Raw genomic sequence first — 72,089 nt, 5'->3', positions numbered from 1 at the left:
ATAATCACTATAGTATTGCTAGAAATTGTTTGATTGCTTGAAAAAATGTTGTCATGCTCAATTTTAAATTTGTGCTCTATTTTAGTACTACGTACTCTGTTTTTTACGAACATAGTATCATGCAGCTAGGCGAACCTTAGATACTATAGAACCTTAATTCATGATAATTCTACACAATGTAGCATGGCTAGACAACGAGGCTCGGGTTCACGGTCCCGAAACACTAGACGGGAGCATGAGCCCGTAGAGGACGACGCCACACCGTTCACTTCACTTGGTTGGCTTCCGGAGTGGGACGAGCGGACTCTGTTCTTCGCCCCTGTCCACCACATTTCCGAGAGGGTGAGATAGGGTACCGAGCTCGGGAGGACACGGCATCACGGCTCTGGTTGTGACGGTTTAGGCGATTTGTACAGGATGCACATCGCCAGGGATCTTGAGACGAGGCTCCTATGGGAGTCTTGCGGGCTAGCTACTCTGTTTGAGACCTCCGAGGCTATGGTTGCCTCCAGCGGGGGTCATCACGTAGTGCGCGCGTTGGTGGAGTTCTTCTAGGACACCACCAACACCTTTCATTTCCCTTGGGGCGAGATGATGGTCACCCCTACGGACTTCAGTCTCATCACAGGACTGGAGTTCACTTTTGTGCCACTGCCGTTTGACGGTGGGATCAACATCTTCTCTTCAGAGGTCGAGGAGTTGTTGGGGTCGATCGCTATTCGGGCCCGAGCTGAGGTCGAGGCGACTCAGTTTAGTGCTAGGGGAATTCGCCGCTCGACGCTGGCAGCGGCTCTTGACGACGATGCGACCACCCGAGAGCAGCGGGTGCGCATCTTTGTGTTGATATTGTTGTCAAGGACATTCTCTCCTAACAAGGGTAGAATGGCATTGCTTTACTACCTTCCCGCTGTCCGTGATCTCTAGCGGATCGGGACTTATGACTGGGCCAGCTTGGCCTATGCTGACTTCGTTCTTGCGCTGAGGGACTCGTGTCGTCACCGGTCCTTTAGGACTAACGTTGCTTTGTCTGCTTTTTGGAAGGTCGTAGAGGTAAACATTATTCCCTATAAAGTTTAGCCCTACATATTAGTTAGCATTTACTCACACTTTCAACTCCTTGTAGATCTGGTTCTACGAGTACTTTCCTTCCGTTGCGCCGGCGAGACCATTGCCGAGGGGATTTCCAGTGAGCGCCTCTTAGGGCGACCACCACGTGGACATGTCTACTGCACGTGTCCGGAACTGGATCATCTCGGTACGACTTTTATCATTTATCTTGCTTTTCCGCGGTGTTTTAGATATATTCTTGCCTGATTGATTCTTTTTATAGGGACCTGAGGTGGTATATCGACCGTGGGGTGGTTGGACAGTCCCTAGATTAGCCGCACAGTACTCTACTGAGCGTCGCTATTTTCTGGGGACCTATGGAGCGGTCGCGTACTTAGGAGAGAGGGTCGCTAGACAGCACTCTTCTGATGTCTTCGTCGTTCCTGCCGCTCCACCACGTCATATGTTCGACGAGGCGCGGTTGTCGAGCATGTCTGAGGGAGCTGGTACCCCTTGGCGGTCCCATGTGATCCTCGGGCGGTGTTATGCTGAGGAGCTACTACCTTTGTTAGCTCCAGCCCCTGTACCGGCTGAAGATGTGAGGGTAAGATTCTTAGCTTTTTATTTTTCTCTAAGTAGCCCCCAAGTAATACTTTACTGATTTTTCTGTTTTTATCAAGATGGTGCTGCTGAGTTCGTGCCGCCCCGTATGTCTACTCAAGATTTCCCGAGAATCAAGCGACAGCGACCACTGAACAGTCAGGTACATAAAGAATCTCCTTGAAGTAGTCAGGGGATGTACGGGCCGATCGAGGAGATGATTTCTCCGGCTCCCGAGGGCGAGCGCTTCGTAGAGTGGTCAATTCCTCGCCACCAGACTAGAGTATTCCTAGTTTTAATTCAGAATTTTTGTGTTCATGTATATCATGTATATTTACTGACTTATTTTTCTGACAGTTTTCACACGAGGTGGTTTCGGCTATGGCACGATGCATAGATGCCTTCTGGAGCCAGCTCGCCCGGATGAGGAATGCAGCCACTTGCCGTCGGGATGACGTCGTCCGAGAGGTAGCCTTTCTCATTATTCTTTTGCATTGTTGCTTCAGTTTTACCTTGTTTCTGATTTAACTCTATTTGCAGGGCCAGCCTATCGCTTCTCACACCCGCACGAGACCTGAGGGGCGGAGGGATCCAGCGAGGTCTAGCTCGAGACGTCGTCGCACTTCGTCAGGGGGTAGAGGTGGTCGCTCTGAGGCTACTCGAGCCGACGTTGCAGAGGGCTCGGGATCTTCTTCTGAGGGTGGTCACACTGCACCGGTAGGAGAGGCTACCTCGGCTTTTAGAGGTGGTGGGATGTACGAGGTTGACTCGTCATCGCAGCAGCCTCCGCGGCCTCAGCCCTAGGTTGATCCTGGCTGGAGTGGTCCTATCTTGAGTCTTCCTCCTCCTACGGAGACTGGAACTGGTGCTGGAGCTGGAGCTGGAGCCGGTGGAGAGGTGACTCCTCGTACGGCGCAATTTTATAACATGATGGGCCTACGTCCTCCGGCGCCGTTGTTTGTTCCTGTATATATTTTATTTTGACTTTTTTTATATAACTTTGCCTTAGACTCATTATTTAGACACATTTTGTATTATTATGACTTTATTTATGTTGTGTGTACGTTTGTGTGTGCAAGAAAAATGTGACAACAATTTTGCGCAAAAATTCCGTCATTTTTATTATTAATGGAGGGTATCCGACTCTCTCCCCCAAAAAGAAAAAATAAAAAAGGAAAAATAGAATGTCGGGTGTTTGGAATTTAAAATAAAGTAAAAAAAGAATAATATAAACTAAAAAAATAATAGCTATATTTAATTAATTAAGAAAAGGATAAAAATAAAATTAAAAAAAAGGATGTTTAGGAGAATTAAACGGAGCCATAAATTCATTAACCGACTCGAGATTAATATTAAAAACGCAAGCTAAGCACGCGCGACTGTCTTGGTGACTTGGCGCCAGCTGGCGCCACATTATTGCGCGTGGCGCCAGGCGCTGCACTTAGCGTGTGGCGCCAAGCTCTGGCGGTTGGCGCCAATCACGGGTGTTTGACGCCAATTGACGCTGACTCCGTGTTTCATTCTGATTAAAATTCTTCGCAATTTGTGTATAAATGGCCCCCTGCCCAGCAGATTCTTCTCATAATTCCAGCTAATAAAATTATTCTCTTCTTTAGAAAAAATAGTAATCATGTCTTTAGCCACTAAAACCTTCACCCAATACACTCATGAATGGTGTCGATCTCTTAATGCTAAAGACAGAAAAGAATTAGATTTATTTCACTTTGGGAGAATTTATGGCATCAAAGGGGTAGATCTAGACCTAGACTTCATACATACTGCTCTAGAATTTCGGAATGTTGATACTCATTGTTTCAGAATAGGGTATGATGAGATTAGCCCTTTGCTAGAGGAATTTGGTGCTATTTTAGGCATCCCTGCAATAGATCTCGTAGTAATCCCTATAGTAGATGCATACTATTATAAGGATTTTGAGCGCTTCTTTAATTTAAAGGAAAGGGATTTATCAAAAATTGTGAATGGCAACGTAGTTAATTTGAAAGAATTCCCACGCCATTATTTTGATAAACCTCTTTCTGAATCTTTTCATATATATACAGAAGAAGGGCGTTCTTATTTTTGCATGCTTAATCAATTTTTTCTTAGTAGTGGTAAAAATAATGAGGGTCAATCAATTATAACCACTGTTTTAGAACAAATTGAATCAGGGAGAAACCCAATGCCATTAATAGTTGGAGAGACTATGATTAGTCTAGATGAATTGAAAAGGGACCCAAAAGCGCCTCTTCGCGGTTCTCCAATTTTGTTACAGGTAGAAAAATAATATTTTTAATTACAGAAATCAAAAAATATATTTTTGTATTGTAATAATAATTTATTTACATTGCAAATTTTTTTTTAGATGTGGCTAATGGAGAGGCTAGGATTAATTAGCCCTCCGGACGACATTGAAAAATATACTCCCAATTGCTTCGTGAGAAGGAAGAAGCGCATCCCCAAAATTGGGCGCCATGGGTGGAGAAAAGTCTTTGAATCACGTGATTTTGCTATCAAGAGGATCGTCCCATGGTGGAAAATAGAAACGATGGTTGGTGTTAACAAGCAACCTTTCTGCCATCTTCCAAGCTTGTCTCGTGTTACTTATTATTATCCCTGCAGGGTAAAAAGACAATACGGCTTGCTTCAGAATATTCCTTCCGGGGATCTTCGTCCTCCCTATGAGTACTCTGTATCTCAAGAAGTAGATAGATCGATGCTTAGTGGAGCGCTAGACCTTTATGGGAAGTGATTAACCAAAAGGTTCCTCCTTCTTTGCCTAATGATGTAATGAAATGGTTGCTGAAGAAATCTTCGATTGATCAGGGTAGATCCGATGTGAAGAATCGCCTAGGTGACAGGGTGACTCCTGCCAAAGAACGCTTAGGTGCAAGAATTGAATTCAAAACACCTACAATGCCTAGGAAGAAAAATACTACCAAAGACAAAGGAAAAAGGAAAGCTAACACCACAGACAAAAAAGTATGGGTGGAAAAGAAGCATGGAGTGCTAGCTGAAGGGGAGACCATCTACTCCAAGATTGAATGTAGGTCCTCTAAAGGATGCCTACTAGCTAAAGTAATGGATGAAGAGGAGGAAGCAGAAAAGAATTAGAAAAAAGCTAGAAAGGAAAAGAAAGATTAAAAGCATTGCTTAGCTTTAGATTTATTAGACTTAGATTGTTATTTTTATTTAAAGTTAATTTATTTCAGCATTATTTAAATTCCATCAACAATGTAATTTTATTAATGAAATTTTATCTTTCAATTAAATTGTTTACTTTAAATTTATTTTATGAAAGCAATGAAAATCGAAAAAAATTAATTTTCCAGAAATTCTTCGAGTACGGAAGTCGAAAATTTTCCGAAAAACACCGAAATTCACCCAGATTTTATTTCCAGATTGGCGCCACTTACTGGCATTTGGCGCCTGCCATTGAATTCTGGCGCCAGGCGCCAATTTCATCGGCTGGCGCTGATGACTTCTGGCTGGCGCCAGGCTCTGTTTTGCGACGCCAATAATTTGCCGATTTTCTGTTGACTTTTTAATTAATTTTGGAATGCGGAGATGTCGAAAAATAAAGTGGCCGCACCCGTAAAGGGTTGCCTACGTATCCTTTCTTAAGGAATCAGGCCGAACGTAGCTCTCTTGAGTATCCTACTCAAGTAATTATGGGTAGTATTTTTTAAGTTGGTCAAGATTAGTCATGTTTGAGAATTCATTGCCATCCATATCAGTTAGTTTTGCTGCACCTCCTGACAGGATTGTTTTGACAATGTAGGGGCCAGACTAGTTAGGTCTAAATTTTCCCCTTGGGTCTAAAACATTTTTCCTTAGTGCTTTTAATACCAAATCTCCTACTTTGATATTTCTTGTCTTGACCTTCTTATTAAAATGCCTAGCCATACGAGTTTGGTAACACTGAGTGTGATGTAGAGCTTCTAGTCGTTTTTCGTCGAGTAGAATCAATTCTTCATATCTTTCCCTAGTCCATTCAACTTCATCGAGTTTACTCTCTAACGCAATGCGTAGAGATGGTATTTCTAGTTCGACGGGTTGTACGGCATCCATTCCATATACTAAGGAAAATGGCGTATTTCCTGTTGATGTACAGATTGACGTGCGATAACCCCACAATGCGAAGTGAAGCTTGTCAGGCCAATCCTTATAATTTTCTGTCATTTTTTCGATGATAGTCTTTAGATTTTTATTAGCTGCCTCGACTGCTCTGTTTGCTTGAGGTCTATAAGGGGAAGAATGATGATGTTGAATGCCATATTTTTCTAGCAATTCTTCACATTCGGCTTGAAAATGAATTCCATTGTCACTTATCATTTCATGTGGGACTCCATATCGACAAATAATATTTCTCTCGATAAAGAGTGCTACATGTTTTGCAGTGAGTTTAGCGTATGATTGCGCTTCGACCCACTTCGTAAAGTAATTGATTGCTACTAGAATAAATTCGTGGCCTCCTGTTCCTGGGGGAGTGATTTTGCCAATTATGTTAATTCCCCATGTAGAGAATGGCCATGGCGATGTGTAGGTGTAGAGCAAAGATGGAGGGACATGTTGTAAATTGGCATAAATTTGGCACTTAGGGCATCTTTTTACGTATTGATGGCAATCCCTATTCATTGTAGTCCAATAATATCCTTCTCGCATTATTTTCTGGACTAACATTTTGCCATTTACATGAGTGCCACATACTCCTTCGTGAACTATTCTCATTACTCTTTGTGCATCCACTTTTCCTACACATAGGAGAGCTCGACCTTTAGGTACCCTTTTATGTAGCTCGTTGTCTATGAGTACATATTGAGAAGCCAAAAGTCTTAATGCTCGCTTTTCTCTTTTATCAGCATGAGGAGGGTATTCTCCATTGGTGACATAGTTGATTATGTCTGTGTACCACGGTTCTTCTTCTTCTTTTTCTTCGCCTTGGACTAAGCGTCGTCTTCTATAGCCTGGATATATGCTGGTTTGTGCCTTTTTTCGATGGTTAGAGGCATTTGCTCGATTTCCGTGGGAATCCTAACCATTGATGCTAATCTTGCCAAGGCATCAGCAAATTGTTTTTCTTCTCTAGGTAGATATGTGTATTCTACCTTCTCTAACTGATCGGTAAGAGTTTCCAGATAGGTTTGGTAAGGGGCTAGGCTTTCGCTCCTTACTTTCCACCTTTTAGATATCTTATTGATGATCAAAGAAGAGTCTCCGAATATCCTTAACTTCTTTACTCCCAATGCCAAAGTTGTTTCAAGGCCTACCACGCATGCTTCATATTCAGCAGCGTTGTTGGTAACGTCGAAATCAAGCTTTATTGAGATTGGAACGTGCTCTTCTTTAGGTGATACTAGTAGCACTCCGACGCCACATCCCTTTTGGTTTGAGGATCCGTCGAAATACAAGGTCCAAGTATCATCTTTAGTGACCATTAAGTCTTCATCTGGAAATTCATTGTCCTGTATTGGTGTCAAGTCTTCTATTGGAAAGTCTGCTAGAAAAATCTGACACCACGGATCCTTTGATAGCTTTTTGTGGCATAAACCGTACATCGAACTGGGCTAGATTGACTATCCATCTTGATATGCGTCCATTGAGCGTAGATTTCTCGAACAGATACTTGAGTGGATCTAATCGGGAGACTACGAAAACGGTATGCACCAACATGTAATGTCTTAGCCTAGTTGTGGCCCACACCAAGGCGGGGTACAATTTCTCGAGCGGTGTATAGCGTGTTTCGTATTCGAGCATCTTTTTACTTAGGTAATAGATTGCATTCTCTTTTGCCTTCTATTTCTTGTGCTAGCATGGCTCCCATTGTCTCTTTGGTAAAAGTCAAATATAACCAAAGAGGTATTCCGGGAAGTGCTGGCGCTAATACGGGAGGATTTGCGAGATAGGCTTTGATCTTTTCAAAGGCTTTTTGACACTCGTCATCCCATATTACTGGTACATTCTTCTTGAGCTTCTTAAAGATTGGTTCACATATCGTCGTCAGTTTTGATATGAACCTACTTATGCATTGCAACCAGCCAATAAATCCTCGAATTTGTTTCTCGGTCTTGGGCGATGGCATTGACATGATTGCTTTAATCTTGGTTGGATCTACTTCTATTCCTCTAGAGCTTATGACGTATCCCAAGAGCTTTCCTGAGGTGACTCCAAAAGCACATTTTGATGGATTCAACCTCATGTTATATTTTCTTAGCCTTTCGAAGAATTTCCTTAAGGCTACTTGATGGCCAGGACGGTCTTTTGATTTTACAATCATGTCGTCGACATATACCTCGACTTCTTTGTGCATCATGTCATGGAGTAAGGCAGTTGCTGCACGTTGGTAAGTAGCACCCGCGTTTTTCAACCCGAATGGCATTACCGTGTAGCAGTAAGTTCCCCATGGTGTTATAAAGGTTGTTTTCTCCATGTCTTCTTCTGCCATGAGAATCTGATTGTACCCTGCGTATCCATCCATGAATGAGAGAAGCGCATGATTTGCCGTGTTGTCTACCAGAATATCGATGTGTGGCAAAGGGAAGTCGTCCTTTGGACTTGCCTTATTTAGATCTCGGTAGTCTACACACATCCTTACCCTTTCGTCTTTCTTTGAAACTGGGACGACGTTGGCGACCCATTCGGGGTATTTGGATACCTTGATGAAACCTGCAGTTATTTGTTTTTGAACTTCTTCTTTTATTTTAAGTGCTACGTCGGGTTTCATTCGACGCAACTTTTGTTTTACAGGTTTCATTCCTAGAATTAGTGGTATAGTGTGTTGAGCTATTTCTCTATTAATGAATGGCATATCTTCATATGACCAAGCAAATACATCGATAAATTCTTTAAGCAAGTTAATTAAATCGGTTCTTTCTTGTTTATTCAATGTTAGTCCGATTTTAAATTCTCTTTTATGAGTTGAATCATTCGAGATGTCAACTGTTTCAGTTTCTTCAATTACCGGTGTTTTCTTTTCGAGTGTTTCCATTGCTTTAATAATTTCTTTGTTTTTTTCATCGTTAGCTAATCAATGCTCGTCATCTTGGGTTAGAGAAGAACACAAGAAGTAAGGAGAATGAGAGATATTATTGTACTCTGAGATCATTACATCAAAGAGTGATATGTCCTCAGGGACTGGATCACTAACTATCCTAGAAGAAGAAATAGGAGGGGGAGGTGTTACTACTAAAGACTTAGAAGACTTTAAAGGGGAAGACTCTGACTCAGACTCTGACTCAGACGACCCTTCGAATATTGGTCCTTGCCCCGTCGCGATTGATATCTTCCTTCCACTTGGAGTAGTCACTTTGATAGTCTTGCGCCACCCTTGTAGTGATCCTTCGGCTGGAGTAATTAGCTTCTAGGGGTCAAAGCTTTCACTTTGTAGGACCGTTTGAATGAGCGAGGAGTTATCTTCTTCGTAAGTTAGCTCATTCTTTTCTCGTCCAAACAGTAATCCCATGACGTTAAAGTCAAAGCATGGGGGTGCTTTCTCCTTGTGGACGGGTGTTGGGATTTCATCAGTGAAGTAGCAATCCAAGAAAATCTCGAATCCTGGTTGTCTTATGTCGTTTACAACAAATGGCTCGGGAAATTCGTGGCATGGATAGTCCTCTCCTTCCTTTATGAATTGACCATTGAGCGTAAGAGGGTACTGATCCATTGAAATTGCTTTCTTTTGAATGCGAGCGTCCCTACGTGCTTTCAACTTGTCCTGGGCTCGCTTGAGATCTTTCCAAGTCGGTTCGAAACCAAGTCCGAAAGTATCTAGATTAGGGAGGCCAGGTGACTCCAGCGATTTTGCTATCCCTTTCTTCTTTCCTAGGGTCATCCTAGGGAAGTGTCCTTGTTTCTTCAGCATGGTGTTGACAATCATGTTGGAATGGGGGTCATGTAAAAGAGATTTCCTTTCATCCTCCTGGATTAAGGAGACTTCTTTGTTAAAGACCCATAGGTCTTCATCATCTTCGTCATGCTCCACATTAATGATTAGATTTTCTATGGATTTTATTCTCTTTGGCGAAGCATCGATAGTGATTGGAATTCCTCCAACTATGGATTTTACCTGTTAATGGAGAGATGAAGGGACGGCCTTTAGATCATGAAGCCAAGGGCGTCCCAACAACAAGTTGAATGAGGCTTTTATGTCTACTACTTGAAAATTAGTGGCATGTTCTATTGCTCCTGCCGTTACATTTAGGGTTATTTTGCCAAGAGCTTGACGACGAGTATTATCGTAGGCTCTTATTCCTTGTGTGGACGGAGTTAGGTCTTCATCCCTTATGTCGAGCATCCTCGCGGTTCTAAGTGGACAGACATTGATAGCCGATCCATTGTCTACAAGGGTCATAGGAACATTCATCCTTTTGCAGACTACCGTGAGGTTTGATGCCTTGTAATGTTTGTCACCTTTTGGGGGTAAATCTTTGTCAAAAAAGGTGATCAAATTAATCAGAGTAGGAAGCTCACTTGTGAGGAAGTTGGCTAGTCCCTCAGGAGTAGTGTTAGAATCTATCCCGATTTTATCCAAGGCATTCATTACAGCCAACCTATGTTTTCGAGATGTTGCTAGAATTTTCCACACATCCATCTCAACTTTTGTCTTCTTAAACTGTTTAACAATGTCGTTGTCTTTGATGATAGGTATGGGAACTTGTTATACGGTGGGCATAGGTTGCGTTGAAACGGAGGGTTGCATTCTCCCAGATCTTGTGAGGACATCTATTGATGAATCTTCTTCAGCCCAAGTGTCATCTGTGGTGTATGATACAGAGGGTGAAGGTCCTACTATGTCCTTTAGGTAGACATCTTCTTCATCACTGTCCCAAACTCCATTGATGGTTATATCCTCTTCTTGTTGGATTTGGACCAGTTTCTTTTCATCAATCATTTTCTGTACCAAATCTTTGAATTTGAAACAGCTTTCTATAGTGTGCTCCCCTGATTGATGATATTGGCAGTATATCTATCTGTCCTTTTTAATGACTCGAATGGTCTCGGTTCGAGAGGTTTGACCTCGCCACTCTCGGAGAGCATTTCGAACATTTGCGCATATGGGATCCCAATTGGAGTGTAGATTCTATTGCTCTTCTTGGGTTTTTCAGTGACTTGTAAGGGAAAATACTTTACCTCATAAGTCGTTCTCACTAGTGTGAATTCTCTTTTAGGTTCTTCTTTTGGAAGTGGAAGCTCATCATATTTCTTATGGAGTTCGTTCATAACTTTGAGAGCTTCACGTAGTAGTTGCGATGCCTCCTTCATAGACAGTGTGAGCAATTGTATATCTTCCTTACTCGCCGGTTCTGGAAGGCTATCTTTGACATCAAAGAAGGTCTCCTCTTCTTTTTCTATGGCATTGATTTCTTCAACAGGTTTAATGAGAGATGAGGGGTCAATCTCGTTTTCCTCGTCGGAGATAGCCAGAGTATGAGCTAGAGGTGCATTGTCGATGCTTGGCTTCTTACTGGCAGGGGGCAACGGCAGTTTGTCATTGTCAATTAGGTCTTGGATGGCTTCTTTAAGCTTCCAACAGCTTTTAGTAGAATGGCCCCTACCTTGGTGATACTTGCAGTGTGCGTTGGGGTTCCAGTTAACCGAACTTTTCTCGACTGGTGGGTCCCCAAATGGTCCAATGGGAGTTATAAGAACTTTTGCATTTAATCGATTAAATGCGGTGTCATAACTCATGCCAATAAGAGTGAAGTTCCTCCTAAATGGTTTCTTCTGTCCTTGGTTGTTCATGGCAAGAACTTCTCCTAGATTAAAGGTGCTAACATTATTTGAGTGGGCGGTTTTGGAAGAAGAAGGATTGTCGTTCTTCTTTCCTTTCCACCCACTGTTGGAGTTATTGTTGGCGACTTTTGACTTAGCCAAGTCATCTTCAATATTGATCCCAATGTCATAAACGGCCTTAAAGGTATGTAGATTATTTTGATATTTAAGATGCTTGGAATATTTTTCTTAGAGATTCTTGATAAACAGTCTTACAGACTCTTTTTCACTTGGCACCTCAATCATTTTAGCTGAGGTTTCTCTCCACTTGTTAAAGTAGGAGGTGAAGTCTTCATTCTCTTTCTGTTTGAGGATTTCAAGTTCTCTATGATCAGTCTCGACTTAAATGTTGCACTTGTACCTATCAACGAAAGCATTTGCTATAGACTCCCAGGTGGAGGTCTTTTCTTTCTCGAGAGAAAAGAACCGTTGTTGGAAAACGGTCTCGAGAGATAGTGAGAAAAGAGAAGGGAATACCATCTTATCAATACCCTTGATACTCATTATTGTTTCAAATGTTCTTAAATGGAAGTAAGGGTTGTCAATTGCTCTGAATTTTGGGATGTCGTTGGCGTTGAACTTCTGCAGAAGAAGACCTTTGTCCACCGAGACCCCTTGTGATGTAAGCTCTTGAAACTTGTAGTCACTAGACAACTTGCTTAAACTCTCTTGCATGAGGTCCATTTGTTGTTGCTTCATGGGATCGTCGATCCTAAGTGCGAGAAGCTTAAGTGTCTCAGTCACAGTAGCCAGTTGGTTCTTAAGATCATTGACTTCTTCTTGAGTTGCCATTATGATTCTTTCTTTCCTCTTGCGAGCTATAGGTTTGTCGAAAGTTGGACTTGTACGAAGAGGTTATCTTTGATTAATCATCCTTCTTTTCTTGACCACGCGCTGTAAATTAAACCATTTTGCGTTTTAATTACTTGACTCGAATTAACTTGACTTTATGGTTTATTTTAAGGGAAAAAGAGAAAAAAGAAAAAAGGTGCTTATTTTTGGCAAAAATAATGTATATATTTTTATGTTGGAGGATTAATATCCGACTTACTCCCCTAAAAAAATGACGAAAAAACGCGCACACAAGACTCTCTTAATCATGGTCAAGGTATGTGTATTGGTGTGTTCGTTGAGTGTAAGTGACGTGCTTGGACTCTTGTGTAAGACCATGGGACTTAGTGCCTAAACTCAATCATTGATTCAATTAAACATTATTGACAACAAAATTAACCGAATTAAACAGAAAACTGATTAATTAGACCTTAGGTGATGACTCGACAAATAATCCGAACTATCGGCCAAGCGACAGGACTGGCGTCACACCGTGGAGCTTGGCGCCAGACAACACAGCTGTCGTCAGGCGCTACACTCCATAGTGTGGCGCTACAGCTCAGACCTTGGCGCCAATAGTGGAGCTTCGGTCTGGGACTGTTTTTGGTGTTATTAGTCAACTGGGGTATGCCTAAAGTCGTACTAGGTCAATTCCGATTAAAAAAAAATCAGACTTTATTGACTCAAATTAAATAATTAATTAATTAATTAGGCAAAGTTCTTTAAGTCATTAACTTATTTAATCTCAACACAAGACAACAAACGGTTAAGAGAAACATAGAATATATATGCACAACAAATAATGCACAATTAGTCAAGTAGGCACAATATGATGCAATGCGTTCGCAACCTAACCATGGCTCTAGTTCTCTAAAGTTCGGGATATGGTCTAGTCAAAGAGGGTCCATGGTTAATTGTCCGGATGCACCGCGCGGAAGCCTAACTGTGAAGGGTTGGCGCGAGTGGATGGGACACCGCGAGTTTTAGAAAAAACTCGCTTCCATGGTTTGGTGAATTCAACATCTCGGATGTATCCTTTGTTGCACAGAGCGTTCAATCGGGGAGATGGAGCATGAATTCCCAGAGGGTTATGTCCATATGTAGAACACATATGGGTTTCAGAAAAGTGAGAAAAAATTCAATCAAGAAGTAGGATCGAGCAAACAATACGAAAAACTGGTCGAAATTAGAACGCATATTTCTGGCTCGGTATTGGGGGAAATTAGCGCCAGCAATCAGAGACTGGCTCGAGCTTTTAACTATAGCGTCTGGCGCTATGGCTAAAAGTCTGGCGCCAAGCTCTGGCCCCTAACGCTACTTCCCACATGCCTCAGCAGCTTTCTGTGCTCGATAAAATTTTTCAGTTTCGCGCGGTGTTATTTCAGTCCTAGTTGTGAAAGACGTTTCTCAAATTTCCTACGTGTAAAATCCTATGTTTTTAACTCATTACGGACGGTCTTTCCAATGAGATCTTTTTTATGCATATGACAATAATGTTAATCAAAATTACGCACATGAAATACTTAGAACTTTTTGAGTTTCATCCACTCATTCTAAATCATTGCCGAAACAAATTCAGGAATTAAAATAGAAATCCTCCCTAGTGGAGTCGCCAAAAACTGTAGGGAATAATTTCAAGATTTTAAATCCCACTAGCTTAAACCCCACTGTGATCATACACTAAAGTACGGTGGCGTCCAAAAGGGAAGAAGATAGAGCAAAAGAGTCGCCAACAAGTTTTTTAGGAACTTGTAAACCGTTCACGAGGTGAAGGTTACACCCCTTAACGATCCAAGAGATCGTCAACTCCATAAGGTCTAGAACCAAATAAGGGTTCGGGGATGATGGTACAAATCTAACCTCAAAGAGATTGAACCTGCCCTAATAATAGGCCTCTACTTTATTCTGATCGTATTCATGTGCGCTTTCTAATTAACATGCAATCAATAGGATTAACCCTAAACATGTTTAATCTATGTTGGTTGAGTATTAATGCACAAATAAACTATTATTGGCGATCACTTGAAATTATAATCATATTAACCCTAACAAGATTATTAATTATCTTATTAAGCGTGATTACAAGTACCAATTCCCTTTAAACATGCAATAAAATGTGATCAAGCAATAACAATAAATATCATCAAGCAACATAATAATAATCAATAATCATGAATAATAATTATAATAATCATAATCATCATAAATAAAATAATCATCATCAAAATAATAATAAATTATAACAATTATAATCATAATCATGTTCATGTTCATGTTAATATTAAAGCATAATAAAAATAGCAAGATCTTAGGCATGATACTAACAAGATTAATAACAAACCCTAGCATGTCACTAAGCAATAAAAATCAAATCTTTAGCCCTAACATGATACTAACAATCATAAATATTAGGAAGAACATAGGAAGCATCACAACAATCATGTTTAATATTAAAATTAACCTAGACATGATACTAGGAATTTATAATAACAATATAAACATGATTTCTACATCATAATATCAATTAATCAATTAAAGTACTTACTTTGATGCCTCGTACCTCTTTCTAATAAAAAAATACACACGTTAGTAACTTCAAGGAAAATAATAATCAAAACAATTAAATTAAATAATTGAAAGAGAGATTTGGGACCAAACCCTCAGAAATTAAAACCTTTCACGTCTAGGGCGAAGGCAACTTCGAATATGGCTAGGTGTTTCTAGATCTAATGAATGCGGAATTTTGTATGAAAACTATGTTTAGGAGAGAGATGAATGAATCAAGAAAACTTGATGAGAGTTGGTGAATGAAAACGGAGTTTTTAATACGATATTTATAGAGAAAATCAGCCAAAAAAAGATAAATTAATAAAACAGAGTCTGACGCTCAGGAAACAGAGTTGGCGCCAACCCTGGCTAGCTGGCGCCAGGCCTGGTTCCAGGCGCCAAGTCCTGGGGTTGGACGCCAAGCTTGATTTTAACGCGTTTTCGAAAATCTTATAAGTTTACCGTACAGGAGGATAAAATAATATAATTTCTTCGAAAATGCTATTTGATTTTAAATAAAACTCTGAAAAGTTAACAAAGTCAATTTATCAATGCTAATTGAATCATGAATGAAAAGAACCTTCTAGAAGAATCTATAAGACTTAAACCATTCCTAATTGCATTAGGAATGACAAATCATATTAGGCCCTCCTCTAGATCATTGGGCCGCATATAAAGCTCAAACCGGGCCCAGTTTGGTAAATTGGCCATAACTTCCTCAATATTCATCGGAATTGGGCTTATAATATATCGTTGGAAAGGTCTTTGCAAGCCCCATCCAACTAAACTACTATTGGACCCATATTATGGACCAACCAAACTGGATTGGCTGTTTTCTTAAAATAAAGTTTTCAAAAACAGAGAGATGAGAAAGAAATTAAAACTTTTCGCAACACTAGACCTTTCCACACTTTCGTTTCATTCGATTATGATTCGAGGCGAAAGGTACTCATCACCGGGTTTGGTTTTGGGGAGACACAAATGGGTGTCTACAGCTGCACATCTCCGAAACATTCCATCAGCACACTTACGATACAAATGAGGGTCATCCCAAAAGTACCGCTTGGCATCATGGTAGAACTTCTTGCGTTGTTGGTAAGTCAAATCCGGAGGATGTGAACCACCTACACAAAAATTAGCATAGTTAGCATGCCATGGAGATACAGAAGAAACAGAGAATAAATGATCATCAGGAGGCTGTATGATTGGAGCAGTTATCAATGCCTCCTTAATCCTGTTGAAAGACTCCATACAAGCATTAGTAAACTCAAATGTGGCATCCTTAAGCAACAATTGAGTGAGGGGTTTTCGCTATTTTCGAAACATCTTTTATAAATCGGCGATAAAACCCTACATGACCAAGAAGACTTCTCACTCCGCTCCCTTGACATTCACGAGAAAAGGAAGTTTCTCAATCACCTCAATTTTTACTTTGTCAACTTGGATGCCACGATCAGAAATAAGATGATCAATTACCACTCCTTCATTGACCATGAAGTGGCACTCTTCCCAATTCAAGACCAAATTAACGTCAGTACAACGTTTAAGCACCTTAGAAAGATTATTCAAGCATATATCAAAGTCAGAACCATAAACACTGAAATCATCCATAAATACCTCCATGATGTTCAAATCAGATAAAATGGCCATTATACACCTTTGAAATGTCGTAGGGGCGTTACAAAACCTAAATGGAATTCTGCGTTAAGCAAATGTATCATAGGGACATGTGAACGTTGTCTTCTCTTGATCTTCCGGATGAATGGGAATCTGAAAGAAACCTAAATATCCATCCAAATAACAGAAAAAACTATGTTTTGCTAATCTTACAAGCATTTAATCTATAAAAGGTAAGGGGAAGTGATCTTTCAAGTTAGCGGTATTCAACCTACGATAATCGATACACATACGCCAGCCTGTGACAACACGAGTAGGAATTAGTTCATTCTTATCATTTTTAACAACAGTTGTCCCCCCTTCTTAGGAACAACTTGTACCGGGCTCACCCACTTAGAATATAAGATGGGGTAGATGATGCCCGTGTCAAGAAGTTTCATTACCTCTTTCTTCACCACCTCTTGCATATTAGGATTTAATCGACGTTGTGGTTGGATGCAGAGGCGATAATTCTCTTTCAAATTGATTCTATGCATACAAAAATTAGGACTTATCCCTGTAAGATCATCAATGCTATACCCAATTGCCTTTTTATGCATGCGAAGCATAATCAAAAGCTTAGAAAGCTGGATATCATCGAGTTTATCACTAACAATTACAGGGCATTCCTCGTTATCATCAAGAAATGCATATTTAAGATGGAAAAGCAAAGGTTTTAACTCTACCTTTTTTACCTGTAACTCAGAAGTAGAACAAACAATTTCTATTACCTCAGACCCCTTAGTGCTAGCGACATCCAAGTCACGAATCAAGGAGTCAATCTCTGTATCTTCTTCTCCTTCAGAAACCTCCAAGGTGAGAACAACTTCTAATGGATCATTAGCTAACTCATGAGGCGTATCATCTCTCACAATCTCATCAAGCACATCAATCCTGCAACAAGTATTTTCAAGCATAGGCGACTTCATCGCATTGGTTAGATTAAAAGTCACTGTATCATCACCAACAGACAAAGTAAGAGACCCAGACTTGACATCAATAACAGCACCTGCAGTACACAAGAAAGGTCTACCTAAAATGATCGGGATATTACTATCCTCCTCCATATCTAGAACTACAAAGTCAACAGGAATGAAAAATTTCCCAACCCGAATGGGGACGTCCTCTAGAACACCTAAAAGGTATTTTATAGAACGATCTTCCATTTGCAAGATGATTTATGTGCATTTTAAAGCTCCCATATTCAACCTATTACAAACTGAAAGAGGCATAGCAGACACACTAGCACCTAAATCACATAAAGCTTCATCAATGAATAATGCACCTACATGACATGGGATGGAAAAACTACCAGGGTCCTTAAGCTTAGGTGGGGATTTATTTTGCAATACAAAACTACACTATGCAGTTAAAGCAACTGATTCTACACCACCAAAGTCTTTATTCTTAGTAATTAATTCCTTTAAAAACTTTTCATACATCGAAACTTGAGATACTAAATCAATAAAAGGAGCAGTTACCTCAAGGTTCTTGACCAAATTCAAGAAATTACCAAATTGTTGATCTATCTTGGTCTTTTTGCATCCGATGTGGGAATGGCAGCTTTGGCTCGATGGATGGAGGCTCGGAACCTTTCTTTTTCTCTTTCTCAGCATCACTTGTTTTAGCCTTCCCATCCTTCGAGTGGGAACATCATCCAAGGCCTTCTCTACAACCTCATTATTCTCCTTCTCAAGATTTGCATCATCAATAGGCATTTGGGGCCCTTCATAGCTAACACCACTACGAGTAGTGATAGCATTGGCGGTCTCCATAGGGACAGGTTGTCTTGGTAAGTGGCCAGGTTGCCTTTGGATATTGGTACCTGCGACTTATGCGAGTTGGTTCTCTAAATGCTTTGTCGTATTTTTCAACTCCTTGATGCTATTTTCAGTGTTTTGCTTCATGGATGTCATCATTCTCATAAGGTCAGACATAGTCGGATCTTGAGTGCTAGCATTTCCATGAGTAGGTTGTTGAGGTCGTGGTCTATTGAAACCCGGAGGAGCATGATAAGAGGCTCCTTGTTGATTGAGTGGAGGCCTTGGGACATATTTGCTGAGGTTGAGGGTTTTGAGGTTGTGACCACTGTTGCTGAAGTTGAGTATTTTGAACATTATTGCTTTTATATGAAAAGTAGGGATGATTCCTCCAACCTGGATTGAATGTGTTAAAATTTGGGTCATTTGGTTGCCTTTGTTGAAAGGCATTCACCGCTCCATCTGATTGGTATCTTAAGAATTCTGAGCACATTGATATCCAAAGTGACCCTGTATACCACACAATTCACAAAAAAATTAGTTTGTAGAGGTTGAGAAGACATAGCATTAACATATACAAGGGAGGAGTCCTGAGTGGCCTGTAATGCATCAATCTTTGCAGTTAATTGAGCCATCTGAGAAGTCAAGATTGAATAGGCTTCAACTTCCATCTTCCCTTTCTTTGCTTGCGTTCTTGGAGAAGAGAAATGATTGGCTGCAAGATTTGCAAGAAAATTATACCCTTCCTCGATCGTCTTGTCAAGGAACACACCACATGCGGTAGAGTCAACAATACATTTAGTCTCGGGTTCTAGTCCGTTATAGAAAATACGAACAAGATTCCACTTCTCAAAATTGTGATGCGGGCTTGATCGTTGAAGATCTAAGAATCTATCCCATGCTTCCTTAAGAGATTCCCCTGACTCTTGAGAAAATGTTAATATTTGATGTCGAATCTTTTCATTTTTTTCAGGAGGGAAATACTCTTTGAGGAATGCTTGAGAAATTTTGCTCCACTCCGTCTCCTTTATGGTATTCAACCATTTTTGAGCTCTATCGCGAAGGGAAAATCCGAACAACATCACTCTCAATTGATCTTGAGTGACTCCTTTGTGATGAACAGTAGAGCACAATTGTTGAAATCGCTGCAAGTGATTAATTGGCTCGTCAGTAGGATGGTCGCTAAACTGATTTTGTTGGACCATACTAAGCAATGCGGGTTTAATTTCAAAGTTCTCTACAGTGATTGCTGGCATTTTAAGACTTGTTGGAATGCCATCTTGGGATGGTACCTCGTAAGAATTAAGAGACCTATTATCAGTCATCTCATTGCGTGTGTCAGACTATGTTGTAGAGCTCTTTTGTGAGTGGGTCTTTTTCTGCTTCCTTTTCCCTTGTTTTTTTATTTTCCTAAGGGTCTTGTCAGAGTTTGGATCCGTAGGGATCAAATCACCTATTCGTGTTAACCTGGGCATAAAAAAAAAAGCAATGAGAATGTCCCAATTGAAACTAGAAGTTCCAATGGGACAATGGAAACAGTTCAAACAATCAAACTAAAACTAATCTAGCCGTCTCCCCGGCAACGGCGCCAAAATTTGATAGGTTGTCGTAAAATAAATTCCTAACAAAACCAACTAACAATGTAGTAGGGTAATTAGGGTCGAATCCACAGAGAGATGGCTATTAAATATAGCTTTTATGGAGAAACTAAATTATGTCACGAGATTGGGATTAAAATGTAGTCTAAATTAAAATAGGAATAAACAATTAATAAAAACACCTAGGTGTAGACACCCAAATGTGTCTCCCAAAAATCAAACCCGGTGATGAGTACCTTTCATGTCATTTGATTATCTAACAAAGCAAAAGTGTGAAAATTCTAGTGATGAGGATGTTTTTATTAAAATATCTCTTCAACCTGTTTTTGAAAATATTTCTTTTCTTACCTTATTTTTGAAAAATTTGCATTCCAGTTTAGTTTGGTCCATGATAAGGGTCCAATAATGGTTTAATTGGATGGGTTTTGAAAAGACCTTTCCAACGATATATTATAAGCCCAATTCCGATGAATAATGAGGAAGTTATGGCCAAAATACTAAACTGGGCCCAAACCGGATTTTACCTACGACCCAATGATCATGTGGAGGGTCCAAAGGTTTAATCCTATTCCTAAACTAATTAGGATTAATTAGAAGCTTCTATAAGTTTCTAAAAGAACTTAATTATCCTTTTTGAAAAGATAAGATTAAAGAATTTGAGTTAAATAAAAACTTTAATTTTTTAAAAACTTTCCTTTTCTTAAATCCTAATTCTATTCGAATTTAAAGATATTCAAAGATAGTCAAATATTATTTTCTTGCCACATAATATTTATCCAAATTTTATATGGTTGGATAGATCTTGAAATTATATTTCCAATGATATATTATAATATTAATTCCGAGCTATAACAAAAATGATATGAATGAGATACAAAACTCTATCCAAAACTGACACTGTCCTACTATTTCGGCTATATCTTTTTATCTACAAAATATTTTAATCTTATTATAATTGGGTTGAAAATTATACTTCAAGAGCTTTCCAACTACATATTATATGACTTATTTGGACTTCTAAATCAAAAGATATGATAAAAACAAAATCCGCAAAAATTGCAGTCCATCGAGTTTTATTTCGATTCGAATTCGGATTCTTTTCTTATTCTTCGACTCTCTTTTTTCTCTATAAATAGAGGTCATATCTCCCCTTTTTCAATCATCAACTCTCATAAGGAATTTCTTGATTCTCTCTCCCTCTTTTCTAACAAACCCTTTTACAAACACAACTCCTCATACATTAGCACTAGACACATCTAGCCAAATTTCGAAGTTGCCTTCGCCCTAGATGTGAAAGGTTTTAATTTCAGAGGGTTTAGTCCCAAATCTCTATTTCAATTGTTTAATTTAATTTTTGATTATTATTATCCTTGAAGTTACTAACGCGTGTATTTTGTTATTAGAAAGAGGTACGAGGCATCCAAGTAAGTACTTTAATTGTTTAATTTTTATTATGATATAGAAATCATGTCTATGTTGCTATTATGATTCCTAGTGTCATGTTAGGGCGTCTTGATTTTCCTAGTATCATGTTTAGGATAACAACTATAATTTCTAATATCAAATACGACAATTGTGACTCCTACAATGCTTCCTATTTTCTTCCTAATATTCATGTTAGTATCATGTTAGGGCTATATATTTGATCTTTATTGTTTAGTGACATGCTAGGGTTTGTTATTAATCTTGTTAGTATCATGCCTAGTATATTGCTATTATTATGCTTTAACATAATTATTATTTTTATAATTTATGATTATTATTATGTTTCTTGATTATATTTATTGTTATTGCTTGATCACGCCTTTTATGCATGTTTAAAAGGATTGGTACTTGTAATCACGCTTAATAAGATAATTAATAATCTTGTTTAGGGTTAATTTGATTATAATTCAAGTGATCGCCAATAATAGATTTATTTGTGCATTAATATTCAACCAACATAGATAAACAGGTTTAGGGTTAATCCTATTGATTGCATGTTAATCAGAAAGCGCACATTAATACGATCAGAATAAAGTAGAGGCCTATTATTAGGGCAGATTTAATCTCTTTTAGGTTGGATTTGTACCTTCATCCCCGAACTACCAGTCACGGTTCCAGACCTATTGGAGTTGACGATCTCCTAGATCGTTAAGGGATGTAACCTTCACCTCGTGAACGATTTACAAGTTCCTAAAACTTGTTGGCGACTCTTTTGCTCTATCATTTTTTCCCTTTGGACGCCACCATGCTTAAGTGTATGATCACAGTGGGGTTCAAGCTAGGGATAATGCTTGAAATATTACCTACACTAGGGTTATGGTTCACCATGTTTATAGTTCTTAATCTATCAAATATCGATAACAATTCAATCAATTATCTAGAGCAATTGCTAAGCCTACGATCGGGTCTTAACGCTCTCAATTCAACATATGCAGTAAGTCGCTAACATAATCACAATTGCTAATTGTAGGTAAGCCTCTAAAAGTAAGATCTTTCAATTCAAACTCTTATTAACAATAATTAATCAAACAATTGATCAGGTTGCAAGATTAACAATCAAACACTATCAATTAGAGAAATGAGTAATCAAAATATTAAAAATACCAATCAAGATTAATCATATAACCATGGATTCCCAAACCCTAGAAATAAACTACTCAAACATGGAAGAAATAATTAAAACTAGATCTAAGGAATAAAACATAATTAAAAACAAGAAATAGAAATAAAATACCTCAATGAATTAAAATAGTAAACCCAAGAATCATCCACAGAAGAATTCTTGGAGATGCCATGAGAAACTAGGGTTCAAGAGAAAACTCAAAAGAACGTAAAATAATCAAAAGAATAAAAAGGCGTAGGGAAAAAGTATAATCCCTTGAAGTATTTATATTATCCTAAAACTAATCTAAAGATAAATAAAGAAAAGAAATAAGAAAATAATAAATACATAAGTTGCAATAATATTGGACGATGACGTGGCACAAAGATGACGATGCAATCGAGGGAAGAGTGAAGATGTGCAGCAACGAAGCCTCGTGGGCTGCCTTGGCTACCCGTCAGAACCTGCGGGCGCAGGCTGGTGGCCGCGGCTTGGCAGTGGCATTTGAAGGCTCGCGTGGGCGCGGGCTTTGGTCGCAGGGTACATAACTCGGATTAAAATGGCCATAACTTTTGTTCAAGAAATATTTTCGGAGCGTGTGACCTATTATTGGAAAGATATTCAAGTCTAGTTTTTAATGCAACTTGAATCGCTTCAATCCGATCTGTAAAACTTAAGATATGATCAAAATAGTAAGCAAAGGTCATTTTTGATATTTTGCAAACTTTCGTTTTTCTTCGTTTTTAACTCAAATTCATTTTGTAAAGTGCATAACGCCCTTGTTGATACTATATTCATTCCTCATGCATATAAATCTCAAAATCAACATCCACGAACGTGGGATCTTTGATTTATAAATTCAATTTTTCTACTTCCATCCAAATATCATCCAAATCAACTCCAAACACTACGAAAGCGTCCAAATGTCTATCAAATCACTTGAAACATTTAGAAAAACACAAACGGAGCGTAATAGAGTACAAAACAAACAACTTATGTATTTACGACCTAAAAAGCGACAAAAAATACCTAAAAAGCAACTATTAACTTAGCATAAACGTGCCTACAAATCCTATATAAATGTGATTTATCACAAACTATTAGCCTAGAGTTTGTTATTACAATTGTTATAAATATTTTAATTAGATGAGGTAATGATATATAACAATCACAATATTCTTCTTTCTTAAACATCAATACAATGTTCTCCCTCCTTCTCACGCTAGTTCTTTAATTTTCTCTTTCTGCTCACTCTAGTTCTTGAAATTTTCTAATAAATAAGAGATGTTGTTGGATTGGTATGAGTAATTAGTTGTTTAATTTATTATATAGAGTGAATAACAATAACCGTAAAATACTTAAAACAATACATCAGTGAGTTAAATTTAACCAGACAATATATTTTGATCGAAGCAATAAATTATAAAATTCGTATGAAGATACGTTTGCTGGAATTTTGCCATTAAATTAGAACAACGTATGGTGCGGTTAAAGTGCAGAGATGTAACCTTATTACAAATTTATTAATATAGTTTGTCGGAGTCAAATTCAACGGTGGTGTATTTTGTTGAGAGTTTACTCGCTTGATTCTTCTCTTTGTCGGAAAATATACAACGATCACAACAATTGATGTTTCCATAATTAAAGAATTGTTTTTCATTTTGCCGCTAACGAACCACCCTTATTTTGGAATCATGCCGTCAAAATCGCGCTTAGAGACTTAGCAGGTGAGAAAAGGCTAAAATATATTATGTCTTTGCCTTGTATATCACAACCTATTTGAATTTTAAGATTTATGACATGTCACTAAAGATGGGCACGGGCCGTGCCGGCACGCGGGCGGCACGGACCCGGCACGGCTCGACACGTCACGACCGCCGGCACAGCACGGCACAACGGCCCACATGTGGGTCGTGGGCCGTGCCATGAACACAAATCTGGGAATCGGCACGAGGCACGGTGGCTGACCCGTGGGTCGGCACGCCGGCACGGCACGTGGCACGAGGGCACGGTACGTGGCACGACCCTGCACGGCACGAGGCCCGCCATAATTATACACTATTGTACAAATTTTGTATTATCAAATCTCGTATTCCATATAATAAATGAAGTTATTCACCAATTATTGTACGATTTTTAATTATCATTTTATTGTATGATCGATTTATCATACCGGCTACCGGCATATAATAAAATATGTTATTCTTCAATTTTTTGTGTTTTCGGCTTATCGCACTCGTAAATTTTTGTTTTTTATTATATGCATTGTTGTTTTCTGCTAAAGTAATAAAATTATTTATATAAACTTAAACATATTTAGATAAATAATTTATATAACCTTAATTAAAATAAAGTTGTTCAAAACAAAATATATTAACATTAACATAAACATAAATTAAGTTGTACTAAAAAATATATATATCGTTTTTTATTTACATTTATTATTTTAAAAAAAATTGGCATGGTTTGGCCCGCGACCCGGCACGACACGGCTCGCCAGGCACGTGGGTCGTGTCGTGGGTTGGGGTGTGCCAAATTTAGGCATGGCACGGCCCGTTGCCTATCTTTATATGTCACAATTAGACCTTATGTATATGGAGCGCTCATAATTAAGATGCATGTATTAGTTTTTTATGAAATGAGTGAGATATTATATTATAATACAGTTTTTAGGCCATTAAAGTAAGTGTAACAAGTAAAAAACGACCACAGTTAGTAAATTTAACACTTAAAAACTGATGGAAAATATTGTTAATTGGATGTTAAAAAAAAAGGGAAATTATCACTGGTACACTCCAACTTTTGGCTTTTATCTTTGGTACACTTCAATAAATTTTCATTATCAACGGTACACTCATAATTAACAACTAATTGCTACAGTAAGTACACCGTTAAGCAAACGTTAATTACACACGTTTTAAGCATAAAAGGAGGAAAAGAGCTCAAAGCCCTCCCATTTAAGTTCCCTCCAACAGTTCCCTCCTTTTTTTCAAGTCCCACCACATTTGCACTTATAAATACATTGTCTTCTTCTCAAAGGTACTTTTATTTGCATCTTCTATCTCTTTTTCCTTTGCTCCATTTTTCTGCCATGTCTTCCTCTTCTGCGATAAGGTCAATTTCAAGCAACAGAAACAATAGAGGAGGCTTGTGGGTTAAAACCATAACCTGCAATTGTGATCCTCCAAGAGGTGCTGACATCAGGTTTTCAAATTCAGTTGCAAATCCTGGCAAGCCGTATTACAAGTGCAGGCTCTGTCAATTTTTCATGTGGGTTAGTGAAGAACACATTGTGAGGGATGTTGGTGGCAGACCCGGTGACATGTCAGAAGTATCATGTGTACAACTACTTAGGGAAGAATTTAATGAGTTCATGAAGAAGACAGATGATTTTGCTGATTTTGTTCATCTAATTGTAAAAATTGTTGTTGTTATGTATTTAGTCGTATTGGTTGTTGTTTTAAAGTAGATGCAGTTTTAGTTGCAATGAGAACTTAGTTATGACATGTAATATGAAATGATAAATAAAGGTGTTTGCTTTATGTTATTTCCTCTATTTTTGAAGCAAATATAGCACATAATGTTGTGAATAACATAAATATGATAGTACAATAAGGGTTAAAGAAATGAGACAAAGAAAAGGCATATATTAACTGTTATAGCAATAGCATCCCAAACATATTGTTTCAAAAGGTTGCATAAAAAAAAGTAAGACCTACACTCACTACAACAAATCATCACTTGTGCCATGAATTATGCCACGGGAATTCCAAATTCGTGGCATAATTTCATCTAGCCACGGGAAAAATGAACTATAATACAATACCTAAATAAGAGGATTATTTATGCCACGGGCATTTATTTTCCCGTGGCAATTATCTCACTTGTGCCATGGATAGCGCTTTTCTCGTGGAAAACTTTTCATTTGTGCCACGAGTAGCTCTTTTCCCGTGGCAAACTTTACTTATGTGTTACGAATAGTTTTTTCCCCTTGCAAACTTTACACTAGTACGTGTCACAAATAATAATTTTCCCATGATAAGCATACACTTATGTGACCTTTTTTTTTTTCAAACAATGACTACAAGTGATATCACTAATCACTATTTTTTTATTTTTTTTTTGAAATATCACTAATCACTAGTTGGAAAAACTTAAATGACATCAAAGCAATGCATTAGTTTTCCATTCTTTTTGTCATCATCCAATTCAATTTCACAATCTAGGGTTTTATCCTTAATTTTATTCTCAATACACTCATTTTAGGGTTCACCTAAACGCATATAGTGAACTATTGTTTATAGTTACTAAACTCGATTTTGTTGATATGGAATTATACTAATAGAAAAAAGAAAAAAGACTTTTAGAGAAAGACACCAAATTTTAGTGGATGCGTAGACCGAAAAATAACCCCATAAAATATGGTTAATAAATAAAAATCGGATTAGACATAAATAATCCGTTAAATGAAGATCAGTGCCAAAAAAAATTCAATCGTAGCGTTTTTCATTTAATCGGTATTTTGATTTTGAATTTCATTTTGATTAGTAGTATTATTTTTGTTCCTTTTTTTTAGTCATTCATTCTTACCCCAATAGTTCAATACGGCAATACTACCCACATATGGCTATTACATAAATTTTTTTACCGAAGTAGTGACTATGCGGTAATTTTTATTTTTTTTTTTTTTTGAAGAAAATGAGGTAAATGGTAATTCCCACTTATGCAGTTATGCGTATGCTTCATCTTTCTCGTCTCAAAATCACTGTATTATATCTCTCGTAAAAAGAAAAAAAGAAAAAACCCCTCCTGTACTTCATCTCTCTCATCTCAAAGTTTTTCAAGTACTCAATGACTCCATCTTCCTCATCACCTCCACGACTTCCTCACCTCCATGCCTGATTGCCTTCCTCCATTTCACGGCCTTTGACACATCATCAAGTCCTGGATTCAATTTTTGCGATTAATAAGGTAGAATGCGAATGAAATTTCCTCAAGATCGAAAATATGCAGCCTTAATTCAAGGAAAATCGAAAATTCCAGACTAAATTTCGAACCAATTTCAAGGGTTTCATGCCATAATTCAAGCAAAAACAAATTCGAATCAAATTCAAGGTTAGGGTTTCTGGTTTATTTAGCTTTGCGTTTTTTTGGGGCTTTTTTTTAGTCCAATTATTCATGTTAAATGCTTTGATTTCTCAGGGTTAAATTGATGCAAATTGTTCAGCGGTTAATTTTGATGAATCCTGTTTCCCCCAAAATTCTATTTTTTTCTGAGTAAATAGGTGAAACAGCTTTTGAATTTTGTTTATATATATAAATTTGCTAACTTTGTGTTTCATTTTGCATGATTTGTGTTTGAGTTTATTTCAATTTAGTTTCGCGTGATTGAACTTGCAATTCTATTTTAAAGGTGAAATTCCCTTTTTTCTTCTTTTAATTGGGTTGTCTACGTCAAAAACAGTTTCATCAACTATTCAACTGGTGTGTCAATGCTGCCACCCTCTGAGAACTTCTGAATTGTTAATTCTTTCAACTCCTTAAGTCCCTGTTAGGAGTTTACTATAATCCGTATTAGTAATACTAATTATAGATTTAGGTCAGCTATTTTACCAGAGAATATGGTATCTGATAGACAAGAAGTGTCTGCATATCTTGGCAAGTGTCTTGCATGTTTCTGTTTAACTGACCCAAGTTTGAATTCTTCTGTATGCTATCTCTTGCTGCTGCTACAAGCTTGTTCCTTAAAAGATGTTTCAAAAGCCAGTAAATCATCTTAGAATAGCATCTCTTAGATTTGAAAATCTACTTGTATAAATGTGGGAGTTCTACTCATGCATGAGAATATGAGATGCTTGTTGATTTCAGGTTCAAAATTAACTGAGGTTTCTGCATAACAGTTGTTTTTGGTTCCCAATATTTGGGTAACAAATTAAGCCATTTACATTAATAACAATATATAGTCACGTTAATAAGGTACCCTGAGATTGCGCAACTTGAAGTGATTCTAACTAGTCCTGTATGCTTTATTTGAAAAAAATAAATAAATTATATAGCAGCATGTCATTGTATTTAGGCCCATTTTTATTATCCTGCACTCATGCCAGTCCATATTTCCAGCTTCTGTAGGCAATGATGTTGATCGATGGTCACAAAGAAAATGCTTTTCGTATAAACAGGTTTCAAATATTGTTTGTAGTTGTATCACTATTAGCCAAGTAATGAGTGAATGATACCCGGTGTTTGAGAGAAGCCAAGCTTCTTGTATGCATGGGAGATTGAGGAACAACTCCATTTGAGGGGGGTATACCTATAAGACCACAAAATATGACCTGTAGAATGTCAATTTGACAAATAAAAATAAGCTTTATAAAACTTTAAACTAAAGTAGAAAATCAAATCTTACTTCAAACATCATGAAGAAATTAGATTAAATCCTGGGATAGAATGCTTACTAGAAAACCAAGTAGAATACACTATAAACTCCTTGATGATAGTCCAATTTGAATAAGCACCAGGAGACCATGGATTTGGACTGAAAAGACGCCTAGGAATCCCATCTGGAACATTATGAGTTAGTATTTATTTTTTTTAGGTACTTTCACAATTCGTATCTTTATAAAATCTAAATGTTTTTTTTTATAAAGTTTGTTATTTTTTTTTTAATCAAATTATCTATGTTTCCTGAATTTGGTGATGGATGTTTGTTGTGTATATCTGCATTTTGAATATAATTTGTGGTCATATGTGATATAAGTGGTTGTTGATGAGCAATTGATGGTAGAAATTGGTGCCTTCACATTTACACTTTGCGAGTTTTTAACCTTTGTTGATATAATGTGTTCTGAAACAAATTAAATTGTGGTGAAGGGTGAATATTGACAATCACCATTATCCTTGCCAATGCAACATATGCTAAATCGCGAGATTGATGATTTGCGACTTTAGTTCAACCGATTCATTACAATGAAATTGTTTGATGAGAAAAAGTTAATTGAGATCAGGGGATGTGAACTTATTATTAATCTTGCTCCTTTTAAATTTATCAGGGACTGTAGCAGCCACTGTGACTCCTCAACCCCTTGCTCTGAAAAGGAACTCTCTCTTCCAAAGAGGCTTGCAGCCACATAACTATAGTCTTCCAGTGCTCCAAAAAGGGTTATCCATAGTATGTGCTTTAAAATCAATAATGAATTAAATTAAAAAAAAAATTCTTCTTTTTTTTAGGGTGAGATTTTAGATAAGGTGTGTAGTTTGCTACGACTAATCAAGCAAAGAAAACCATGAAATTTTCTCTGTTGTGTCTTTGACATGAAATTCTGTCATATTTTCTGCTCTTTGCGTGCTCTGATTGTACCTTTTGGTTGTACATGCAGGCACTTGTTTCAGCAGCAACTAGTGGGAGTAAAAATATTATCTTGGACTGATAATGGTCCTCATGAGAGGTGGAAGAAAGAATGTTCTTGTGGATGTGCTTGAATCTTTAATGCTCCTGTTGCTCTATCACTATTTGCCAAAATATTTGAAGAGGTATGCATTCATAACAGAAGTAGAAGTGGCTTAGGATGGTCAGAGAAAGCAAGATGTTTTAGATGCTCGAGGGTTTGCCACTGTTGCTGTATTTGGGCGCTGTTGCTGCTGCTACAACTACTGTTGGAACATTGTTATTGCTTCTGCTTCTGTCTTGTTGATTATTACTGCTTCAATTATAGTGTACTCTTAAGCATATTTTTTTTCATTTTTTTGGATGAACAGTGTATATTTACAAGCTATTAATGAAAATATCTAAGTTTTATGTGTATATATGCACTAAGTCAGTTGATCAATTTGGGTGAACAAATGCAAAATCGGTGCCTAATTGCTATCTTCTACTAGTGTTAGTAGCCACAGTAAAATTTATTGAATCATAGCTTATTAGCGAAGGTAGTATTTTTGGAAAACAAGCTATTTAGCCACTGTAATATTTGTGGCAATGATATTTATTAGCCACGGTAGAATTTGTGGCAAATAATTTATTAGCCACATTAATATTTGTGGCAATGAATTTATTTGCCACGTGAATACTCGTGGCACAAAATTTGAAATTTGCCACGACATTCGTTTTCCCGTGGCAAATTCCTAGCCACGGCCTCTTGTGCCACGAGAGTAAATTTCAAAATTCCCGTGGCTAAATTACATAGTCACGGGGATTTTAAACTTGTGCCACGTTTTTACTTGTGGCACAAAGGTCAATTTGTTGTAGTGACTTAATGTAAATCTATCCAATTTCTGTTCAAAAATAACTGCACTTTTTTTCACCAAAAAAAAACCTATCCAAATTCTGTTCAAAACATCAAGTACATATATACTTAAATTAGATTAAAAAAACAGCTCCCGCAGCACTTGTGAGCATCATACTCAGTTCTAGAATTGTGACAGGTCTTGTGGCTGACTTGAGAACTGAGAACTTGTGAGCTCAGTTGCACCAGACCCTTAACCCTTTGACTTTGCCCTGGCATCCTTTGCAGCATTTGACTGATCTCTGACCCTTGGGTTTTGGATCACAAGTGCCTCTCCAGACCTTAACTCTTTCCCAATAAGCCCTCCTTTGCAGGTGGCTTTGTTGTGTCCAAAACAACCACAACTTGAGCATCTAACAGTCCTTGACCTTTTGCCTGACTGCTTTTCTCCAGCTTCCCTTTTTCTATTTCTGCTTGGTCTACCAACCCCCCTTTTCATCTTTGGTGGGTGAACATCAACAGGGTTCTCAGCAGCAGATTCAGGCGATGTCTAGTATATGAGCAATGGAATGGATATACACCTTTTTTTAGGTTTGTGCAGAATACCAGGAACTTACATACTTGTGAGGGTCAACTTTAGCATGAGTCATTGCCCTCATAGCATGTCTACAAGGTATGCCAGACAGCTGCCAAGCTCTACATGAGCAAATCTTGGTGTTTAGGCTGAGTGGGAACTGTGATTTTCCCTCATGAATCTCATATTCTCCTGGGCTAGACTAAAAAGCTCTGCATGTTGTTGTGGATTTACTGATGTCTCTTACTAGCTTTGCTATTTTAGGGCATAATTCATCATCACTCAAGGCCATTGCAGCCTCATGCCTTGAAGCTATCCTGACCATGCAAACTCTCCTTATGCCTAGTATGAAAAACAACAAAATTAGACATGTAATAATTCCAAACAAATTTTAAAAGCAAGTGATAAGGGTCATTACCTTCTAGTAAGGTCAGAACTGGCCTACATCTGTCAGCTCCAAGTGTTGAGTTAAAACTCTCAACAAAGTTTGAAGTGTTGGAGTCATTGCACATATTAGGATCAAACTTGTGCTTACTCCACTTAGACTGGTCACCTAGATCTGCAAACCAGTTCATCACATCCTCTCCTCCTTCCTTTTGAAGTCTTTCCATTGCCTTCCTAAATGTGAATTTGTTTGTTGCATTGCAAGCTCTCCAGAAAAGTATATACATAAGTGGACCTGGAAAAGCTTTCTTGTAATTTCTAGACATATGTCTACAACAGTATCTTCTCTTAGCTTCAGGCCACCTATCTTTCAATGCCACATCAACACCCTAAAACATACAACATTGTCAATGTGAGACATATAACTTTATTCAAGTTAGGCAAAAAAACATGAAAACAGGGTAAATAATCTCACCTTCTACCTGTCAGATATTATTGTCCAATCTTTTCTTTCTGATTCTTTCACTATGCAATGAATGTTCCAGAAAAAATAACTCCAACTCTCTTTGTCTTCACTGCTCACAATTGCATATGCAAGTGGATATATCTCATTGTTAGGATCTAAAGCTACAGCGGAAAACAAAACTCCACCATAATTTCCCTTCAAATGAGCACCATCAACCCCAATCAATGGCCTGCGGCCAGCTAGGAATCCTTTCCACTGTCCAACAAAGGATATGAATATGCTTGTGAACAAATTAACCCTTGGAATGCTCTCACTTTGATGCCATGCCACAAATGCTTTAGATCCTGGGTTTGTGCTCATAACAACTTTAGCATATCTAGGCAAGTGTATATAGGACTCATCATGTCCTCCAAATAACTCTTGAACAACATATCTCTTCAACCTATACAAAGTGGCTTGCTTCAAATAAATTCCAAACCTGTGAAAAAGGAGCTCATTAAGAGCCTTTCCTAGAATATCTGGATTTTCCCTTATGTCTTCCATCACTTTAGGAGCAGCCCATCTCACAGTACAGATTGGATAATCTCTAACCCCCTACAATTATGCACATTAGGCCAAATCTTCTTGATAGCCCAAGTCTTTCCATCAAGCAGCCTACTTGCATGAATCCTCCATTCACATCATTGTGCCAAGCATGTCACAGTATACCTCTTGTTGTCTGCAGCAACCACAACAATTGCAAATCCTTCTTGAACTGCATAATCCTTCAAGGTCTCACTCAAATGAGCCTTGTCAATGAATATCATCCAAGGTCTAAGCACTATCTCCCAAATTTGACTTCTTCATACATTTCTCCATGCTTATGTAGCTTGGCCATGTAATCATCATCATCAGAATCATCAATAAAATTTGACCAGAAGTTAGGTTCCCAATTGTCTTCTATGTGGGGAACACTGTTTAATTCAATTAATTCATCTTCAGGGACATCACCATCAGGTACAATATCTTCATCAGAGTCTACAAATTCACCAGAACCCTCACCAACTGCATAATCCTCATCCATAGAATCATCAGATCCAGATTCAGCTTCAAAGTCATCACCAAAACCATCAGGATCACCACTAGCACCACCCAAACCAAAAGTAACCTTCCTTCTAGCACTAGGTCCAGTACTCTCCCCTAACTTAATGAGGTCTGTACCCTGTTTAGGAACTCTCCCTTTCTGACCACTTCATATACCCTTCCTAAATTGAGTTGTCTTAGGAATTTTTCTAGAAAATAGGGTAGGGTCAGTGAGTATATTAGATGGTTGGCTGTTTGGACTTGATCTAGGTAGGGGAGTGTTGTGTTTAGTTGTGTTTTGGGCAGGTGAAAACCTAGGACTTCTTCTCAAAGGTAACTCTTTGAACAAAGTGTGTGGTGAAATTGGAGAAGGTGGTAACTTGTCACTCCCATGCCCAAGTGAAACTGACTGTGTAGATTTCCCCTTGCTCTTACCCCTGCCCTTACCCTTATCCTTACTTTTTCCCTTACCTAGAGCAGAACTTTCACCCTTCCCACTACCCTTGCCCTTTCCCTTAGATGCTGCAATTTTTGCCTCTGCCTTCTCAAATTCTTTCCTACCCTTAGTATATTTCTTATTAGACATGTCATTAGCCTATTCATTGTGATCCTCATTTTGCAAATCAGCAGCAGTGACATCTGGATCATAGTTAAACTCTATAGGGAACATTTGATCTACTAAAGGGTCAGGAACAATGTCATCTAAAGATGGGTCAGTAGCATTAGCATCAGTGGTGGACTAATATTTCTTTATCAATCTCCTCCTTGGTTTGAGTTTGGTCAGTGGTTCATTTGAGAATTGGTGAGGTTGTGGTTCACTCAAAGGCTGATTAGGATGTGTTTCTGTGACATGTTCTTCACTGCTAGGTATAATTATGTGTTGAAAGACTATTGGAGGTGAGTCTGGTTCATTTACAGGTTGAAGTGGAGGTGTTTCTGGTTAATTCACGGGTGGAAGTGGAGGTGTTTGTGGTTCATTCACAGGTGGAAGTGGAGGTGTTTCTGGTTCATCCAAATTAGGTGGTTGATTATCTAGTTCAGCAGCTGCATTTCTCCTCCTATACTCAGACACTAAGTCATTCATGTAACTAGACTTCAATGGGTTTATTCCAACTAAAATCTCAAATACATTGTTGTTAGAAAATGTCCTAAACATCCTCTGTATACCACCATCATCATCAATAGGCCAATGCTTCCCCCTATATGCATATGCAAAGATAGGGTTCAATATAACTACAGCTTTCTTTTGTAGCCTATCTTCAAACTCAATCACTAAATCCAGCATATTGCAAAGATCACGATCCACTTTAATATCAATAATATGAACCTTATACTTAAATCTAAACAAAACCTTGTCATCCATTCTGCAAAATTAGGTCAAAACAACACATTTTAATCCCAGTTTCAATTTAACATGCAATGCAACAATACTTAACAAATAATCTAACCTAGGGTTACCTATCACACACCAACATACATATATCTACTCAAAAACACCCAATTCGAATTATTTGTGCAAAAAATACAACATTAAAGCAACAAATAATAATCACAGGCATATTGTGCATAATTAAAACCATAATTCGCTAACAATTGTACATGAAAATCATAATTCAACCATTTAAACAAAAAATTCATACACTACCAAACTAAGCGAAATTCAGAAAATCAAAGGCTCAGATGAACACTCACCTTAAAAGATCAACAATGAAGTGCAAATTATGCTCGAATTTTGTTCAAATTGCACGTCAATTAAGGAACCTCGCACCAGCAGGGGAGAGAGTGAGAAGAAGCAATAAGATGAACGATCTTCTCTGAGTTTTTAATATAGGTTGTTGAGAGTTTGAATGTGTTTATTTAATGTATATGGGATAAGGGGGGCAAATTAGTCAGTTTATTTTAAGTGGCATAACCTAAAATTAACCTTTAATTAACGTTTGCTTAACGGTGTACTTACTGTAGCAATTAGTTGTTAATTATGAGTGTACCATTGATAATGAAAATTTATTGAAGTGTACCAAAGATAAAAGCCAAAAATTGGAGTGTACCGGTGATAATTTCCAAAAAAAAAAATTGGGTCACGATTTTATGAAACGGAATAAGTACCAAATTAACAACCATATAATAATAATTCGAGTAACAGTATCGGCACTATGAAAGGATTCTTGAGCTTTTCACAAGCACTCAAAGCACCCTCCCTTTCTCTTTCCTCCACTGAAGCGGCTACTCTGAATTCTCATTTGAACCAGCTTCTGAGTTTTCTCTCCTCCATTGAAGCTTAGGTAAGATGTTTTTCATAACCATTGATTAACAGTTTAACAATCTAATGTTAATCTTTAATTTAATTCAATTCATGGTTCTTTTAAAGTGGATTGCTTATTGAACTGTTGGTTATATAAATTTCAATTACTAAAGTGCTAAATTGGTATTGATATCCTTAATCTAATGATTGAGTCAAATTTGTTTGTTTGTTATTGTTTTGCTAAACCCTTAAATGTTAGGATTGAATTATGAAAATCGAATTTTTCTCCGTGGCCCGAGCTCGGCCGCCCCTTCTGCCCTATCTCAGGGATGGTACTCCGAGTAGGTGCAAGGCGGCGATAAAAGTCGACAAAGACGGTAAGTTTTCCGTGCACTTTTTCTTTCTTCACTCTTTAAATTTTGAGCAACCTGAGTTTCATATATGGTATACCGGTATACATTTATCCATATGATAGTATGGTTGCATTGCATAGTGTCTAGTTATGCAAATAAGATAGCCAATAGTTTTGTGAAGATAATGCGCCACATGGGAGTTGGGACTAGTTGTCTTACGCCGAAGATGAGGAGGGACTAGGGAGGATGAGTTTGGTGGGTTATAGTCGATTGGTTTTAAGATGAAATCTTGTTTAAACTCTTCTCCTATGTGAGCTTGGTTTACTGAGGATTTTAGGAAAATAAGGTTATTTTGTTACTCTAAAGGTCTTTGAGGAGGAAAACTTGCTGCCTTTCGGAGATAATTTTTTCTTGAGTTCCTGAATTTTCAAGATTCGAAAAAGGAAATGGGAGCTTCATGAGGTGCATCAATGGCTGCAGCTTCTAAAGCTCTTTTTTAAAAAAATGTACATTGTTAAGCATAAAATTATACCGACCAGTACATAATCTTCGAGTAAGAAACATAATACATCCTTTCCTTAAAGATGCTGTCCATTTTGTGTCACAGGCGAACGGGAGTCTGAACATCAGTTGGTGCTATTTCTTGAGAAAACCCAATTGAATCGGAGACAGTTATGTACTGCAGCTTCATTGGTGGCCATATTAACATTCCAACAGGGTATGATATCGGAACCAGTAAAGGCTGTAGATAAAGCAGATGATAATCAACAAGATGACAGTGTATTGGGCCCAATCAAATCATTGTTTGATCCCAATGAAAAAACAAAGTCAGGCAAAGTGTTGCCAAAAGCCTATCTAAAGTCAGCCAGGGAAGTTTTGAAAACGCTTCGAGAGTCCTTGAAGGAGGATCCACAAGATATGTCTAAATTCAGACGAACTGCAGACGCTGCAAAAGAATCTATACGGGATTATTTAAGTAACTGGAGAGGGCAGCAAGCTGTTACCAAAGAGGTAAGTATTTTATGATAGTATACTTGCAGCAAACTGCAAAATTTATCTCTCAACTTTTCTTATGATGTATCACACTTCCAAATACTACTAATTTTTAGATTAATAATGAAGACAGCCAAAGATAAATAATATTAGTTCCACTAAGCATTCTGCTAAGAGGTGTTTTGGTCTTGCAGGAATCTTATGTGAAGCTGGAGGAAGTATTTAGATCGCTTGCTCGCTTTTATTCAAAAGCAGGTCCATCAGCTTCACTCAGTGATGAAGTCAAGTCTGAAATCTTGCACGATTTAGATGTTGTTGAAGAATACCTGTAGCTGGACAAATTTTGCCTGTATATTGATTTCCTGTTCTTTGTGTATACTACATTCTTACTGAAAGAGCTGTAACCTGTGTTTTCTGCTGCATATTTCTTGCCATCCAACCAGTCTTTTTACTGGTATACTTACAAAAAATAATAAAAAAAAAAAAAAAATGTTGGATTCAACATAACTGTATAATCAACAGGGATTCCGTTTTATGATTTTGCAAAGTAATCACTCCCAGGCTTCAACCTTTTGCACTACTACTAACATGATTTCTGGCTTTAATGCCTCAAGTTGTTGCTGATATATGGCTATGCTTCCTTTATCCGAAATTGTCACAGTAACTTCTTTTATGGTGTCCTAAAAACAGTCACCTTTCTAAATTGGTAATGACTTAGAATTGATTTTCCAAATATACAACCACTTAAATTGAATGACAGGGATCGGACAGTAAACTATTATAGAGATCTTTTAGTTAAATCAATAATATCATTAATCAACAGGGACTGAGACAATATGATGACTAATTTTATATAGAGGAATTAGATAGTTACCAGCATTATAATTCAGCCAAATTGAGCGCATAGGTAGGAACCTTAATGAGTCAAGGCTTAGCATAAAAACAACAGTTATTAGAATCTTACAAGCCCTTTATATAAGGATATAAGGTCCCAGCTTGCTGCTCATTGATACATTATTTGAAGCCCAATCTGAGTACAGAAAATTCAGATACAATTCTAGAGACATGTTTACTGTATTTGCTCAGATCCAAGCGTATATAACTATAATACTGGCAACATTAATATTTACTCAGACATGTTTAGCTTCTACAAAAGTTGCTCAGATCACATAAAAACAAAAACAAAACAAAAAAACCCAGCTCTAATGTTCATTTAAAATTGTGATCTTAGCCTTAGCATGCCAACAATATTACTGGCAAATGTAGCACACCCTCAGTGTGCACTTAAATGTCAAGCGACATAATGATCTGTGTGAACTGAAAAAATAATCAGTGTTGCTGCTGCAGACACCTTGAGAGAATCTTTAAGAAGTTGAGGCATCATATAGTGCAGAAGCAATGGAAATTGCAATGGACACAGATGAACTTGCATCAAGCACGTGATAGAACCCCTTTTGAACTGGCCAATCAGAAAAACACAATTAGACATCTTGAAAATACAACCTACAAGGCAAAGCTCCAGACAACGAGTATCCAAGAAACTGATTGCCAATTTCCAGTTAAATCATATTCATAGATGTGAGAAGTAGATGCTTTCCCTCCCATCCTTAACAACAGTGTATAATACAATAAAGAGCACATCCACAACAATTATTTTTTACTGTTAATCATAAATAAATAATTTACTCCTTTCATGCAACTACTCATCCTCTAATTAATTGGACATTCTGAAAGTACCTTTAGGGCTTAGCCTCATTCGCTCTTTCCTAAGACACTGAAGTCTCATGGTTACTACATCATGGATTCAGGGATAGGATACGTAAGACAACCAAAATTTCAACAAACAAATTTCTGCACAGATTGATACAGGAGACCAGAACTAAGATACAGGACAAAATATCATGTTACCCAATTATATAACAGGGTGCAATGGTAAAACCCATCAGCATACTCCAGGAATATGCCAAGACAAAATGTGATAGTGTAGCTAAATAATTATTTGTATTAACACCGATCACTGATCCGCGTACGCGTGGGGGCAAAAGAGGGGGGAGGGGGGGTGGAATCAGGGATGGCATAATTGAGTTAAAACACAATTATATGCAGCAAATTCCAGGAGAACATATACTCTAACCATAAAAAAGTTCAACGGCTGACTCAGGTGTGAATTTCATAGGCCTATAAGTCTGATATCAGCTATGTTTATTTTGTGCTAAAATTACAAACCTTGGCACTGTCCCTGCACGACGATAGTCATATTCTGTAGCCTGCCTGAGAGCCCTGGCAAAGGCCTTGAAAGTTGCCTCAATAATGTGGTGAGAATTTTTCCCAGCAAGCTGTGTCATAGATAAAACTTACTTTCATCAATAAAAATGAAATGTCAATACTCTCTCAATTTCTCTTAATGAAGAAAGTTAAAGGCCTGATGTTCTTTATTTTACACGACGAGCATTCGTTGTTCATTTCAAATTTTTATAAAGCCTTTTATTTTCAAGTTAATAAATAAGTATATTAACTGTGAACAATGAATATCATGCCTAGCTCAATTAGGAAATTACCCATGTCCATCACCTACCCACCTTGAACAAAGTGAATACTTGGGTATGATTTTTGACTCTTTGACAAATAACAAGAAAAAAGGACATTATAAAGCTCCAACATCTTGTGAAATACTTGTAAGAGCATGATTAACATAGCTTGTGACTAGAATGCATCACATTCATTCACAAAAGTTTCTAAATGCACCAACGATACTGAATTATTATCTAATTTGGCTGCTAGTGTAAGAAAGAGAGCAAACCTGCCGAATGTGAAGCGTCATGCCAGAAGTGTTCACCAAGGACTGGAAAAAGTGCTCCACAAGCTAAATACAGAGACCTCATGGTAAGTTATACATTTCATTCTTGCTTATAAACAACAAAGAGCACAACAACAACAACAACAACAACAACAACAACAACAACAAAAAAAAAAAAAAAAAAAAAAAAAAAGGACAGCCAGCCAAAAGGAACTGGTTTTTCAAACTTCTTATATGTGATGGTGAAAAACACATTATTAGATAAGTCATCTTAGCATACTTGGCTAGGATAGAAGGTGTTCAATCTGTATGCAGCTTATGTTAAGTAGAAACATTAAGATCAGGCATAAATTTTAATAAAAATTAAAATGTACCAATGCAGCAATTAATATATGCAAAAACCGCAGCATATTTCCCAGAAAATTAGTAGACCTATCAATTACAATTTACAACAACGAATATAAAGTAGGCCAACTTGCAAAAACGCTATCTTCACAAATTATTAACTTCCACATTTAGGTTGTAAGTTGTAATCTTGTGACTGAATAAACAAAGGGAAAAAGTAATCTTGTAAGTTGTAATCTTGTGAGTTGTGACTAGGGATGGCAACGGGTCGGATCTGGACCGGGTCCGGATGGACCCGGATCCAAATCCGTTTTTGTATATAGGATCCAGATCCGACCCGGATCCGGATTCGTCGGGTCCAACGGATCCGGGTCCGGATTGCCTAATTTTTTGCAATAAATGTAATGTTCGGGTCAAAAAATTTATTTCAAACTTACGTTGTTGGTTATTAAGTTCAACCCCAAATTAACCAACTTATACACTCATATTTTGAATTAAAATTATAAACAAAAAAAAAATACGATGTTACATATGAGCTAGTGAAAAAACAACGATGATGTATATAATATGAGCATCCAAAATTCATCTCTTGAAAGGGTTAATCTTTATCATTACTAACATTATCAACATTTTTAATAAAGAAACAAACAATTTTAGTTTTTTTATAATAGGAAAAATAAAAAAAACGGGTCCACGAATCTGGATCCGGGTCTAGGGCCCAGACCCACCCGGATCCGTCGAGTCCAAAACTTGAAGACCCAGATCCGTGAACAATTTTTAACAGCTAGGTAAACAATGTTTTAACAGAGTTAGGTAAAACTTTTAGGTAAACAATGTTTTAACAAGAGTTGACACTCTAAGCAAATTTGCTTGTCAACTAATGAAGTGCAGGTGTGACAAAACCAGCCTATTTTTCCATAATATAGGCATTAAACTTTTGACATTATACACTAATATCTTAATAATAAACATTCGAAAAAAAAAATATGTACTACTTATCCCAAGAATAATTAAGTCATAGAAGTATAGAAGTAACCTGGGTATCATAAGTTCCAACTCTCTCAGTAGGTATCTGTAGATCATAGCTCAAGTGGGGTCTTCCAGATAAATCCTGAAAAAGAAACATGTGTGTTTCAAAAGCTCAATAAACAATAGAAGCAACTCAAAGGAAGTTGAAGCTTTGCAAATTGCAATAAAATGTACAACCTCCGTTAATAGTTAGTTGCAACAAAGGGGGTAGCACGGACTCCTAGACAACTTTTAAAGTATGATTATTGAAAAATAAGGGCACTTGGTTAAGTATTAATCCTACTTGAAAAAAAAAAAAAAAAAAAAAAAAAACAAATTAAACAAAAACCCATAACCACTGACACCTGGACCACTAAACCCAAAACCACCGACAACCGCCGGAACAACCAAACCCACCGACACTTTGAACCCAAAACCACCACTGAAATCCGACCACGAACCCAACAAAAACCACCGAAACCCGACCACAAACCCAATAAACCACCCACGAACCCAACCAAAACCAAGAAAACCACCACCGAACCTAGCCAAAACCCAGCAAATCCACCCAAAACCAACGAAACGCCACCCACAAACCACCGAAATCCGCCCAAGAATCACCGAAACCCACCCACAAACCACCGAAATCCACCCAAGAATCATCGAACCGCCACCCAGAAACCACTTAAATCCACCCAAGAATCACCGAAACCCACCCACGAACCACAAAAACCACCCACGAACCACAACTACCACCAGATCTACCGAACCCACCCACAAACCACCAACATCCACCCACGGACTGAGATGAGAGATGACAATGGAGAAGAAGATGAGAGATGAGCGATAAAGAAGGAAGAAGGAAGGAAGAAGATGAAAGATAAGAGATGAAGGTCTGATCAGAAGGTCGAAGAAGATGAAATATGATGATGAACTAGAGATGATGATGATAAAATGGAGGAGAGAGATGGAGGAGAGAGATGGTGGGGAGATGAAATTAGGATTAATCTGATTTTTGGAGGAAAAAAGCTTAGATGATTAAGTTAGATTAGGGTCATAATAATTTGTAATTATGTATGATAATATGGGTTAAAATTTTTTAAATGAGGGTATTTAAGTCATTTTACCAGAAAAGGTTACTATAATAGTAAAGAAATAGTTTTGTTGCAAATAATAGGTAGCACACTTTTTTGGTAAATGTTGCAAATAACTGTTAACGGAGGTAGTATATATTTTTCATTCATATTAACTGATCTATTATTCAGGCAAAACATGGTGAATCTTCAATGGGAGTAGCTTTTTACCCACAAGCCATGGTATATTATCATGGAAAAAAAAAACCCGATACACACCCATTAAAAAGTTAAATGCAATAGTTTACCATATTTATTAACTGAACAAAAAACATCATTTCTTTCAAAAAAAAAAAAAAAAAAAAAAAAAAAAAAAAAAAAAAAAAAAAACCTAAGTGTCATGGCAGAACAAAACAAAGACAACAAGATCTAGCATTGGCTCATCATCCTGTTGTTTCAGAGCCAAAGGGCTGAGAAAAGTCAGATCCTTCACTTTGCTTCTTAATGTCTTCTGGTTTCTCAGAGTTCAGACATTCTAGATGACAGCAACAATGCATGAAAGTAAGTCATTATATAGATTTAGCCCAATAGATCAGAAGATGCATATTTCATGCCAAGCACAAATTATGTTTCAAATAAGTGAGTCCTTCAAAGTTCATACACTTACTGTCATAACACAAAAATTGGTTTCAGGAATACTGACAAATTCCATTCATTCATAGAAGTCACAATCAGTTACTTTTTAGCCTGCGGCTCCCCTACAAAAGAGTACTGTTCATTGACAGTGATGCTACTTTCCACAGACATGAGAGTGCCATATTTTTTTTTTTGCCTTAATTATTTAGGGACAGAGGAATTTGGTGATTCCTTCTAATGATATATTTCTTCAAGCAAATAGGAAGATTTACTGCCTAGTTTGCATAATGAAACAAGAACAGAAAAATCTCTAATTTTCTTATGGCTAATTTTAGCCAATTTAATTAAAAAGGCACAAAGGTATGGTATATGTGTTACTGACTAAGCTCTTGTTTAGCATTTCAGAAATTATAAATTCTCGTCCTTCAAGTTTAAAGTCTTTTTTGCAGAGTTACGACTGGCAAACTACATAACTTTTGTCCTTTACTCTTTCATTAGTATTATCCATCTTTCCTAAACCACCAGTAGTTCAATCATGGTCACTCAGATAAATGACAAGTCATTGTAGCATTAGACTTAATTCATATTAGAGTTTCAGTTTTGGATCAGCGGTATTAAACTTAAGTCTTTTTCAAAACCTAACATTAATTATCTCACAACATGCAAGAATGGATACATGAATAGTGTGCAGAAGATTTGTTCATGATATAGTTCATAAAAGTGTTTTCTCCTTTTCTTATGTCTATTTTATTCACTTCAAGGCTCTTTCTGAAGCCTTCATAGCATTAGCTTCATCCAACATCCAAAAAAAGATATCCTTCAGTGTGGGCCTTCCCAACTTTAATTATCATTGCAAGTAACAATGTATATAACTTAATATCTAAGACACAGAAATGATACTAATATCTCTCTGAGCATCTTTTGGCTTTTTAAAACCCTCCCAAGAATCATAAAACCATTCATAGGTATATCCACTCCATTAGGAATCTCCATCACAGTTGAAGGTTGTTTTTCTTTACACTCTTTGGTTGGGGGAGGGGGGGGGGGACATAAATTTCATATGTCATGAGACCAACTGTGCCAGTTATAACTAATATCTAACAGACTGTAAAAGATTCTGAAGTTGGGACACCTTTTATCCCTTCATCATTCATACGGCAACATTGATGATAAACAACAGCAACAAAGCCTTGATCCCAATATGGTTTGGGTTTGACTAACATGAATCGTAATAAGGAACCATCCACAAAAAAATGGAACAAAGATTAGAAAAGTGATAAAATGAAAACGGAAAACGGAATCTAATAATCCCACCTTTAGTCAGTCTTCCATAAACAATCCCACCTTTTGAAATTCCATAAACATTCCCACCTTTGATCCCCATCTCCCATTAACAATCCCTGACCGGTTGGACTGTTTTGGTAATCGATTTTCTTAGGCTATAAGACACGTGCGGATTTTAATAGGTTCATTCTATTTTTAATAATAATAAAAAAAAAACCCAGTGAGCCCCACCACCGCATCCCTTCCCCATCCCCGCCCTTGCTTTCCCCGACAACCCAACCTACCCCTCCAAGGCGCCAAAACTTGAATATCAGCACCCGCAACCACTGCCGCAGCTGCCTTGCTTCTCCAAAAATCCAACCTAAACCGCAGCCCATATCACGCTATTGTTCTTCGCACGCTAGCACCAGAACCCCTCTTTCTCCTTCTCAATGTATAAAAAGGCTCAAGGCGCACCAAGGCGTTTTGGAGTATCTTGCGCCTAAGGCGCGCCTCATTGAAGTGAGGCGCATATAATAAGAAATAAAAAAAATTCTGAAAAAAGCTCTTGGTGCGCCTCATTGAAGTCGCCTCGCCTAGACCATAAAAAACGCATGAACTCTAACTCCTTGCGCCTCAGCGCGCCTTAGGCTCGCCTTTTCACTCCTTCTCTTTCTCTCTTCTCTTTTATATGTTTCTCTCTCCTCTAAGTTCATCAATTTCCCTTCAATTCGATTTTTCAGATGATTGAAATCATAATTTGCGTTTAATTTCAAACCAAAAATCGAATTGAGAGGTGATTGGGGCTGTCGGGGTTGAGTATCAAGGATGAGGGTTGAGTTTTCAGGATGGGTGGCGCTTTTTGGAATTTTTAGGGTTGTGGGTGGAGTTTTTCGGGGTTGAATTTCAAGCAGTGTGGGGTTTTTTAGGCTATGGGTGGAGATTTCGAGGCAGGGTTGGGTTTTGGGGGTGGTTATAGGATTTTCCGACATGGTTGGAAAGTTATGTGGTGGTTTGGTGGGTGGGGGTGGCGGTAAGGGGTGAGTGTTGGGGTGGCCATGGTGGTGGACTGGTGGCTTGAGAAGAAATGTAGTTTAGAAAAAAAAAAATTAACCTGTTTAACATGTTTAACAAGTTGTAGGTCAATAGGATCGTTAGTGGAAGATCAACAGGTTGTAGGTCAATAGGATCGTTAGTGGAAGATCCATGTCAAAAGTGGGATTGTTTCTGGAATTTCAAAAGGTGGGATTGTTTATGGAAGACCAACTAAAGGTGGGATTATTAGATTCTATTTATGGACAAAAAAAAGAGAAAAAACTTTAGAGCAAAGGACAAGGGCAGCGTAAAGTGAAAACACAAAATGAGAATATAAAAATAAAGTTCGTGAAAGTTTTATAAAAGAGGCATGTATGAAGATATAAGGAAAGCCAAACAAAACATTATTGAATAAAGTTGAATACTTCGTACATCCTTAAACTTCATGTACAGTCAACAACTGAGCTTTCACATCTATGGAATAGAAGTGTACAACAGTATAAGATATAAGATACTAAAAGTGCACATAATGACAACATACCAGTGACACATGAATCAAAGCTTCATCTAGAGGTGCAGAGAAGTCACCGAATCTATTGATTCCTTTTCTGTCACCAAGAGCTTGTAGCAAAGCCTACATCAAGAAAACAAGAAATTATAATGTAAATGTTATGATAATATCTAAATATGGATGACTATTATCCCATGTACAATCTAGAATATTCTAGAGTTGGGTATTTGGTCTTATCCATTGATGGAACCCTAGGTAATGTACATTATATATATCCCGTACTAAATGGAATATGAAATACAACGTAACAATCTTCCCTCATCTCTCTATATTTTCTCTTCCATATTTAACACGTTATCAGCACCATTGTTAGTCAACTGAGTAGGATTACCAAACATTTATCTAGAATCCCATATTATAATTATCATGTAAGTATGATCGCAGCCCATAACAATTATAATTTAACATTTATCTACTTTTGATGCTTATTTATTGGAATATCAACATATATAAAGAATACAAGGCATGATATATAATTTAAGGTTCCATTCTTATTTTTCTCCATGCTAACGTTCTCATATTCTATTTCGTTCTTATTTATGCATGAATTGTATCAGGTTTATTTATGCATGATTATAACGTTTAGTACATATTTTGGATACTATTTATGTATACTTATTTTTTTTAATGTTATTTTATATAGTGAATAATGTCGAATCTTGCCAAACTTGAATTTGTGGCCCTTGATATTACCGGAAAGAATTATTTATCATGGGTGTTAGATGCTGAAATACACCTAGATGCTAAAGGACTCGGTGAAACAATCAAAGAGGCTAATAAGGCAACACCTCAAGATAAGGCTAAAGCCATGATTTTTCTTCGCCATCACCTCCATGAAGGGCTCAAAAATGAATATTTAACCGTGAAAGACCCACAATTCCTTTGGAGTAATCTAAAGGAAAGGTTTGACCACCAAAAAACAGTGATACTCCCTAGAGCTCGTTACGAATGGTTAAATTTGAGATTGCAAGATTTTAAATCTGTTAGTGAATATAACTCAGCTATGTTTAAAATAACTTCTCCATTGAAATTATGTGGAGAAAATATTACTGATGCAGAAATGCTTGAAAAGACATACTCCACTTTCCATGCTAATAATAAAAGGTTTTAAGAAATATTCTGAATTAATATCTTGTCTTCTTGTGGCTGAGCAAAATAACGAGCTGTTAATGAAAAATCATGAATCACGTCTTACGGGCTCTACTCCATTCCCTGAAGCGAATGTGACAACCCATAACAGGAAAGAAACTAAAAGCAGAGACCATTCCAGCCGTAGTGGTCGAGGTAGAGGTCGTGGTCGTGGCCAGTGGCGCGGCCGGGGTCGTGGACGTGAATATGGTAGAAGTCGTGGAGGTCATTTCACAAACTCACATTCCTGTGGAGGAAAAGGTCATTGGTCTCGGGTTTGTAGAACTCCAAAGCATCTTATTGAACTTTACCAAGAATCATTGAAGAAAGGAATGAAAGTTGAGGCAAACCTTGTACTCGAAGATGGTGAAGGTTATTTTGATTTTGGCAATGCCAATCAATTTGATGTTGATGATTTCCTTACTTCCCCTGAAGGGAATAATTTTGATTTTGGCAGTACAACTCATTTAGAAGTTGTTGATTTCTTCAATGCCCCAGAAGGGAATAATTAAAATTATATTGTTTTATGTCAGTTTTAAGTATTAGACTTATGTTTGCTTATTCTAGTGATTTACTTAAGTTTATTTCTTACGTTGTAATAAGGATTTTTGCTTCATAAATTTATGAACTATTTGAGTGTTTTTATTGATTTATTTGTTTCATCATCTTTATTTTTATGCTTAATATTTTGACATGTATTTTATTTCATGAAGAACATGGATATTACTCAAGTTCAATTTGCTATGAATGGTGAAGAATTATGTCTTGCTCAACAGTGCAACTACACATACGATACTTAAAAATAAAAAATATTTCTCATTTGATGATGAAAAGGATTAATGTTAGTACCATATCGGGTAGTACAAATATCATTGAGGGCTCCGGAAGAGCCACTATAAAATTGCCTTGGCCCTTGGGGAACTGAAATTAAAATAATTGATGCTTCATACTCCCCATTGTCTCAAAGAAATTTATTAAGTTTTAAGGATATTCGCAACAATGGTTATCATATTGAGACAATCAATGAAGAAAATAACGAATTCCTTCAAATCACAAATATAACTCAAGGCTCAAAACATGTTTTGGAGAGACTACCTACATTCTCTAGCGGTTTGTACAACACAAAAATCAATGCTATTGAAGCTCATGCTATAGTAAACCAAAAGTTTACTGATGATTTTGTTGTTTGACATGACCGGTTAGGCCATCCCGGTTCAATAATGATGCAAAAAATAATTACGAATTCATGTGGACATTCTTTGAAGAGCCAGCAGATTCTTTATAATAATTTTCCATGTGCTGCTTGCTCGGAAGGCAAGTTGATTATTCGCCCATCACCAGCTAAAATTAATTTTGAATCAATTAGTTTTCTGAAACGTATACAAGGAGATATTTGTGGGCCCATACATCCCCCATGTGGACCATTTAGATATTTTATGGTTTTAATTGATGCATCAACTAGATGGTCACATGTGTCTTTGTTATCAACTCATAACCTGACGTTTGCGAGATTACTTGCCCAATTGATTAAGTTACGGGCCCCCCATTAAGACTATTCGGCTTGACTGGTGAATTTACATCTCAAGCTTTTAATGATTATTGCATGTCCATTGGGATAAATGTTGAACATCCTATAGCACATGTTCATACACAAAACGGTCTAGCAAAGTCATTAATAAAACGTATTCAGTTAATTGCTAGACCATTGCTTATGAAATCCAATCTCCCAATTTCTGCTTGGGGCATGCTATATTACATGCAATAGCACTAATTCGCATTAGGTCAACAAGTTATCACAAGTTCTCCCCATTACAATTGGTTTATGGTCAGGAACCAAATATTTCCCATCTAAGAATTTTTTGATGTGCGGTTTATGTTCCAATAGCTCCACCAGAACGCACTAAGATGGGTCCTCAAAGGAGGTTGGGGATATATGTTGGGTTTGAATCCCCGTCAATAATTAAATATCTTGAGCCTACAACAGGGGATTTATTTACGGCTCGTTTTGCAGATTGTCATTTTAACGAGTCACTTTTCCCAACATTAGGGGGAAAATAGAGAGAGCTGGAAAATGAAATCAAATGGAATGAATTATCATTATCCTATCTTGATCCTTGAACTAAACAATGTGAACTGGAAGTTCAAAAGATAATTCATTTACAAAGTTTAGCGAATCAATTGAAAAAGAGTGACCAAGTCACATATTCTCGCTGTTAATGCTCCATTTAAAATAGATGTCCCGGAAGGACAAAATAAAATTGCTAATGAGTCTAAACCACGCCAGAAACGTGGAACACCAATAGGTTTCAAAAATAAGAATCCTCGGAAAAGAAAAGGAGCATTGATTGATGATGGTCAAATTGAAGAAACAATTTCCGAAGGATCTCCAGAAGAGACTTTAGACATGATACAAGAAGAAATTTAGGTACCTGATAATGAAGAAATTTCAATAAATTATATCATGTCTGGAATTACATGGAACCGAAATCAAATCGACGTCGATGATGTTTTTACATGCAATGTAGCATTAGATGTTATGGATAATAATAAGGATCATGAACCAAAATCCATTAAAGAGTGTAGACAAAGAAATGATTGGCCAAAATGGAAAGAAGCAATTGAAGCAGAATTAAAATCTCTTGGAAAAAGAGAAGTATTCAGACCTGTAGTCCGTACACCTGAAGGTGTAAAGCCAGTGGGATATAAATGGGTCTTTGTGCGAAAGAGAAATGAAAAGGGTGAAGTTGTAAGATATAAGGCACGCTTAGTTGCACAAGGATTCTCACAAAGAGCTGGTATTGATTATGAGGAGACATATTCTCCTGTGGTGGATGCAACTACTTTTAGATTTTTTATTAGTCTGGCAATAAGAGAAGGACTTGACTTACGTTTGATGGATGTAGTCACAGCTTATTTATATGGCCCACTAGATAATGACATTTACATGAAGCTCCTAGAAGGATTCAAGCTGCCGTTAGCAGCAAAATCTAGTTCTCGAGAACACTTCTGTATTAAATTGAACAAATCTCTTTATGGATTGAAACAATCTGGGCGTATGTGGTATAACCGTCTAAGTGAGTATTTGTTGAAAGAAGGTTATAAGAATGATCCTATCAGCCCATGTATTTTTATAAAGAAATTTGGATCAGGATTTGTTATAATTGCAGTGTATGTTGATGATTTGAATATCATTGGAACTCCTGAATAGATTTCAGTGAGTGTCAATAATTTAAAGAAAGAGTTCAAAATGAAAGATCTAGGAAAGACAAAATTCTGCTTGGAGTTACAAATAGAGCACCTAGAGAATGGAATCCTTGTGCATCAATCAACATACATAGACTAGGTTCTTAAAAGATTTTCTTTGGATACAGCACATCCATTGAGCAGCCCTATGGTTGTAAGATCACTTGAACTAGAGAAAGATTCATTCCGACCTCGGGAAAATGATGAAGAAATTCTTGGTCCTGAACTACCGTACTGATATATCATTTTCGGTTAATTTATTAGCAAGGTTTAGTTCATGTCCAACCCGAAGGCATTGGAATGGGATTAAACATTTACTTCGTTACCTTCAAAGGTACGAAGGATATGGATTTATTTTTCCCAAAGTTGTCCAAAGAAAATTTGATTGGTTTTGCAGATGCAGGTTATTTATCTGATCCTCATAATGGTCGATCACAAACTGGATATGTGTTCACATATGGTGGTACTGCCATTTATTGGCGTTCCATGAAACAAAGCATTGCAGCTACTTCTTCCAATCATTCTGAGATTTTAGCAATTCACGAGGCTAGTCGTGAATGTGTATGGTTAAGGTCGGTAGTTCAACATATAAAAGAAGTTTGTGGTTTATCATTTGGGAAAGAGGACCAACAACTTTATATGAGGATAACGCTGCTTGTATTGCTCAACTTAAGGAAGGATACATCAAAGGCGACAGAACAAAGCACATCTTACCCAAATTTTTCTTCACTCATGATCTTCAGAAGAATGGAGATATAAATGTATTGCAAATTCGTTCAAGTGAGAATTTAGCAGACTTATTTACTAAGGCTCTTCCGACACCAACATTCAAAAAGTTAGCTTACGGCATTGGATTGCGTCGTCTTAAAGATCTCAAGTGATGTAGTCATGAGAGGGAGTTAATGCGTGCTGCACTCTTTTTTCCTTAACCATGGTTTTGTCCCACTGGATTTCTCGTAAGGTTTTTAACAAGGCAGCATCTTATGCGCATTATAGTGTATTATTTTGTACGGGTTTTGTAGTAAATGTTAGTTATTGTTTTATGTGTTAAGATAATATCTAAATATGGATGACTATTATCCCATGTACAATCTAGAATATTCTAGAGTTGGGTATTTGGTCTTATCTATTGATGGAACCCTAGGTAATGTACATTATATATATGATGGAATATGAAATACAACGTAACAATATTCCCTCATCTCTCTATATTTTCTCTTCCATATTTAACAGTAACAAGCATTTAAGCCGGGTTTTTATCTAGATTTTAGTTGAAAAGGCCAGCAATACAACTCGATTGATAATCAATTCATAGCAACCCAAAAAAGCAAAAAACAATTTTTCAGACGTAGTTGTCAAAACTAACGCTATATCATCACTAGCTATTTATAGTAATAAAGAGTTTAAATCAAATTTCATGGAAGATAAAGATTAATGCCCACAAAAAAAAAAAAAAAAAAAAAAAAAAAAAAAAAAAAAAAACAAATAGAATAAAAATTTAAAAAGACCTAAATTCTGAGCATACCGTTCCCAGGGCAAGCGCGACATCTTCATTAGTGTGATGATCATCAATATGAATATCACCCGTAGCTCTCACATGTACATCAAATAGCCCATGTGAAGCCAATTGCTACATACATACAAAATCCATGATCAGAATATCTTCAGCCTTTAGGAAACAAAGAAAAATATAATAAGCAAATAGGATTGAAAATACTGACATCCAACATATGATCCAGAAAAGGTACTGAAGTGCTGCTATCAGTAACCCCTTTACCATCCAAGTTTATCTTCACAAACACATTTGTCTCTTTAGTTACTCTCTTCACCTCCCCAATTCGACCAACTATCAACCACCACAAAAAATAAAGAGAGAGAATAATAAAAAATTAAAAACCTGATTATGTACTTTGTATTAACTAAATTTGAACTACAGTGATGGCAACTGCAGTCAACTTCAATTTATTAGCTATTGCAATATTTTCAAGATATAAAACATAAAAATTGAACAGAAAATGAGAGTATAAATAGTGAAGATGATCACCGGTGTTTTGGGAGGCGGAAGTGGCAGGAAAGCCATTGTCATCCGCCATTGAAGCTCGAGGAGTTGCAGCAAATGAGTTTGTTAATTTGAGATTCTTAGAAATGGGGTTGTTGAAGATGGGTAATTGGGTAGGGAGATGGAGAGTGGTTGGAGAAACCCTAAATTTGGGGTTGACAAGGTGACAACCACCGGGTGTACAGAGTGCCATAAAATGAGAGATACCACCTGGGAGCGACTGCAGAAAGATTTGAGCCCAAACCTATCCTTAGTAATTATAACCAATAATTCAATAATCCACTTTATAAAAAAGCTAAATTGATTGTACAAACAATGAAATTAACGATAAACCCTAGATTGTGAGATTGATATTAACCTCAGAAGCTGCTTCAATGGCGGATGGAAATATCAGAAGTGCGCTTCTATGTGGGGAACTGAGAGAAAGGAGGACAATTTGTAAAATTATAGGTAGAAATGTAGAATCTTATTTACATAGTAAAAAGAAAATGAATTGCTAAATACCGCCAATAAAATTTATCAAACCGCCAACATTTCAAGTAAAGGGACAACATTGCCCTTACTAAAATCTTCCCCATATTCTTTCTCTTAACTTCATTCCATGATTTCCATCCACCACTTCTTAAGCAACCACATCAACCACCACCAATCACACCACCGGTACCACCCACGCCACCATGTCAACCACTACAAACCCACAACCACCGCGTCAACCACCACCATCTACACCAGATTGCCAAGAATAATAACAAAAAGCTAATCGACAAATTTACCTCCTTCCCCGGTTTCCAGCCATGTCCCCACCGTCAACCACCGTCACCCATGTACGCGCCACCACCTCTTGAACGCCGCTGACTGGTACATCGGTTGTCTTTGTGGTGGTGGTGGTGGTGGTGGCTGTTTTTGGGGATCTTGAGGGGTTGTTGATGAGAGAGAAAAAAGAAAGAGGAGAAAGATGGGTTTGGATTTAGTATTTTAGTAAGGGCAATAATGACATTTTGCTTAAAAAGTTAGCGGTTTTGATAATTTTTGTTGGCGGTATTTAACACCTCCCAAAAGAAAACATACTCTCTTGTTTAAATTATGAGAAAGCCCCAGTTAATCTCTCGGAAAAGTTGTTTATCACATGACATTTTGGTAAATAAATCAACAACTTTATCCAGTCATCATCACTGTAGGACCCACTTTTATGGAAAAAGTTGTTGATTTATTTACAAAATTGTCATGTGATAAACAAATTTTGTGAATCTTAGAGATTAACTTGTATTTACCCTTAAATTATTGCACATATCATGTACGACTTTTTTTCACTTCCTCTCTTTAATTTTTATCTAAAATTGTACTTTTCCTTTAAATTAATGTACTTCATCTACTTTTTCTTCTTATTTTTTAAATACCAGGAAGAAACACAAATAAAGAACTATATTATGGGACAGAGAGAGTATTTTGTGTCACATTGAGAAATTTGGAATTTCTAGTTTATTTGTTTTCTTTTTGAAATCTATCTTATTCTAAATAATTGCAATAATTGTTTATTCATCCAACAATTATTTTTTAGTAAATTTGTCCATTGTATTTTAGTACTCCGTAACATGTAAAACACAAATTTTATCATTAAATTATTTTTAAATAGGTATTAATACTACCTTATTTCATATTTGGAAATTTTGGAATTTAATACCTCAAAAATGGGGGTTGTTGAATTTCGGTACTCGTTTAAAACTTTATTTTATTTTGGTACCCATCAAACTTTAAAAATATAGGTTTTGGTACTTCCGTCTATCTTCTATTGAATTTGCAGTTAGTGGGGCCTAGCCATAGTCCTACCACCTCCCAGCCACCCTTAGCCCTATCCCCCCCCCCCTCCCTGTGCGGTTGTCGGCAACCCCGATAACCACCTTACAGCCACCAAAACACCAATTATCAGGTGTGCAACCAACCACAGCAGCCTACCATCGCGCCCAAGATGAAGCCCAGCCCCAGCAACTTGTTGCCGCAGTTAGGCACGCAGCCCACAGTCACCAAAGCCGCTAAACACACTCCAGCCACCACCACCACCACTCGAAACTCCCTAATTCACCTCCAATTCGCCGCTCCATCACACCACAATCACCAAAATTACCCCCCTGCAACACGCACTAGCAAAACCCACCCGAAACACATCCCCCACAAAAACAACCCAGAAAACCACCCATTTTCTAGGTTGTTTGAAAACCCTAAACGGGTTTTGTATTTCGGGTTGTTTCAGGTGGGTTTTAGGGTTTCGGGGGCAAAAAAAAGGGGGAGGGTGGTTGTTTCAAGGGGAGGGAGGAAGCCGGCGAACATAGAAGGGGTTATTTTCGGCAAATGGTGGTTGTCTTGGAGGGCAACTGTGCGGCGGTACATGTGCGGTGGTTTAGCGGCTTGGAAGGGAGGAGGTGGGCTCGCCGGTGCCGAGGGATTGTTTGGGCACCGGTAGTCGGGAGGGGAAGGGTGGCTGACCGGGGGGTGGCAGTGGCTGGTTGGGTTATTATTTATTTTTAAGGTTTTTTTTTAATTAATTAAATTATTAGATAATGGACCCTATTAACGGCAACTTAACAAAAGATAGACAAAAATACCAAAAGCTATATTTTTAAAGTTTGATGGGTATCAAAATAAAATAAAGTTTTAAACGGTTACCAAAATTCAACATCCCCCATTTTTAAGGTACCAAACTCCAAAATTTCCTTCATATTATTTGCAACATTAAAGAATTATTTATGAGATATAAAATATTTAGACAATTTTAACAAGTACCATACAACTATGTTTCTATATAGCTAATGCACAAACATTGATCAAAATTATGTACATGAATAGTGCAAAAATCAAAATGAACACTTAACTAAACTCAATATCATAGTCCTCTCCTTTTTGCACATCATTTCCTTCTAACCTTCGCCCCCTCTAAAATTTTAAATCATACCAACCACCTTATCTTTCTTCACTCCTCTTGGAACTTCACTGACTATCATCTAAAAGTCAGAAGTGTTTCAAGGTTTTTTTTTATAACCTGAAGGAGGGTATGGATTCCCTTGGGAGATGGATCTAGAACGCTACACTCGTTATGGCTTGAACACCTGCAAAACAACGGATCTCCGGTTTACCGGAAATCCGCCTCCGACGATCAAGTTAGTGATTGGAAAAGGATTTTTAGAGAGAGAAAGTAGAGAGAAGTGAGAGCATGTTTTGGGCATTGTGCCTTTGAGAATTGTGTGTCCCTTTCCATCATGAAATGATGGGGTATTTTTAGGGAAGTGGGAGATCATGCTCCTAGGATTTCATAACCTAGGAAGATCGGCTGCCCTATACGTGGTTGACACGTGTAGGCGTCGCTCGAAGTGCGCCTACGTTAAAAGCATGTGTGAATATGCTTGGCACTCTTAGGAAGTGGGAATTGGCGTATAAGATTAGGGACAAATAAAGTAGGGAGCCGCCAACAAGTTTTTAAGGAACTTGTAAACCGTTCACAGATCATTTAAGGCAACCACGAATAAGGGACAACAAAGGCAACAACGGTTGACCCGTGAAGGTTACACCCCATTCATAATCCATGAGATTACTAACTCCATATGGTTCGGAAACACGAAAGGAGGATCGGGGATGATGGTACGAAGTGAGTCATGGAGTCACATTCGCCCGTATTGGCCTCTACTCGATTCTTATAGTGAAAAGTGATTCCTGGGATCTCAAAGGCATACAAACAAAGATTCAATTTGCTCCAATCTATTATTAAGCTAAATTGGTTGAATATTAATGCAACACATAATTCTATAAAATTAGTGATCACTTGATTAAACAACAAGATTAAAAAGGAACCTAAACCGGTTGTCCAAACTATCTTATTAGGCGTGATTTTCAATTACATATTCCCTTTAAACATGCAATATAGTGATCAATAAATATAATAAAAGAATAAACATTAATATTGGAAGCAATTCAACAATAATAGCGTTAGTCAAATTAAATACAAAATAACCTAATCATGATACTAGCAATAAGAAAATAAAATAAGAGTAATTAAATGATTAACTACTCACATTCCGCACGTTCCTTTAAATTGCTACATCATGAATAAATTGTTAGTAACTTCAATAAAAATATAAATCAAATTGAAACAATTAAATTAAAAAGTAGAGTTGATTTGGTCCAAACCCTCAGTCAATTATACCTTTCACACCTTGGTTTAAGTATAGAACTTTGGCTATTGTATGAACTCCTTGGAGTGCTTAGGGGAAGAATGGTGTAATTACGAATATAGGTTTAAGGCTTATAATATGGGAGAGAAAGAAGAGAATAATTTTTGGTGTAAAAGAGAGAAAGAGAGAAGGATTTGATGATCAAGCTTGTTAATCTTTGAAAAAGGGATGATATGACCTCTATTTATAGAGAAAAAAGAGGGGTCGAAGAATTAAGATAAGATCCGAATTAAATCGGAATAAAACTCGATAGACAACAATTTTTGTGGTTTTTGTTTTTATCATATCTTTTGATCCAGAAATCGGAATAAGATGAATAATATAAATTTGGAAATCTCTTGAAGTCTACTTTCTAATACAATTAGAATCATATTTAAATATTTTGTATAACAAAAGATATAGCCGAAATAGTGAGACGGTGTCAGTTTTGGATAGAGTTTGACATTTTATTCATATCTTTTCCGTTATAGCTCGGAATTGATATTATAATATATCATTGGAAAGATAATTTCAAGGGCTATCCAACCATATAAAATTTGGATAAAAACAATGAGGCACGATATCTGTCTGTCTTTGAATGTCTTTCAATTCGAATAGAATTAGGACTTTAAAAAAAAAGGAGTTTTATTCAATTTCAAACCCTTTAATCTTATCTTTTCAAAAAGGATAATTAGGATCTTATAGAAACTTATAGAAGTTTATAATTAATCCTATTTGGTTTAGGAATTGGATCAAATAATTTGGACCCTCCACAAGATCATTGGGTCGTAGGTAAGGTGGGTGATGTGTCTATTTTATATAGTATTTTACCCCCGTCCCTTGGTCATAATTAGTAGTGTTTTTGTCTCTTTAGAGCCACTTTTATTACTAATTGGTGTTTTCCAGTGTTTTCGTAGATTTGGTTGACTTTTGCAGGGATTTATGCTTTTGGAGTATTTTCCCGAGATATTTTGGAGCAATCACGAGCATTGGAGAAACATGACCAGATTTTATAGCCCAGGGCCGGTTAGAGCCATCGAACCGGTGATTAAGGGCTCGGTATAGGTGATACCGGGGCATTTGGACCGAGTATTCAAGACCCAAAGAGGAAACCCAGATTGGCCCGAAGAATTGGAGCCCAATCGAAGTCCAAATATTGGCCCAAATGAGCCGCCCGGCCAAAAAGGCTGGCGCCCGGAGGCGCGCCCGGCCGGGCGGGAGAAGCTTGATCTGGCGCCCGGAGGCGCGCCCGGCCGGGCGGGAGAAGCTTGGTCTGGCGCCCGGTGACGCGCCCGGCCGGTCGTGAGATTTGTATTGGAGTCAAAAAGGCGCGCCCGATCGGGCGCGTGTATTTTTAGGAGACGATTAGTGTCGTTTTAATTTGCTTTAGTTTAGGATTTTTGTACGGAGTATAAATACTCCTCCGTAATACGTTTTTTATCATCTCTTCTTCTTCTCTTAGATCCTTCTCTTTTAGACTTTCTCTCTCTACTTAGTTTTCTCTCTCTTAATCTCTCTCTAAACCTTTGTTCTTAATTCTTTCATTAATTCCAGATTTATTTTGGTAACGATTTCTCTTCCTTTAATCTTAGTTATTATTTTATTCCTTTCATCATGATTTATTTTATTACTTTGATTAGTTTAGTTTTTAATATGTGTGAGTATTTTAATTTCTAGGGTTTATGGGGATCTAATAAATAATATGAAGGGGTAATTTATTGTTGTTGATTATCAATGCTAGATTAATTTCCTATTGATTGATTTAATGCTCTGTGACTAGATTAGGCCTGTCTTTTATGCATGAGTTTGACAATATTGATTCAAGAATCGAGAGATGAGAATTAATGTTTAGGTCTAGTTTCAATAGGCAAGTTAGTTTATAAATGGTTAAGTCAAGATTCGAGAGATGAGATTTAATACCGATAAATTAATTGTGTGATTGTAATAAGTAGCGAGAGCCCTTTACAATCTGGTTAATTGATGCATTGATGATTGACTATTATTGATTGTTGGTATTGCATGATAATTTCTTATTGGATTGTTTTAATGTTTTACAATTGCGGCTTGTAAAAGTATAGCAATATTAAATTGATGAATCGAGAAGATGTTAATTTGATATTAAAGGCTATTTTCAATAAGGACTTAGATCTAGTAAATTGCGAGAGCCTGTTAGATCTATGTTGATTAATAAATTGCGAGAGCCTGTTAATCATGTTATTTATGCAATGTCAATGATTGATTACTATGTTTTACCCTGGAGTATTATTTATTGGTGAACCTATGCCCTAGATCCCTTTATATATCGTTTTCTCCCTACTCTTATTCTTTGTAGTTTAGTTTCATACTTATTTATAAATATTGGTTACTTAAATAATTTAGATTATAATAATTAATTAGGAGTAAAAAGACTTGTTTCCCTGTGGAGATCGACCCTACTTCCCTATCTACCTTAGTTAGTGATTTAGGTAATTATTTTTGATTAGGGGATACGAATTTACCCTGTCAAAATTTGGCGCCGTTGCCGGGGAAACAGTTTTATTTTTTATTTCTGATTGTTTTTGTAGTCTAGATTATTTCTCTTTTGTCTCAGAGAGCGTTAGTTCTCTGAGACAAGTCTCATATTCGCTTCTAGTTTTTGTTTATGCCCAGGTGTTCCAGATCAGGTTACATCCCATTCGATCCTGAGATCGAACGTTCCTTCCATAGACAGAAAAACTTCTACAAGCAAATCTTGGCGGATTCTGGTGATAATAACAATAATCACCGCGATCCTCCAACTGATTCTAGCAATTCAGAGACATCATCAGACACAGAATCAGAGATGGCGGCTCCAAAGAAGCTTAGTGATTATTCACAACCAAAGTTTACGGACTTTCCACATCTCACCCCTACCCCGGCTCTTGATGGGGTTCAATTTGAAATTAAGCCTCAATTTATAACGATGATAGAGAGGAAGCAATTCAGTGGAGCAATGGGTGAAGACCCGAATCTTCACATTGCCGACTATTGTCAATATTGCAACACCATCAGGCAAGCCGGGGTCACTCAAGACCAAATCAGGGAGATTCTCTTTCCATTCTCTTTAACTGGAAAATCTAAATTGTGGTTTAATGGCTTAAATAGAACTACACTTGGTATAACTAACTGGGAAACTCTTGTTTTGAATTTCTATAACAAGTATTATCCTGCAGAGAGAACAGCAGTACTACGGAGTGCGATTCAGAACTTTGCCCAAGAAGCCGATGAGTCTTTATATGAGGCTTGGGAGAGGTTCAAGGACCTACAAAGAGAATGCCCCCACCATAATTTAGCACAATGGCAGTTGATCCAAGCCTTTTATAATGGCATTGGAAATTCTTCTAGAATAATTTTAGACTCTGCAGCTAGTGGGAGATTCATGAATCTTAATGTTGATGATGCAGGTCAGGTTATTGAAGATATGGCGATACACAATTCCCAATATGGGAATCCCAGAGGATTTGCTAATAAGGGGAAACATAGCGTCAACTCTGTATCCTTTTTGCAAGCTTAAGTGACCTCTATTTGCCAAAATTAGATAATCTGAGCACTGCTAATGTAGCTAATGTTTCTGCAATTAATAATAATTCTAATGAGGCTTTCTGTGAAAATTGTGGTATTGTAGGTCATTGGGAGCAGGATTGCAGGAGTTCCGTGGAGCAAGTTAATGTCTTCCAAGCTTATAGGCAGAATAACTCATACTCCAACACTTACAATCCTAGGTATCGGAATCATCCATACCTTTCCTACCGGAGCACTAATGTTCAAAATCCACCACCACAAGAACCACAGGTGCCACAGCAACAGCAGCAGAAATACTATCACCCCAATGCTAGCCAGAAGAATTAACCACAACAACCCCCCTCATCTTCCGACCCTTCCTTGGGGGAAATTAGAGCAATGTTGGTCAGTATGAAAAAGCACATGGAGAGCAGGGATGCGACAATTGATCAAATTCTAGCGCATAATAAAATTGTAGATAATCAAATTGCGCAACTCTCCGCTACTCTACAAGCTCGCCAACAGGGAGCCTTGCCGGCACAGCCGACTAGGCCTACGGATCAAGCATTTGCAATTAATATAAGGAGTGGTTCAAACTATGAAGGGCCCTCTATGCCCAGAATGGATGAACCTGTTTTATTAAATAATGATAATCTTGATTCCATTAAACCAAACAATGTAGTTGATAGCCCTGCAGGGCTAGAGGATAATACTAACATATCTAATTCTACATTGCAGGGTACAACTCCAGAGAAGGTGGCTAATCCAGACAAGAATAAGAATGCTCAAAAGCCAATCATCAAACTTCCTTTCCCCAATCGTCAATTGAAGACAAACTTGGATAAGCAGTTTGGTAAGTTCCTGGAGGTGGTAAAAGATTTAAAGGTAACAATCCCCTTTACTGAATTGATCACACAAATCCCCTCATATGCAAAATTTATGAAAGAAATTTTGACGAGAAAAAGGTCTATTAGTGAGGTAGAGACAGTAGCTTTCACTGCAGAGTGTAGTGCCGTACTTCAAAATAAGTCTCCACCTAAATTAAAAGATCCGGGTAGTTTCTCTATCCCTTGTCATATTGGCAATCTCTTGATTGATAATGCATTATGTGATTTGGGTGCCAGTGTTAGCGTCATGCCATTATCTGTGTGTTCTAAGTTGAATATGGGTAAGTTAAAAGCTACCAACATAACTCTACAAATGGCCGACCGTTCTTTCAAATACCCCTTAGGTGTTTTAGAGGATGTCCTCGTCAGAGTAGGTAAATTTTATATACCTGTGGACTTTTTTGTTCTTGATATGGCTGAGGATATGCAAACCCCAATTATTTTGGGTAGACCATTCCTTAACACTGCAGGAGCAGTCATAGATGTAAGAAGTGGTAAGTTAACACTATCAGTAGGGGACGATAAAGTTGTTTTTAATCTGAATAATGCCCCCAAAAGCTCCATGACTGAGGAGAAATGTTTCAGTGTTAATGTGGTTGTAAATTATTCTAACAAGCCCCAAGCTCTTGAAAAAGATCCCTTGGAGGCGGTATCTTGTGTTGCATCCTTTTCAGATGAGATAGAAAAATGGCAAAAGGAAGTCGATGCAATAGAAAGAGCACTCTACAATGTTGGTCTTGGTTTTGAGGATGAACAAGTGGAACCGATCGAGCAAGTTGTGCGAATCGAGCCTACGGTAAGTGTTCCGCCAGATCGAGTTGCAAGTGATGAACACAATGACAATTTGAAGCAACATACGATCGAAAACGGGTTTTTAGTGCGGAGCATTGAAGAACCCCCAGTCCAAGTCAAGGAGGATCCACCCAATAAGGTGACTTGGCGTCCCACAGGTTATCTCAGGAAGCCGCATCGCAGCCTAAACATCGCTAGACCGGGTGAGAAACCACCCGATTAAGCGTTAGGCCAAGGATCCTAGAAATTGTACTTGGTAAGAAGGTCGTGCGAGACCTAGATAAACTAGCGCTTTGCGGGAGGCAACCCGTATTTTTAATGCTTCTTAGTCTAGTTTTTCTTTTTTCTTTTTCTTATGAGAGGAGAGATGAGGGAATTTAATGAGTTTTATGAGTATGTGTACAGATTTGACGGAAAGAGTTAGCCAAATTTTGGAGAAAAGAAGAAATTTGATTGGACAATTTAGTCTCGGGTCCGATCGGGCGAAGCTCGCCCGACCGGGCGCGAGAGCATGGTTCAAAAATAAAGAAATTTTGCCCGACCGGGCGCGAAATTTGTCGTACACGGACTAATTTGTCCGCCCGATCGGGTAAGCCCCGCCCGACCGGGCGCGAGAAGGACGAAACTTTTAACTTAAAAATCGCCCGATCGGGCGACTGGCGCCCGACCGGGCGCAAGAGTAAGACGGAATCTAATAGCCAGATCGCCCGACCGAGCGAGTGGCGCCCGATCGGGCGCGAAAATTTACGAAATTAAGGTGAATTAGATCGCCCGGCCGGGCGCGAGAATCAGCCCGAAAATTTTCAGATCGCCCGACCGGGCGACCCACCGCCCGACCGGGCGCGAGTGTCGTCCGTTCCTTTTCTTCTTCTTCTTTTCTTCTTTCTTTCTCCATTTCTTCTTTCCCCCATTACTTTCTCTCTCTAAAACTCAAATTTTCTCTAACTTCTCTCTAAGATTTATCCTCCATTACCAATCCAAATTCAAAACTTTTTATATATTTGTGATCCTCTCTTCATCCTCTTCACTCTCATAAAAAAAATTTCAGTTTTAATTCAGAAAATTTTCGACCCATTTCTTCCACATGGCTACAAAGAGGGCAAGATCCATTTTTGGTAGGAGCTCCAGCTCGAGGGAGGAGTACGACCCAGACTTGCAGCTCCCATATTGGCCGACGATCCGGATCGTGAGCGGGGAACAAAAAGAACGATTGGAGCATTTGGTCGGTCGTGAGGTAACCCCTTCTCGGTGGTTACACCGCCCTACCCTAGAATCATATGGTTTGTTTGATTATGTTAAACGATTTTTGAATGAAATTGGCATGAGAAAAATTATTGACATGCATTATCCTACATACCGAGAACTTACATGTGAATTCCTGTCCACTTTTCATGTTGTTAGTAGTAGGAATGGGCCTAATTTATTTTTCAGGTTAAATAATAGAAATATTAGTTTAACTTTTGTTGAATTTTGTAAAATTTTTGAATTAAATTCTGAATTATCTCACCAGTGGCATGTAGATTATAAAATGGGTGATTTATATTATGCTTTGACTGGTTTACCTGCCCCCGACCCCCAACATGCTAGTACCAAACCCATTCACCACCCTGTCCCGAAAATCTGGCAAAGATTTGCGGGATTGTGTTTTTTGGGTAGGGCCGAGCCTCATAACGCTCAAACCAACGAACTAGCCATCATAGGACACTATGTATACTGGTTCGGGAAATTGAACATAGGCAGGTTTATAGTTCACCACTTGAGTCGGCATGCCACAGCCAGCACCACTTCCAAGTCCCCTATCCGTTTAGGTGGCCTTATCACTTGAATAGCGGTGAAAAAGGCCGGTTTTGTAGTAGACGGACCCCACCAGCTGACCAACTGCGGACCAGATACCTACATGACTACTAGGTATTTTGAGGATGTGGGGTGGGTTAGACCGGATAGCGAGCAGACACCCTTTTGGTGTATACGGACTGGGAACGAGCAACCTTTGCCCATTTTTCCCCTTTCCAGTCCAGACTTGACCGCCTTTCCCCCAGGGCAACTTTCTTACACCTATGATGCTTTAGTTGCCAACGCTAGGGGGCAGGCTCCACCACCACCAGTTCCACCACCCTAGACTCAGCCCGAGGTGGCTTTCTCTCCACCTCGTATGTCCCATTCCGTCCCTCATGTTGACTCTGACCCAGTTTGGGATTTTCAGAGTATAGGTCAGGCCCTAGGACGTATTGAGCATTCACAGACTGACCTTAGGACGATGGTAGGCTCTATTGACCAGAGGTTAGGGTACCTAGAGAGGAACCAGGGTAGAGCTTTCTACCCTATGTACGATGATTATGCTCGTCGGGGCAACATTCCCGACGACGCTATTCACCCTGATTCGTTTCAGCCTCCACCCCAGGGATACGATAGGGATCCCACTGCCCGTGGTATTTACACTAACTATTCTTCCTTTTTCGGGTACGGGCAGGACATTCCTTTCGGGGGACCGGCGGGGGGGGGGGGGGGGGGGAGTTTTCACGCTGATTATTTTGGTGGTAGCTCTTCTGGTGCAGGTGGCAGTGGAGGTGCGGGCTTCGGCTCGATGGACGAGGATGATGAGGACTAGCTATGCTGGGCTAGTTTCCGAGCCAATGAGGACATTGTCTGATTCTGGCTTGGGGGAGATTTTGGTTTGGTATTTTTCTTTTTCTCTTTTCTTTTATTTTTGGTGTGTTTTCTTAGGTTAGATTTCTTGCTTTTCTAGGTTAGTTTTATTGCTTTCTTATATTTAAAAATATAAAAAAATTGAAAAATTTAAAAAATCCAAAAATACGTTCCAATGAATTATAAATTATGCTTCTCTGTGCCCCTTACTTGAAAAAATTGTTTTGATTCTTGGTATTTGATGATAAGCATTGTGGATTAGTGGATCATGATTTGATGTTTTATTGCCCTGAAACCTTTACATGCGTCAATTTTGTCCAACTACTTGTGAATATAGTGCTTGACTAGTTGATTTGGTTAGGAATGTGTGATAGTTCCATAGTTCTTGGTATGTCAATGAATTTGAGTATTGGTTTGCAACTATTAGTAATGTTTATATGATTCATTATTATGCACATTGAGGAGGACGAAGGCATTTGTTCTTTTAGGTAGCCTCCAGATATCGTAGATACATTTGTTCCCTTCTTGCTACCCATGTTGTTGCCTTGACTTTTTGTTGTTTATTAGCCGCATTACAAGCCTATTTTGCCCCATTGGTTACTAGTCCCAAGCTTGGCTTGGGGAGGTGAGGGAGTTTGTAGTGTGCTTATTATTTGCACAATTTGGGTGGGGTTTGAGAAGTTGTTTTGTTGATTGATCATGTTTATTTTTGATGAGTTTGAGAGTTATATTTTCTTGAAAAAAATAAGGCATGATACTATGAAAAAAAGAAAATAAAGAGAAGTTCAAAGAAAAAAAATGTAAAAAATATAAGTGAACTTCGAAAGGAAAAAAATGTTCAAATGTTCTAGTTGGAGGGTGATCAAAAGAAAAATAATTTTGAGCCTCAATGAAAAATTCAAGTTGAAAAATAAAGTTTGATTACTCACTCCACTTCTTCATTATTATATCTTATGAGTGATTATTGTAAGTGTTGGGATTGTTTATATTATTTGGAGTATATTTGGTTGATGTTAGAGTTGGTTATGTAGGAGATGTATGATCATTGTTTTATTTTTGATCATGGGTTTTATTAGGTTATGGCTCCTTTAAGCATAGCTTTTCTCTCACTTGTTCCCAAATGATTCCTACCCTTTACCCTAGCCTTACATTACAAGCTTTAAAGACCTTCCGACCTTGTGCATAGAATTGTGTAAATGTGAAAGTGTTGTTTATCAATGCAAGTTATGATTTGACATATTTCGATTCGACTAGTAGGATCGAGCGTATATTGTTTTATACACACGAGAGTGTAAGTTGGGAGGGCGTTGTTCACATAAAGGGGTTGGATGGAGAGCGATCGAGTACATCTTTTACTCGTCACATAAATGAGAGTTGAGTGTGTGAGCACTAGTCTTGAATTCTATATGCTCTTATGGGTTGCTCTATTTGACAATTATTAGGGAAGAAAGGTAATTGGATGGATTTGATTGGTTGACTTTGAAGCATGTTTATTTGATTTATCCTGGATCGTTTGTGCTTAATTTTTACTTTTTGGGGTGAAGCATATTTATTGATTCATTGATGAGATCTTTGCTTAGGGACAAGCAAAGGTTTGGCTTGGGGGAGTTTGATGTGTCTATTTTATATAGTATTTTACCCCCGTCCCTTGGTCATAATTAGTTGTGTTTTTGGCTCTTTAGAGCCACTTTTATTACTAATTGGTGTTTTCCAGTGTTTTCGTAGATTTGGTTGACTTTTGCAGGGCCGGTTAGAGCCATCGAACCGGTGATTAAGGGCTCGGTATAGGTGATACCGGGGCATTTGGACCGAGTATTCAAGACCCAAAGAGGAAACCCAGATTGGCCCGAAGAATTGGAGCCCAATCGAAGTCCAAATATTGGCCCAAATGAGCCGCCCGGCCAAAAAGGCTGGCGCCCGGAGGCGCGCCCGGCCGGGCGGGAGAAGCTTGGTCTGGCGCCCGGTGACGCGCCCGGCCGGTCGCGAGATTTGTATTGGAGTCAAAAAGGCGCGCCCGATCGGGCGGTGCCTCGCTTGATCGGGCGTGTGTATTTTTAGGAGACGATTAGTGTCGTTTTAATTTGCTTTAGTTTAGGATTTTTGTACGGAGTATAAATACTCCTCCGTAATACGTTTTTTATCATCTCTTCTTCTTCTCTTAGATCCTTCTCTTTTAGACTTTCTCTCTCTACTTAGTTTTCTCTCTCTTAATCTCTCTCTAAACCTTTGTTCTTAATTCTTTCATTAATTCCAGATTTATTTTGGTAACGATTTCTCTTCCTTTAATCTTAGTTATTATTTTATTCCTTTAATCATGATTTATTTTATTACTTTGATTAGTTTAGTTTTTAATATGTGTGAGTATTTTAATTTCTAGGGTTTATGGGGATCTAATAAATAATATGAAGGGGTAATTTATTGTTGTTGATTATCAATGCTAGATTAATTTCCTATTGATTGATTTAATGCTCTGTGACTAGATTAGGCCTGTCTTTTATGCATGAGTTTGACAATATTGATTCAAGAATCGAGAGATGAGAATTAATGTTTAGGTCTAGTTTCAATAGGCAAGTTAGTTTATAAATGGTTAAGTCAAGATTCGAGAGATGAGATTTAATACCGATAAATTAATTGTGTGATTGTAATAAGTAGCGAGAGCCCTTTACAATCTGGTTAATTGATGCATTGATGATTGACTATTATTGATTGTTGGTATTGCATGATAATTTCTTATTGGATTGTTTTAATGTTTTACAATTGCGGCTTGTAAAAGTATAGCAATATTAAATTGATGAATCGAGAAGATGTTAATTTGATATTAAAGGCTATTTTCAATAAGGACTTAGATCTAGTAAATTGCGAGAGCCTGTTAGATCTATGTTGATTAATAAATTGCGAGAGCCTGTTAATCATGTTATTTATGCAATGTCAATGATTGATTACTATGTTTTACCCTGGAGTATTATTTATTGGTGAACCTATGCCCTAGATCCCTTTATATATCGTTTTCTCCCTACTCTTATTCTTTGTAGTTTAGTTTCATACTTATTTATAAATATTGGTTACTTAAATAATTTAGATTAAAATAATTAATTAGGAGTAAAAAGACTTGTTTCCCTGTGGAGATCGACCCTACTTCCCTATCTACCTTAGTTAGTGCTTTAGGTAATTATTTTTGATTAGGGAATACGATTTTACCTTGTCAGTGGGCTTAGGTTCGGTTTAGGCTCAAATTAATATTTTGGCAATAAATTATTCATTATAACTCGTATTTTGGCTTATAATATATCGTTGGAAAGATCTTTTAAAGCCCCATCCAACTATTTAATCATTGGACCCATATTATGGACCAAAATAAACTAGATTAAACGTGTTTATAAAAAGGACACGAAATGAATTATTTTGGGTTTAAAGGCACGAAAAGATGAAAATAAGTTATGGTTTGGGGAAATGGGCTAGGAATTGGGTTGGTTTATGAGATGGAAATATGGATTTAAGCACTCCAAGATTAAATACTTAACCAGACCAATAGTGGCGGTTAAAGGTTGTTCATCATCGGGTTTGGTTTTGGGGAGACATTTTTAGGTGTCTATAGAAGCCCCACTTTGACTGAGTTTGTAGAAACGTCAGTTTCGAAAATGATAGTCAAAGTAGTCGATAGGGACGGAGAATGATTTAAGATGTTCTGCGATCCTAAATCACTCTGTATACCCCGATACATGTAGAAAAATGTTAATTCCACAGATAAAAGAGTAAAGGGATATAACGCTTATCTGACACTAGTGTATCGGTGACAAATGAGTTTGGAATTTTCCTATGCTTGAAGGAATCAACCGGATGACGTTTGTTGAAATGTTTTCCATGCTTGAGGAAAGCCGACAGATGAGTTTGGTAGCTTTCTAAGCCTGAAGAAACCTATCGGATGACACTTTCCATGCTTGAGGAAAGTCGACATATGATCTATGCTTGAAGAAATCCACCGATAATGCTTTCCATGCTTGAGGAAAGCGGACAAAGAAATTTGGCGGTTTTCTATGCTTGAAGAAATCCAGCGGATAATACTTTCCATGCTTGAGGAAAGTCGACAAATGATGAGATTGCAAGTCTCTGTGTATCGACAACCTTGCGTCAAGAAATGATGGTAGTTCGATTGTCCCCGAACGTGGGTTGTAGATGGTCCGCTTGTCCCCGGACGTGGGCTGTAGATGGTCCACTTGTCCCCGAACGTGGGCTGTAAATGGTCCGCTTGTCCCCGGACGTGGGTTGTAGATGGTTCGCTTGTCTCCGGACGTGGGCTGTAGATGGTCCGCTTGTCCTCGGACGTGGGCTGTAGATGGTCCGCTTGTCCCCGAACGTGGGCTGTAGATGAGACCTGCAAAAATAAATATGCTAATGGACTCGTATATATTATGATTGACTTAACCAACTGACTTGACCAAGCTTTGACTTGACTTGACATGACATGTGCATAACTTATGGTTGTGTGTGTATATGGTGTGTGTGTGTGTGCAAACACAAGAAACAAAAAATGCAAAAGCAAAAATTTTCTATCATTTTTGTCATGAGACGAGTGGAGGGTATCGACTTTCTCCCGAAAAAGAAAGACGTGAACAATGAAATTTTATTTTCAAACTTCCCTCGATAAAAATTTTGAAAAAGTTTTTGAACTTCCCCAAAATAAAATAATGAAAAAGGGAAGAAGTTTTGAACTTCCTCCTTGAGCAAGACAAAATGAATCGTATGGATTAAATTGGTTGTCCTGAAAATAATGTATGCATGGTGCATGTTCTTAAGCCAGGAGGCTAAGGACAATTACATCATGTGACACGATAGATGAATGAACTAAAGTCATGGAGCTAAGCATCATATATGGTGTAAAGAAACGATCTTGAACGTCACTTAGGTCTAGATGCTAAGCACGTATATAGATGAAGTAATTATTAACGTTGCTTAGGTCAAGGAGCTAAGAACGATATGCTTTGTATTATTACAAATCATTGATATAGAAATGTTACTCAGCACATTATGCAATGCATGAAACAATGAACATTGCTCAGGTCAAGAAGCTAAGCAAGTATACAACGCTTCTTCTGATGAATGTTGTCTTGAAAGATGATGAAGCATGCGCGGTAGAGAAACAAGATTTCATGATAAAGGGTTCCTAAGGGAAAGATGATATGGATATGTATGTGTGAAAGAAGTGTGTGAAAGTGATACTAAGGTGAGGCTGCAAAGGTTATGGTGATGGAAATATATGTGTGAAGAGTCAAAGATGATGACTCTTTAGGCTGGGTAAGCTAATGTGATGTGTTCAAGCCCCCAAGTCTAGCTCTAAATGGTTAGGGATATAGAGATAAGCATTGGATATTCTTTGACTCGATCATGCATAGATATGAATATGAATGTGGCCGCACCTCAATGTGAGGTTGCCTACGCATCCGTTAGGAATTGGGTCGAACGTAGCTCTAACCAAACTTTGCACAAGTGTATGTACACCTCAAAGAGGTCTTTCAAGGGTTGTAATGTGGTTAAGCTGAATGTTTAAGGAAGAAAAGGGTACAAGGCTCAAGACCCGATAGAATCCCCAAGATATGTAATTATGTATTAGACTTTGCAAGTTTTATTTTTCATATATTTTTTTGTTTTGATTTTTTTTTAATTCTTTTGAATTATTGTAGGCAATCTCAGATCATGCAGTCCATCACTCACTTAGCATTCATGTTTCTCAGGCACGGTGCCAAGCACTCGATGAGAGACGCAATTTGAGACGTGTTCATATCAAAGACATTGGAACACTTGCCTTTAGACATTGTTTTATTGTTGCTTTGCTGCTTTTTTTTTTTTTTACTTGCTTTTTAAATGTTATACAATTATACATCTTCCAATCCTAGGGTTAAGTGAATGTGGGTTAAAGAAATGAAGGCCAAACGTTAGACTAGGCTCAAGGTGGTTGATGAAGAAATGGAATGTGATTGAGCTGTTAATAGGGAATGACAGGGTTGCAAAGCTGCCTCAAGTCATTGGTGTACCTTGTGTTTAGTTCGGTAATTGATTTTTTTTTTTATTTTTTTTACTAATGACATGATCGAATGAAAAGGAAAGAAATGCTCATTGATGAAAAAGGTAAGAAATGTGACACATAGACACATAGGTAAGGAGAACATATGCTAGACTTTTTATGGGGAAGAGTTTGAAACAAAAGAAGAAGAAAACATGAAATCTTGGTGAGAAGCTTGCATTGTCTTCATGGCTGTTTATGAGTTACTTCTAGCCGCCTGCTGAGGAAAATAGTTTCATGTTGTTGATGTTTTGATTGGAAGGAAAGAAGGAAGGAGTGACGTTCCCCTTATTCTTCCAACTATTGCTTAGTGATTTTAGACTCAAGTACTGTGTAAGGATGATTTCACTTAATGCATTCACTCAATACCCGGATTGGAAAGGAAGAGTGTATGAAACAATTTTGAAATCTGATGGGAAATACTCCACTCATTCCTATTACGACGGAAAATGACGCATGCATGGTCCTAATATACGATCATAAACAATATAGTGCATTGCTCGAAGACAAAGTGTGTGCATTGACTCAACATGTGTGATTAGGTGAGTTTATTAAGACTCGTGGGATGATCGCATGGCTAGACATGAGGACGTTGTGAAAAACAAAAAACCCAATTACCAAATAGCACGGAAGACTATTAGACAAAATAACTTGATTAATTTTGTCCAATTTTAATGTTTATGCTATTTACTAGGTGAAAACGGTCCATTGGCAATCGTTAGTCATAAATAAGATCAACCACAATAAAAGACAAAGAACACATGTCAAGGTTAGTGTAGACACCCATTTGTGTCTCCCCAAAACCAAACCCAGTGATGAGTACCTTTCACGTCGAATCATAATCGAATGAAACGAAAGTGTGGAAAGGTCTAGTGTTGCGGAAAGTTTTATTTCTTTTCTTTTCTCTTCTCTCTGTTTTTGAAAACTTTATTTTAAGGGAAACAGACAATCCAGTTTGGTTGGTCCATGATATGGTTCCAATAGTGGTGTAGTTGGATGGGGCTTGCAAAGACCTTTCCAACGATATATTATAAGCCCAATTCCGATGAGTATTGAGGAAGTTATGGCCAATTTACTAAACTGGGCCCGGTTTGAGTTTTAAATACGGCCCAATGATCTAGGGGAGGGCCTAATATGATTTATCATTCCTAATGTAATTAGGAATGGTTTTGGTCTTCTAGAACATTCTAGAAGGTCTTATCATTCTTAATTCAATTAGGATTCTTTAGAGTTTTAATTAGATCAAATAGCATTTTCGACTGAAATTATATTATTTTATCTTCCAGTACGGTAAAATTATCATATTTTCGAAAACGTGTTAAAAGCCGGTTTGGTGTCCAACCCCAGGCCTTGGCGCCTGGAACCAGGATTGGCGCCAGACGCCAGCCATTGGCGCCTGGTGCTATCCAATTGGTCCTGGTGCCAATGAGCCAGGGCTGACGCCAATTTGGTTTTGATAAATTATCTTTTTTGGCCGATTTTCTCTATGAATATCGTATCAGAAAATTCCGTTTGCATTCACCAATTATCAATTATCAATCTACAATCAATAATCACCAACATTCATCCAATTCTCTTTATTCATCATCTTTCCTTTATCAATTCTCAATAACATTAATATCTGTTAGCATTCTTTCTTTCTTGCTTTTTAATACAAAATTCCGCATTCACAAGATCTTGATACACCTAGCCATATTCGAAGTTGCCTTCGCCCTAGACGTGAAAGGTTTTAATTTCTGAGGGTTTGGTCCCAAATCTCTATTTTAATTATTTAATTTAATTGTTTTGATTATTATTTTCCTTGAAGTTACTAACGTGTGTATTTTGTAATTAGAAAGAGGTACGAGGCATCCAAGTAAGTATTTTAATTGTTTTTATGATGTAGAAATCATGCTTAGATTGTTATTTTGATTCCTAGTATCATGTCTAGGGTATTTTTAATATCAAGTATGATTAAAAGTATGATGCTTCCTATGTTCTTTTTAACATTTATGATTAATGATGTTGATTATTTATTATGTTGCCTGATATATATTATATATTGTTTATTGCTTGATCACCTTTATTGCAGGTTAAAGGGAATTGTTATTTGCAATCACGCTTGATAAGATAATTAATAATCTTGTTAGGTTAATTGTGATTA

General features: G+C 37.7%; 2 protein-coding genes and 1 long non-coding RNA gene across 5 annotated transcripts; 2 read left to right on the top strand and 1 right to left on the bottom strand.

The window, feature by feature from the left end:
* Positions 1 to 27,065: 27,065 nt before the first annotated feature.
* LOC110713383 lies at positions 27,066 to 30,197 on the top strand. The gene is made up of 3 exons (XR_002509902.1): positions 27,066 to 27,509; positions 29,444 to 29,562; positions 29,771 to 30,197. It is a non-coding gene; the product is annotated as an uncharacterized LOC110713383 (long non-coding RNA).
* A 5,033-nt stretch (positions 30,198 to 35,230) lies between these two features.
* LOC110713325 (photosystem II D1 precursor processing protein PSB27-H2, chloroplastic-like) lies at positions 35,231 to 37,109 on the top strand. The gene is made up of 4 exons (XM_021891781.1): positions 35,231 to 35,381; positions 35,601 to 35,718; positions 36,302 to 36,705; positions 36,882 to 37,109. Exons 2-4 carry the CDS (start codon positions 35,610 to 35,612, stop codon positions 37,017 to 37,019), a joined length of 651 nt encoding a protein of 216 aa, XP_021747473.1. The 5' UTR covers positions 35,231 to 35,381; positions 35,601 to 35,609; the 3' UTR covers positions 37,020 to 37,109.
* A 527-nt stretch (positions 37,110 to 37,636) lies between these two features.
* On the bottom strand, positions 37,637 to 52,314 carry LOC110713323 (imidazoleglycerol-phosphate dehydratase-like). 3 transcript variants are annotated; one of them, XM_021891778.1, is made up of 9 exons: positions 52,204 to 52,314; positions 51,831 to 52,065; positions 51,508 to 51,632; positions 51,312 to 51,416; positions 45,386 to 45,478; positions 40,866 to 40,940; positions 39,488 to 39,550; positions 38,914 to 39,023; positions 37,637 to 38,146 (listed from the first exon to the last, which is right to left on the bottom strand). In XM_021891778.1, the coding sequence occupies exons 2-9, from the start codon at positions 52,036 to 52,038 to the stop codon at positions 38,119 to 38,121; spliced, it is 807 nt and encodes a 268-aa protein (XP_021747470.1). In that variant the 5' UTR covers positions 52,039 to 52,065; positions 52,204 to 52,314; the 3' UTR covers positions 37,637 to 38,118. The 3 variants fall into 3 exon arrangements, with proteins under 3 accessions (XP_021747470.1, XP_021747471.1, XP_021747472.1); XM_021891779.1 differs by having other exon boundaries at positions 51,831 to 52,089; positions 52,204 to 52,297; XM_021891780.1 differs by having other exon boundaries at positions 51,831 to 52,094; positions 52,204 to 52,283.
* Between the last annotated feature and the right edge of the window lie 19,775 nt (positions 52,315 to 72,089).

Source organism: Chenopodium quinoa, unplaced genomic scaffold (genome assembly GCF_001683475.1).
Source record: "Chenopodium quinoa cultivar QQ74 unplaced genomic scaffold, ASM168347v1, whole genome shotgun sequence".
Taxonomy (NCBI): Eukaryota; Viridiplantae; Streptophyta; class Magnoliopsida; order Caryophyllales; family Amaranthaceae; genus Chenopodium; species Chenopodium quinoa.
Note: the sequence above shows the minus strand (reverse complement) of the source record. Positions and strands in the feature narration are given on the sequence as shown.

Coding starts and splice junctions, on each gene's coding strand:
- LOC110713323 (XM_021891778.1), bottom strand. CDS start 52,038: ATGGCACTCTGTACACCCGGTGGTTGTCACCTTGTCAACCCCAAATTT. Junction 39,551..40,865: donor TTGGAACTTATGATACCCAG/GTTACTTCTATA, acceptor CTCTGTATTTAG/CTTGTGGAGCACTTTTTCCA. Junction 38,147..38,913: donor CGTGCAGGGACAGTGCCAAG/GTTTGTAATTTT, acceptor CTGATTGGCCAG/TTCAAAAGGGGTTCTATCAC.
- LOC110713325 (XM_021891781.1), top strand. CDS start 35,610: ATGAAAATCGAATTTTTCTCCGTGGCCCGAGCTCGGCCGCCCCTTCTG. Junction 35,719..36,301: donor GATAAAAGTCGACAAAGACG/GTAAGTTTTCCG, acceptor TTTGTGTCACAG/GCGAACGGGAGTCTGAACAT. Junction 36,706..36,881: donor AGCAAGCTGTTACCAAAGAG/GTAAGTATTTTA, acceptor TTGGTCTTGCAG/GAATCTTATGTGAAGCTGGA.